The 70,254-nt window shown below is 54.7% G+C and overlaps 1 protein-coding gene across 3 annotated transcripts; it reads right to left on the bottom strand.

The window, feature by feature from the left end:
* Positions 1-24,193: 24,193 nt before the first annotated feature.
* EPHB3 (EPH receptor B3) lies at positions 24,194-51,590 on the bottom strand. Of its 3 annotated transcripts, none has more exons than XM_052000016.1 (16): positions 51,437-51,590; positions 38,829-38,893; positions 37,615-38,287; positions 34,650-34,805; positions 33,815-34,165; positions 32,932-33,056; positions 31,764-31,923; positions 31,080-31,188; positions 30,612-30,664; positions 29,311-29,472; positions 28,850-29,097; positions 27,549-27,764; positions 27,288-27,437; positions 26,498-26,691; positions 26,134-26,289; positions 24,194-25,076 (listed from the first exon to the last, which is right to left on the bottom strand). In XM_052000016.1, the coding sequence occupies exons 1-16, from the start codon at positions 51,588-51,590 to the stop codon at positions 24,968-24,970; spliced, it is 3,081 nt and encodes a 1,026-aa protein (XP_051855976.1). In that variant the 3' UTR covers positions 24,194-24,967. The 3 variants fall into 3 exon arrangements, with proteins under 3 accessions (XP_051855976.1, XP_051855978.1, XP_051855979.1); XM_052000018.1 differs by having other exon boundaries at positions 29,311-29,433; positions 51,437-51,497; XM_052000019.1 differs by lacking the exon at positions 51,437-51,590 and having other exon boundaries at positions 29,311-29,433; positions 38,829-38,933.
* Positions 51,591-70,254: the final 18,664 nt, after the last annotated feature.

Raw genomic sequence — 70,254 nt, 5'->3', positions numbered from 1 at the left:
GGCCCAGCCCCCCGGGGCCGCCTCGGCTGGTCCCTAAGTGCCCGGATCTGAGCCTGGCCTGCCCCGTGGCCTCCCGCGGGACCCGCAGGGGAGCAGCCCCCTCTGCCACCAGCTTCCTGGCCAGAAGGACCCGAACCTTCAGGGATGTCCCGGCTCCGGAGTCGTAGGGCGGGCAAACAAGTGGCCCTAGTTCTGTCACTGCTCTCCTCAGTCCTAAGAAATGGAGGCTACACGCAGGAGGCGGACGGGGCTGGAGCAGATGGGGCTTCCGGCGGGAATTGTGGGTCGTCCCATTTTAAGACTCAAACAGGCCAGGTAGAACAGTCCCCCATTTTACAGATGAGGAAACTGAGGCTCAGAGGTGGATTAAGTGACTCAGAAATGTAGGATCATAATTTTTTTCAGGAAGGGACCTTAGAGGTCCAACCTGCCCCACCCTGTGGTGATGAGGAAGTTAGGTGACTTATCCAAGGTCTCAAAGGTAATAAATGTCGAGGACAGGATCTGAATCCAAGACCTGTGGCTCCAGGAGAGTTCCCACTAGCCCACACTGCTGGTTTCTTTACCAACGTGTTTTGACTTTCTCTTGAGAAAAGGAGACGAGAAATCAAATTTAAAAGAAACACGCATATATTAAGCACCTACTGTATCCAGCAATGTACAAAGCACTTTGCAAATCTTTGATTCTCACAACTTTCTGAGGTACGTGGGGTAGGCAAGGTAGGAAACTGAGGCCGGCAGGGGTTAAGTGACCCAGCTAATAAGTATCTGAGCCAGTATTCCTGACTCCAGGAGCAGAAGGGCGTGCAATTTAATGCCATGAAAGGGGAAGGGGTGATCAGAAGCCCTGAGCCCTGTGTCTGTTACTGGCTATTTGCATGATTCTGAGCAAAGCACAGCTGCCTGCTTCCTCCTGGACAACATCAAGAGACTGGACTAAATGGCCCTAAGGTTCCTCTCAGCTCTGGATCTAGAACACCTGCCCATTAATAGCTCTGTTTTACAACAGAAAGGGGAGAGGGCCAGCTGGGTGGTGTAGTGGAGAGAGCACCAGCCCTGAAGTCAGGAGGACTTGAGTTCAAATCTGGCCTCAGACACTTAACACTTCCTGGCTGGGTGACCCTGGGCAAGTCACTTAACCCCAATTGTCTCAGCAAAAAAAAAAAAAAAAAAAAGTGGGGGGGGGGAGAGATAAACTTATCCTGGGTTCTCGTACCTAGTTAGTAAATCTCAGAGGCAGAATTTGAACCCCGCTCTTTGTGAGCCCAAATGCAGGGTTCTAACCCCTGCTCCAGACAGGCTCTCCCCAGTCTAGGCTTACCCCTCCCAGCCGGAGGCATGTCCCCCTTCCTCAGTCTCCCCTCCCCGTGCCCGCTCTAGGGTCCCCATGAGCCTGACAACAAATGACTAATTCTTATTCCACCATGGTGGCCCTGTTGGCGCCGAGCCCAGAGGAGTTGGGGCATGGGAGGCCCTGGGCTGGGGAGGGGGCCCAGCCCACCCCGCTCTGGAACAGCTCCAGCCGGCTTAGGGAGGCAGCTTCGGGCTCCTGGGCCGAGGCCGTGGACATTCTGGGGACCATTTAGATGGGCCCTTCCATGCCGGGAAGGCCAAGAAAGCCACTGAGTCCTGGGCAAAAGGAGGGTTTCTGATGGAACGGAGGCCGGGCTGGGCTTCTTCCTTCCTCTTCTACCTTACTGAAGCCTAAGTATTTCATTTCCCTAGGCCTCTTTTTCCTGTAAATTGGGGGAGGGGCAGCGCCTAAGCTTGCTTCCAGTTCTAGATCTGTGACCCCCCAGCCCAAAAGGCCCAGAGCACTTTCCAGGAGCCCAGCTCCTTGCTCCTCTTCCCCGCCTCATTGGCTCCGAAATCACGCTCTGGGCGCATTTGCCCAGGAAGCCTCTGGAGCAGAGAGTTGTGGGCCGGCCCTTCCCGTGTCTGATCCCAGTGTACTCCAAGGCAAAGCAGGGCTCCAAGGGTTAAGTGGGAGGAGGTGAACTGGCCGGGTGCAGGGTCCAGCGGGCACATTCTGTCCGGTGTTCTACAGATGACATTGAGACCAGCTTGTCCCCGAGGTTGTTTTTGCCATCTCGTCTCTGGGAGGAAAGACTTGGTCCTACTTCTCCAGCTCCCTCAGCCCAGCCTGCCCGAGGGTCCCCTAGACCCGGTCGGAAGGAGGGACCCGCTGGCTCTGGAGACGCCCAGGATGCACCTGTGACAGAAAAGATGCTCTGCGGTTGGCTCTCCTGAAAAGAGAGGTCAAGGGCAGAGGGGTGACCCGGGAAAGCCTGCCCTGTGCTTCTTCTCCAAGCAGGCATCTAAAGCCTGACCGAGAATGGCCACGCTCCTGATCACCAGCCGTTTCCGGTGATTCATGGGAAAGGGGTTCAGGGCTTTCCTTGTTTTTCTATTTTCCTTCTCTCAATTATGAGAATTCAGAGACTCGTTCTCGTTTATTCAAGGGCCAACTCTCATCCGCGACCCCGAGAAGCTCAACTCGATTCTTTGTTCCTTCCCATCAACCATTGATTGAGAGACTGGGAGCACACAGTGCTAGGATTCATCTCCCTTGTATTGTCCCAGAGGGTCTGACCCAGAGGGAGACGCCATGACAAACACAAAAGGTCAGTTGAGGAAGAGATTCCAGACTCTGGAGGAAGAGAATCCCCCACAATTCAAGACGCTACAAAAGCAACTCATCTCCCAACGACAAAGAGTTCTTTCTCGACAAGAAACACTCTCCAGAGGATGTTAGACAGCCCAAGAGGAGTCTCGGACACTAACAGATACAACCCCTGCAGCAAGAAAGCAGCTCATGAGAACCAGGGTTCCGCCTGTTTTCTCCCTCCCTCTTGACCTCTCGCTGGGCTGGCTGGCTCCATTAACCATAATTTGTATGGGGCACGGCTTGAGCAGACAGAGTGTGAGTTTGTTTACTTCCTGCAGGGTGTCTGCCCTCTGGAGCACCAGAATGTCTCCCTGTTGTCAGGTGCAAAGAATTCCACCTGCTCGTGCTTATGGGAACAAGTTCTATCACCAGAAGAAACACGCAAAATATTTCTAGTGACTCTAGAGGTTGCTATGGCAGTCCCCCACCCCCCACCCCCACAATGGACTCCTTGAGAACAGCGATTGTTCCTTTTTTGGTCTTTGGATCCCCATCACCTAGCGTAGTACCTAGCACACAGCAGGGGCTTAATAAATGCTCGGGGATTTTTCAACTAAAGAGTGGGACTTTGGAAGAAAAGGGAGGATGTGGAAATTGAAGATAGGGCCGTATAGATGACATAATTGAGCTCTATTTGGTTTTCTTGGCTGTGACTTAAGCTACCAGAATAATGGGTTTCTGGCAAGATAAAATATGATTCTCCAAGGGATTGGGAAGGAAGTGTTTGGGAGGAAATACTGACCAAGAAGACTTTAGGACGAAATTTAAGAGGGCAGGAGAAATGCCCAGTTGTACCTGTAAAACCAGATCCGATGGAGAAGAGGGTATGACCTAGAAAGAAGCAGAGTAAAGGAGGTGCCCGGTAAGAAGGAAATGACCAGGAAGTGGGTTGGGAAGAGCACTTAGGTAGGGCCATACAACAATGCAAAGGTGGTAAACAAAGTGAACTTCAATTTATGGCTTCTGGAAGCAAATAAATTCTCTTAGTCATTACAGAGATGGCGGAATAGGACTCGCGGTTAGAGTGAGACAATTGAAAAGAACACATTCTATTATTGTTCTGTAAGAAATGATTAGCAGGAGGATTTCAGAAAGGCCTGGAGAGACTGACAGGAACTGATGCTGAGTGAAATGAGCAGGACCAGATCATTGTATACTTCAACAACAACACTATATGAGGATGTATTCCGATGGACGTGGCCCTCTTCCACAACGAGATGAACCAAATCAGTTCCAATAGAGCAGTAATGAACTGAACCAGCTACACCCAGCGAAAGAACTCTGGGAGATGACTACGAACCACTACATAGAATTCCCGATCCCTCTATTTGTGTCTGCCTACATTTTGGATTTCCTTCACAGGCTAACGGTACACTATTTCAAAGTCCAACTCTTTTTGTGCAGCAAAATAACTGTTAGGACATATATACATATATTGTATTTAACTTATACTTTAACATATTTAACATGTATCGGTCAACCTGCCATCTGGGGGAGGGGCTGAGGGGAAGGAGGGAAAAAAGTGGAAAAAAGGTTTGGCAATTGTCAATGCTGTGAAATTACCCATGCATATAACCTGTAAATAAAAAGCTATAATTAAAAAAAAAAAAAAAGAAAAGCACACATTCTTCAAAAGAAACTGTCTGTGTCTATATCTATGTCAATGTCTATGTCTGTCTGTGTCTATGTCTATGTCTATGTCAAAACATATGAAACGCTTGAATCCAAGTTTAGAAAAACACTTTGGAAGAGACAGAATTTGGATTAGAATTAGGAAAGAGCAAGAAACCGAGATTAACAAGAATGTAGTACAAACCACTTGGGCACGGGGAGGATACGGCTGACGTTTTGCCAGTACAGGTCAAAGCATGTCAGAATCCATTTCACTTGTCAATTTCTGAGAAAGATCGTAGCTAAGAGTGAAGGGATAGCCAAAGAATGAAGTCAAGAAGAGAGCTGTACCATAATAATAATATATTATTATATAATAGAAATGCTATAAATGATGTCGTCTTCAGATACTGAAAGAAGTCATAGATGTCGATGATGGATTGGCCTAGATCCATGTGGGAAAGTTGTTCTCTAAAAGTTGCCTTGGGAAATCAGGGGTTGCCCCTCCCTAACAGAGACCGAATTACTTTAGGGGGACGATGTCAAGGGGATCCTTATCCAGGCACTTGTTGCACTAGATGTCTCTGAGATTTTTTCCAACGCTGACCCTCAACTCTTCACGATTTGGTTGAATGCCCACTGAGCGCCAGGCCCTCCATCGGTACCGGGTCCAGAGACAAAAGCAAAAAACTCCTGCCCTCAACGAATTTCCATTCTATTGGAAGCAAACAATAAGTACACACAGGAGTAAATAACATACACATATGTGTATATATATAAGTAAATAACATACACATATGTATATATATATATACATATATAAACATATATGCATATATATATATATAATGCAAGATAATTTTGAGAGAAGGGAAACCCAACTGAAGGCTCAAGATCTCTTCTTGGAGATGACACCTTCGCTGTGCCTTGAAGAAGGACTTTACAAGGCTGAGGAGAGGGAGACCTGGGCCACAGCCTGAGCGAAAGCATGGAGGCGGAAGATGCTTCCTGCACGTTGACACGTTTTGCTCAATTCTATCAATCTGAGCCTCGGGGTCCCACGCCACGTGATCTAATGGAACCATAGAACAACATCGAGACGCGGGATATTTTCCCTTCTAGACCCAACTCTGAATTCCTGGCTGTAACAAGAGGAGCAAAGATGGCGCCCAGGGCTCGCTCTCCCGGAGGCGTGCGCGTGGGCCTGGGCCAGGACTGGCTTGGCAGGGAGGAGGAGGAGAGAGAAGGCATTCGAGGAGTCCCGGAGGGAGCCAGCGCCTGAGAGTCACAGGACTTTCAGGGGAAAAGGAAGGTGATTGTTGGGAGAGGGCAGATGAGCTGCCAGAGGCAGCCAGACTGTGTGGGTGTGTGCTTGCTGGCGGGACTCGGATGGGGAAGGTTGCAGTGGAATGGGAGGCGGAGGAGAGGGACAGGGTGCCTCTCTCCTTCCTGGAGAGCTGCACCCTGCTCACTAAGAACAACAATACCAGCTAGCGTTTATGCAGCTCCTACTAAGGGCCAAGAGCTTTACAGATATCTCATTTTATCCTCACAACAACCCAACAAGCACCTATGGGTGCTTTTTCCATTTTACTATTGAGGAAACTGAGATAAACAGATTAAGTGACTTGCCCACAATCACACAACTAATAAGTGTTTGAGACAGGATTCATTGCCTGACTCATTGCCTTTTAGTCTCCTTTACACAGGGGGAGTAAAATCCCCATTTCAGCTCCAGTAACTAGAAGTGTGGTCCAATGGGAAAGATCACTTGTTAGAAAGTCTATTAGACCTGCAGGTAAGAAGAAATGGGTTCAAATCCCAAATTAGATACTTCCTAGCCTTGTGACGCCTCCAGTCACCTTAAATTCTTTATTCCTCAGTTTTCTCATCTGTAAAATGGCTGGGGAGGGGGTAGTTTCAGTGATCTCAAAGGATGCTTCTATCAAGTCTCCTAGGTTCGGCTCCTCCTTCAGCTTTCTCTCCCTGTTCTGGGTATCTCCCCCCCCCCCCCCCCTCTCTTTTTCTCTGTCTTTGTTCGTCTTTCTGTCTCTGCCTGTCTTTGTCTGTCTGTCTCTTTGTCTCTGTCTCTGTCTCTTTGTTTCTGCCCATCTTTGTCTCTGTCTCTGGCTGTCTCTGGCTGTCTCTGGCTGTCTTTGTCTCGCTGTCTCTGCCTGTCTCTGTCTGTCTCTTTGTCTCTGTCTCTCCTAAATTTGTCTCTGTCTCTGCCCGTCTTTGTCTCTGTCTCTGCCTCTGCCCATCTTTGTCTCTCTGTCTCGGCCTCTCATCTCCTCTCTCCTCTTCTCCCAAACAAAACCAGGTCCGAGGAGGGTGACCCAGTTGTGGAGGAAGCCGGTGGCCGCCACCTACGCTCCCTCCAAAGCCCTCCCGCAGGAGTCCGTCCCCTCTTGCCCGGATAAAGCAGACTCTTGGGCCATCCTGCCATAGTGGAATTCTCATAAAAGTACCTGACACATCTCTCGGTTTGCGGAGTTCTTTCCAGACATTATCTCACTGACTCCCAACAGCCCTTTGGGGGCAGGCGCTAGAAAGATTATTAACCCCACGTTACGAGGAAAAAATTGACATCGAGAGAAGTCATGTCCCTGAGGTCACCCAGCTAATGGGTCCAATCTAGGATTTGAACCCAGACCTTGTCCACTCTGCCATTAAGCTGTGAGGGTTCCCCCCCCCATAGACACAAGATAACCCCCCCAAAAAAAATCCATTATTTCTCTAAACCCATAAGGAATAGATTAATAACGATGACCCCTGACCTCCTGGCCAACCTTCATGAATTCTGTCCATACATTTCCAAAACAAAAGTCTCGTGGGCCTTAACTAGTCTGAGAAATGCCAACCTGGGGCTTTTGCACAGTGGGAGTCAATAGTCAAGATGCCAAAGGTCCAGGGGCCATCTTACGGTGCCCCGTGTGCAGCCCTGGGGAGATTCCTGGCCGGGCCAGAGCAGCTGTGGATTCTGGGAGCCAGGATTTGGGAAGATTTCCAAGCTAGTCTGCATTAGGAGGAAGCGGATCGGGACAGAGGGGAGGAGGGAGGAGATTAAAAACTAAATCCTACGGAGGCTTCTAAAGGACCTGGGGATATTTACACTGGGGGAGGGAACACTTAGATAGTGAGTCTCCAAGTGTCTGAAGGAGTCTCCGGGTGTCTGAAGGAAGGACTGTCACCTCGGAGAAGGATTAAGCTTGTTTACCTTGACTTTAAAGAGTAATGGGTGAAAGTTGCAAGTAGTGAGATTTAGATTCAAACTATAGAAAAGGATCCTCATAATGAGCTCACTGAAAAAGGCTCCCTGGCTAAGTAGTGAGTTCCCCATGACTGTAGGTATGGAAGCAGAGACTATGAGATGGCTGGGTTGAGAGCTGAGGTATGAGTTGTGATAGATATAAGCTGGCAGGGACCAGAGGCTATCCAGTCCGACCCTTCGTCGTACAGATGAGGAAACAGAGGCACGCAGATATGAAGTACCTCACCCAGCATCGCACAATGTGCAGAGGAGCCCTGATTTAGGCCCTGGACTCAGACCTCTGACTCCCAGAGCAGTGCTCAGAAGGGTGGGCGGCTCCAGAAGGAGGGGAGAAGCTCAGAAAGCTTCCCAGAAGTCTCCAGACCAAGGGTCACCGGTCATGCTCACGCCAGGAAAGGCGGGCAGATGTCAGAGGCGATCTCCTGGCACAGGCAGCCAGCTGTAGGGGCTGGGAAGGAGCCAGTCATCTCCCCAGATGCTGAAAACTCGGAGCATCATCAACGTCTCAAAGATGGCCCAGGCAGGTGCAGCCCCCTCCCAGCATCCCTTGTTCTGAATCTGCAGCCACGCTCTTTCCCAGGCTCTTATGGACTTGGGCAGCCATGAGCCCCAGGGCCCTCTCTTCTCTCCTAGCTCCCAGAGGCCACCCACCCAGAGGCCACAGCGCTTAGATTCCAGAAAACCCTCCCACTGGATTCCAGAGGCCACACCCCTGAGGTGAAAGCGAGCTGGGCCAGGTAGCAGGAGCCAAGAATGAAAGGAGGGCTTCCGGCTCCTTCTGGGAGGAAAACTTGTCTCAGGGAGAAAGGGGGAAAGCCAGAGAGAAGGGAGAGGAAAGAAGGACAGAGACACGGGATCAAGAGACAGAGACAGAAACACAGAGAGATGGGAGAGGGAGACACAGAGACAGAGAGAGACATAGCACAGAGGCAGAGACAGAGAGAGGAAACACACAGAAATATAAAAACAGAGACACAGAGATAAAAAGAGAAAGAAACAGAGAGGAAACATACAGAGAGAGACAGAGAAATATAAAAACAGAGAGACACAGAGATAAAAAGAGAAAGAAACAGAGAGGAAACATACAGAGAGAGACAGAGAAATATAAAAACAGAGACACAGAGATAAAAAGAGAAAGAAACAGAGGAAACAGAGAGAGACAGAGAAATATAAAAACAGAGAGACACACAGAGTAAAAAAGAGAAAGAAACAGAGAGAGGAAAGATACAGAGACAGAGAAATATAAAAATAGAGACACAGAGTAAAAAAAGAGAAAGAAACAGAGAGGAAACATACAGAGAGAGACAGAGAAATATAAAAACAGAGAGACACCGAGATAAAAAGAGAAAGGAAACATACAGAGACACACACAGAGAAATATAAAAACAGAGAGATACAGATATAAAGAAAAAAAGAAACAGAGAGAGAGAAAGAAACAGAGACAAAGACAGAGATCGGAGACGCTGGAGAACCTACAAGCATACATTAATTGCCTAGGAATGCCAGGCCCAGTGCTAAAGGCTGGGAATATAAATTCAAAGAAAGGCAAAGAAAGGGCTCTAATCCAGGAGTGAGGGATCACGGGTGGAGGCCGGAAGGAATCTCCCGGCGGGCTAATGCAACGCCCACTGTTATCAATGTCCCGAGGCCCAAGGAAATTGAATGACCCAAGATAATCAACTTTACTCGGAGGTAGAATTTGAATAGGATTCTTTGACTCCTGAAGTCCTGAAACATTCCGGCCCGGGGAAGGGAACTGCCTTGAGGGCAGGGGCTTCTCGTTTGGGCCGTGTGGGTTCTGCATTTAGTTCAGGGCTGGGCAGGTGACTGCTGGAAGGGAAAGAAAGGGCTGAGATCCAGGATATTGACGTGTGTGGGGCAGCCTCGGGGCGAGGGAGGATGACGCGACAGGAAAGCATGGGGGGGGGGGGGGGAGAGGGGGAGAGGGCCGGGGTCCTGGGTTTCTCAGTCTAACGGGTTTAGCTCACTGGCTCAGGAGGAAGGTCTAGGGGAGGGACGGGGAGGGAGGAGGCTGCGCCAGAGGCTGGGGAACAGCCCAGAGCACAGGCTCACTGAAGAGCAAGGGGGCCAACTCTGCCTCCCCCCTGGAAGCGGCATCCTAGAAGGGGGAGAAGAGCAGACTGGTGGGGGATGGTCAGTGAAAGTCATAGTAGCCGAGTCAACAAGCGATCATTAGGCGCTCACCGAGTGCCGGGACTGAGAGTGCAAGTGGCCCCTGCCCTCGGGGAGCTTACATTCAAATGAAAGATGCGCGCACCAAAGGAAGCCCGAGCAGAGAAAGAGAGGGGCGGCTGGGCCATGTTCTGAAAGGAAATTCTAGGTGGAACTGAGCGATCAGAGGAAGCTCGGAGCCTGAGGATATTTATTGAGTAGTGAAGGGTTATTATAGAGGAATCGTGTTTGTGTTCCAGAGCCACAACTCACTGTAGAGGGAAGAGGGAGACCTTGTGAATTTCAGCCTGCCAGATGGATGGCGATAACTCAGAGACCTGCTTATTGTTCTCTGGCACAGCACAGACTTAATGCTAGGTGGAATTTCTCTCTCTCTCTCTCTCTCTCTCTCTCTCTCTCTCTCTGCCTCTCTCTCTCTCTCTCTCTCTCTCTCTCTCTCTCTCTCTCTCTCTCTTTGCCTCTCTCTCTCTCTCTCTCTCTCTCTCTCTCTCTCTCTCTCTCTGTTCGTTCTCTCTCTCTCTCTCTCTCTCTCTCAGAATTCTGCCCCCATGTTTCTGGTTCCTGGATTGTGTCCATATGCTCTCAGGGCCCAGTCAGGAGACGGAAAATCTTCCACTCCTCCGACTCTCTCACAACTGTGGAATCTGTTCTCACTCCATTATATTTGTTTGAGGACAAAGAGACAACTCAGCACCGATATCCAAGTGGGCTCCCAGCAGAAAGATGGAGAACTATATCTATCTATCCTTCCTGTCCATCTGTCTGTCTATTTATCCTTTCTATCTATCTGTCTTTCTATCTATCCTTCCTGTCCACCTGTCAATCTGTCTATCCTTTCTGTCCATCTGTCTGCCTATTTATCCTTTCTGTCTATCTGTCCATCTGTCTTTCTATCTATCCTTCCTATCCACCTGTCTGTCTGTCTATCCTTTCCGCCCATCTATCTATCTGGCTGGCTATCCATCTGTCCATCTGTCTATCTATCTATCTATCTATCTATCTATCTATCTATCTATCTATCCTTTCTGCCCATCTGTCTGTCTATCTGTCTATCCATCTGTCTATCTATCTATCCATCTGTCAGTCTGTCCATCTGTCTATCTATCTATCCTTTCTATCCATCTATCTGTCTGTCTGCTGTCTATCTATCTGACTGACTGGCTGTTTATTTATCTTTTCTTTCTATCTGTCCATCTGTCTTTCTTTCTATCCTCTGTTCACCTGTCTGTCTTTATATCCATCTATCTATCTTTTCTGTCCATCTGACTATCTGTCCTTTCTATCCATCTGTCCATCAGTCTGTCTGGCCATCCATCCATCCATCCATCCATCCATCCATTTACCTACCTACCTATCTATATCTATCTATCTATGTAGCTGGTCATGGAACACAGAGTATTGATTTGTTTGACTTGACTGCTCTTAGGAGTGTTCGGGGGAAGGCACAGGAAGGAGTAAGGATGGGGGGGGGGGCTGGAGGAGGCACAGAGATGAGACAAGCCCCCCAATAAGGCACCGCAACCACTTTTCATCCTTTCCAAACCCTCGCAGGCCAGCGTTGGCGGGTTTTCCCTTTCTTCTCCGCAGTGAATTGGGGTCTTTGAAGAAGAACACGGCTCCCGGGTCATAATCCCCTGGATAAACAGCTGCCCCGGACGCAGAGAAAAGCCACAAAGAGCGCCTGCTGTCCGCCACCCAGTTACGCCGGCCTTTCCAAACAAACTGGGACCCAACCTCCCCAGCCTGGCATGCATTAAGAGAGGCTACGAATGTTTGTGTAGGCCTGGGGGATGATCCCGGGGTCCTAGAATACTCTCGGCATAAAGAGGAGCGGAGAAGGCTGGCTAGCACGGTGCGGGGCACACAGTAGGCCCTTTATAATGAGGCCCTGCCGAATGAATGGAAGGAGGCAGCCCGTCCGGTTGCCACATGTAAATAAGCGAGTCTGAGCCTGGAGATTCCAGATTTACCATTTCAGAGGGGAACTCTCCGCCGCCCTGACATTCCCCTCACCCAAACTCGGAATCCCAGAACCCGGAGCCCGACCTCGTAAACCCAGCCCCCCGAAAACTGAATGAAGAGCCTTGTGAGACACCAAGGACGGGGATGTTTTTGCAAAACTGGGCAGGGATGGCTTAGAGAAAGTAATGTACACAAGGTCAGGAGCACGGGGAAAGCAGAGGGAGCCGAACAAAGAGGGCTCACACATGGTTGCCAGCAGAAGCGGGAGGGCCGCGGGGTGGGGAGGCCTCTGGAAGAGGGATCCGAGCCGCCTGAGCCTTGGGCGTCTGCTCCCCGCTCGGCCTGGGCCGGAGCTCCTCAGGACAAGGCCGTGCTCATAGAGGGGCCTGCTCGGCACTGAGAGGGAGGCTGCGGCTGCTGTCCCCCCCACCCTCCCATTCCAGGGCATTTCTTCGGTCCTGCATTCAACTGGCCCCCATCCCCCTGAATCGCAAATCACGGACTCGTAGCGTCCAAAGGGACCCCCAAGGCCGGCTTAGAATCTGCCCCCAAAGCTCTGCGGCTCCTGAGCCAGCCGGGCCCCCAGGGATAACTCCATGGGGCTGTTCGGGGCCACCCTTTAGACGAGAAGAGACTCGGGAGATCTCAGGCCCAAAACTCCGCTCCTGGTTGGTGCCAGGTCCCCTTCACCAGCAGCTGCTGAAGTCCAGGCCCCTTTACTCACCATCCTATTGTTAAATGTATAAAAGAGGATGTAGAGGGTGAAAAAACCAAAAAGACTGTTGAAATTTAGTTTTCAAAAGACATATTTACACAGGCTTCAGAACTCTTGGGGTGATGTCCAATCTCATTTGGAAAAAGCCGGGGCTCCCAGACGGGGGAACCGTGTAGATGAACCCCAGAAGGGACCTGAGGGGCATCTGACCCAACCCCCTTTTATAGAGGAGAAAAGTCACCCGTGTGCCAAGGGGCAGAGAAGAGATCTGAACCCGGGCCCTTGGACGTGAGACGGGGCTGGCGATTCCTGCGCTACCACGGGGCCTTGCATCAGACCAGACAGCTCTTGGTCACTCTCCCCCATTGCACTGATTCCGCCCTCTGAGACCCAGCGGAAGCAGGCTGGTCTCTCCTTATGGGCGAGCTCCACAAATACCTCAAGGCCACCTTTCATTCACTCACTCACTCCTTCACTCCTATAAATCCTCCCGAGCTTCTCTTCTCACTCAGTTGATGCATCAGTAATTCCCATCGCTTTAACATGCATTGGAGAAGGCAGAGCTAGAACCCGGGTTCTCTAGGGTGGCCCACGACTTTCTATTGGCAGAAGGCCTTTGTATCCCTCCATGACACTGAGCAAGACCCAAGCTCTGGACTTGGAGGGATCTCAGAAGTCAGCCAGTCAGAGCCCTCCGTTAGAGTCGGGGAGCTGAGATCCAGAGGGCTGGATTATTCCCAGGGAATATTAATGGAGCGGGACCCTCTGACCCCCAGCCAGAACTATATCACGCTGCTTTAATTTATTCCCCAGGATCCTCTCTCAGAGGAGATGGCTTTGGACGTTCAAGTGAGAACTTCCCAGAGAGCAATGTCCCGGGTGGAAGAGGGCAGAGATTCATGTGTCCAGAAGGAGACGGGGTCTCCTGGAGTCAGGAAGAACTGACTGAGTCCTGTCTGACTCTGGACAAGCCTTCTGGGACTCATTTTCCTCCTCTGTTGGGCTCACGGCCTCCAAAGTTCCTTTGAGCTGCAAATCTATAACCCTAAGATTCCCGATCATAGAGTGAACTCGGGGCCCCCCAGCCAGGAACACCCCGATCCCCTGCTCCTCTAGCCCAACAGGCTGTGGCCGGAGCTGGTGGGCTCCCGGCTGATGAAGGGACTCGACTCCTAATGGTAGAGAGTTCCAGGTACGAGCTGTGGTCTCGTCCCCAGTCTCGTGGAGCCGAAAGTCTTCTGACGGGAGACTGGGGGAGTCTAGGATCCGGGCTTTTGGCTAGCTCTTCATGCTGTGGAGGTCACCAAGGCCCATGGTAGGGAATGGGGGGAAGGAAAGGCTTCCCGGCCAGGTGCTGAGGTCATGGAGGAAGGTGGAAGAGAGCGAGGGGTCTGTAAATGATGGTGATGAGATTGGGGAGGAGACACCATGAGCAGATGGGCCTCGGGAGAAGAAGGCTTGTTGAGTGATGGTGGTCCAACAAATGTCTAAAAACAGCAAAGGAGCTGGCCAATCCCTCCCCCTCGGGCTCTTCTGGCCAAAAGGGGTGGGGGAGGGAACTGTGGGAGTGGGAGAAGGAGCAGCTGGCTGGAGAGGGAGCAGTCGGGGTCCAGGCCCTTGGATTCCAGAAGCCCCACCCTTCATCCCATTAGAACCTCTCACCTGCTTTCAAAGGGCTAAGAAGCCAAGCTCCCCTTCCTTCTTGTGAGAAATGGGGGGGCCTCCCAAGAAAGCGTCTCTCAGAATCCCTACTCCCATGGTTCTCCCCTTGCAGGTTCCCCTCGCTCCCGGCCCATGCTCAAGGGGGGAGCCCCTCCATCCATCCACCCACCCACCCACCCACTCTTTTCCCCAGCCCCCAGCAGTCAGGGTCAGGGCAGGAACCTCTGGGCTGATGTCAGCAGCAGGCCTCTCGCCAGCTCCTGAGTCTGTTTTCATTCCTGTTCCATGAGACGGGAATAATTAATGAGAAACAGAGAGGGGGCAGGGGGAGGGAGAGTTCTGCTCGCCTCTCACGCCCCCCCCCCCCAACCCTCTCTGGGGCTAGGCTAAGCCTCCTGACTGGGCACCGGCTGGGTTCACGTTCCTCTTCCCCAATTCCTGCTCTGCTGAAATGACAGCGCCCTCCCTCCCTGGGACAGCCATAGCCCCCCGAGGTCCCGGCCGGCTCAAGGGGCCCCTTTCCTCCCTCCCGACTCTGCTCCCCACTACAAACAATCCCCACAGAACGAGAGATGTGAGCTCAGATGGCCCAAGTGTTTTGTCAGTGACCACAAGAGACACGTATCCACTTGCAGGCTTGGAATATCCAGGGATGGAACATGACCACACTCCCCAGGATGCTGGTGACTACTCATTATCCCTGTCCCAGAGCACTCTGGGTCTGGTCTGAGAGGTTGCAGGTCAGAGAGGGAACGCTCTCTTCTCCAAACCAGGGAGCCTCGTTCTCGGACCGATCCATTGGCCGCAGGAGAGCCGGTCCTAGGGAAGTGAGTATCTGGGGGAGGGGGCACTTGCTCCCTCAGTTGGGCATCGGCTGCAGAAGAAAGGGAGGGCCCCTTGTGGCTTGGGAAGGGGAGTTCAAGTTCAGCTGCCCAGACAGAATCCCAAAGGGAAGAAGCCTCAGAGGCTTAGGCTGCACTTGACCAACCCACAGCTTCCTCAGCCAGCACCTTTCCCTGAAGGCTCCAGGGCCACTCCCTCCCAAGCCGGCCCCTGCCCTTTAGTTTTCCATCACGTTGCCCGTTGGGATTGACCTCCCGGTACTAACTATCCTCCGGTGCCAAGCAGAAAAGTCTAAGCCTTCAGTGACAAGTCCTCAGAATTCGAAGATTGCACCCAATGTTTTCTACAAGCTAGAGATCCTGGGTTGCAAGTCATAGAGTCAGAGCTGGAGGCAGCCTCAGAGGCCTTCTGATCTAACCCTTTCATTTCTGCAGATGGGGAGCAGTTCCCAGAAAGACCCGTTGATCTGCCCAGTGTCACAAGGGTCCTAAATGGAAGAGGTGGGATTTGAACCCAGACCTTCTGGTTCTAAATCTAGCTCTCTTACGGCAATCTCGCCCTCTCAGATGTGATCCGTGCTCAGTCCTCATGCGGCCTGATGGTCAGCCCTTCACCATCCGGTCGCCCTCTCCAGGGTGGTCACTAGCTGAGTTTCAGCCCCAGCCCTTGCTAGATGCTTTTCCATCTTTTTGTTCAATGAGGTGCCACAACACTCCAGGGGCAGTACATCCAACCAGGGCAAAAGGCACTGGGCTCTCACTTCCCTCCTCCGGGACACCGGACCAGAGAGCCGGGACGACCTTTGCCAAAATGCTGCCTCCGGCGCGATTCTCTCTGCTTTCAGACCTTTCTGAGCGCCAGAGCCCCTCTTGTGACCCCATTCCAATAGCGGGACCCCACATCTGATCTCCCACCTCCCCGCCAAGCCAGAGAGGGAGAAGCATTTGTTCCTCCCCCACATATTGCCCTCGGGCTTTCCCTCCCAAACAGAGCAGTTTGTTGGGCCCAGGGCCCCCCCACCCCGCATCCCAGGAGGCCCCTTCCTCCCCCGGTTCAGGGCATTCAACCCAATGTCAGGAAGACATCGGGCAGCACCGAGTGAGCGGGTGATCCCTTGGGATCGAGCCGGCTGGGAGCTGGTGAGGGCACCAAAGCTCTGCCCGCAGGAAGGTTACATTCTGACCAAGGAGGAAACCTAGAATTCTAAGTAAACATTAAAGCCGATACAAAGTAACCTTGAAGGGGAAGGTGGAGCCCTGAGGTTTGGAGGATGGGAGGGGAGGCTGAGGCCTCCTGCAGAGCCCAAGGAGACAAGGGACAAACTAACGGGTCCGAAGGCCCCGCGCCAAGCTGGGTCCGAGCCCACCTCCTCTGACCTGTGAACTCCAACGATCTCAGGGTCAGAAAAGGAGGAGGAGGGAGAAAAAGAAGAGGGGGAGGCGGAGAAATGGTCACGAGGGGCAAAGCCTGCCCCTCCCCCCACCTGCTCTCCCATTCTCCAGATGGATAGAGGCTGGATCCAGGCCAGGAAAGGCCTCCCTGTCTCGGCTCCCCCTCCCACCTTTGCGTATCCAGATTGACTAGACCCGGGCAGAAGGGGGGAGGGGGTCTAAGCTACACTCTGTAAGGGGTCTGGGTAGAGCTGCCATCCCTTAGGGGGCCGAGGAGGGAGGATGTGGTATCACGGGGAGTCAAAGGAAGGGGGAGGCCACTCTGCTGTTCCTCGGTTCATTCAGGGGCCCAGGAGCGAGAGCCTCCCACCCAGGTCAGAGCCTGTGACCAGGACAGGGTCTCTCTGAACCATTTCCTCTTCCTGCTCCACCCCCTCCCCGTCTCAGACTAGTCTTGGGGGAGGGAAGGAGGGTTCCTGGACTTTATTTCCCCTTCGTGCTTGGAGCTGGGTGAGCTCCCCAGGGGCTCTGGGAATTGGGGGTGGAGTGGGTGAGCCCTGAGGAAAAGGGCCCATCCTGGGGACTCCGGGGATGGCTTTGCAGGGCACCCACAGCTCTGGCTCCTGTCCCTCTGCCCCCCTGATCTCTCACTGGTGATTGGGCCCTGCAGGGCTGGAGGCTGGGGGAGGGGATTAGGAGGCGCTCTCCCCGGGCCCTCACTCTGGGCTTGGAGGCTGGAGGTCGAAGACCAGAGAGGGGGGCCTTTAGTGCACAAGTGTACACACACTCACACACACTCTCTCTCACACTCACACACACTCTCTCTCACACTCACACACAACTTTCACACACACTCACTCTCTCACACACTCACACACACACTCACACACACACTCTCACACTCACACACAACTTTCTCTCACACACACACTCTCTCTCTCACACTCACACACACACTCACACACACACTGTCTCACACACTCTCTCACACTCACACACAACTTTCTCTCACACACACACACTCACACACACACTGTCTCACACACACACACTCTCTCACACTCACACACAACGTTCTCTCTCACACACACACACACTCACTCTTTCTCTCACACTCTCACACACACATTCACACACACACACCCCTAGGGCCTCCGGAGGGGACAGGAACCAGGAGGAAGAGAGAGCGGAGAAGAGGCTCCAGACCCCCCACCATCAACCTTCCCAGACAGACCGCTCCCAGAGTGTGGACGGGTGGGGCATGGATCAGGGATAGGAGCTGGGGAGGGGGAGAAGGGACCAGGAGGCTCTTCATTGTCTCCTACCCCATTCCTCCTTCATCCTCCTTCCTTCCTTCCTCCCCCTCCTCTTCTTCATCTCCCCCCTCCTCCTCCTCCTCTTCCTTCTTTTCCTTCCTTCTTCCTCCTCCTCCTCCTCTTCCTCCTTTTCCTTTCTTCCTTCTCTCCTCCTCCTCCTCCTTCTCCTCCTCCTCCTCCTCCTCCTCCTTCTCCTCCTCCTCCTCCTCCTCCTCCTCTTTTTCCTTCTCCTCCTTGTCCTCCTCCTTCTCAGCTGCTGGGCTGGGGCACTGCGGCAGCCTCACTCCGTGGGGGGAATATTAAGGAGCCTGGCTCGCCAGCACCAGGAGTGAGTGAGTGAGAGTGTGTGTGAGTGTGTGTGTGTGTGTGTATGTGTGTGTACAGGCATGTTGAATGTGCACACGTGCATAATGGATCCGGGGCAGGAGCAGCAGACCCTTATCCTCACCACCCCCCCAGCCCCACTGGCCCACTAGGACCTTGGGCCCTACCTATGCCCATCAGCTGTGGAGATGATAAGGAGGGAGGGTCTCCAGGGAAGCTGGCTGGGAGAGAGGAGGGGCCTTCTGGGCCTCTGCCCGCCTGCCTCCCACCCGCCCCTTCACTTGGCTGGCGAGAAGGGATTCAGGCTTCTACCTGCCCTGCTGGCTCGGGCCCCTGCCTGACCCCCAGGTGACCCTCCCCCCGGGCTGTCTCTGCTTCTCCGCCTTTGCTACCCCCACCCCAAAACCAGGAGGGTGGAAGGAGCCCTCGGGGGTCTCTGGGGAAGCCACAGAAAGCCTGCTTGTTCCTCCCCTCTTGGGTTGGGCCCAGCCCGGAAGGGAAGTGGGGTGGGGGTGGGAGCGGGGCTCCGAGAGGGGTTGGGGGAGGAGGCCGCGAGGGGCTCCGGCTCGGGCCTGAGAGAGGAAATTCTGGCGGTGGTGACATGGGCCCCGAGGCAGGTGGGAAGCGGCCACCCACAGCCCGTTAATGCGTCCTCACCCCGTCTATCTGCGATTCCCCTAGAGAGCTCCTCCGGCGGCTCCCGGCAGCTCCTGATCCCTTCCACGGGGGAGAAGAGTCCGGGCTCCTTCCCCCGCTTTCCGGGCTCTGCCTGCTCCCCCACCCCCACCCCGGGGGTTGGGAAAGGGGAGACCTGGATCTGACCATGACCTTAGACAAGTCATCGTGGGCCTCAGTTACCTCAGCTGGAAAATGAGGCATGTGGCTGTTCTCTGAGCCCCTTCCAAACCTAGGCCTAGGATCCATGACTTGAAGTCACATGCTCCTGGTCCAGTCACCGCCCTCCCTCCATCTCCATGTACACAGTTACTTCATCTTTTGTGCCTGACAGTCTCTCAGACCAAGCTCCCCCTTCCCTTCAGAGGTTGTACTCCAAACCTGCTCCCTACAACACACACACACACACACACACACACACACACACACACACACTCTCACTCACTCACACACAGCACACACACTCACACTCACTCTCATACACTCACACACACACTCATACTCACACACACAATACACACATTCACACTCACACACACACTCTCACACACACAACATACACTCACTCTCACACACACACACACTCTCACACACTCACACTCATACTCACACACACAACACACACTCTCACTCACACACAACACACACACTCACAATCACTCTCATACACTCACACACACACTCACACTCACACACACACTCACACACACACAACATACACTCACTCTCACACACAACACACACTCATACTCACACACAACACACACACTCACACTCACTCTCATACACTCACATACACACACTCATACTCACACACAATACACACATTCACACTCACTCTCACACACACACACTCACACTCACTCTCATACACTCACACACACACTCATACTCACAATACACACATTCACACTCACTCACACACACACACTCACACTCACTCACACACACAACACACACTCTCACTCACACACAACACACACACTCACACACACTCACACACTCACACTCACACACACACTCACACTCACACACACAACATACACTCACTCTCACACACTCACACTCACTCACACACACAACACACACTCTCACTCACACACAACACACACACTCACAATCACTCTCATACACTCACACACACACACTCACACTCACACACACACTCTCACACACTCACACACACAACATACACTCACTCTCACACACTCACACTCACTCACACACACAACACACACTCTCACTCACACACAACACACACACTCACAATCACTCTCACACACTCACACACACAACATACACTCACTCTCACACACACACACTCTCACACACTCACTCACACACACAACCTACACTCACACACACTCCAAGAAGCCTTCTCAGATTAGCTTCGGGAGGAGGCAGCCACTCCAGCCTCCCTCTCCTGCTTCATTCACATCCCAAGCTCCTAAGGGAGCCCAGACTATTTCCCAGGGAACCCCAGGGGCTCTCAGCTCCTTCCCACCCGCCAGTAACTGGGCTGTTACTAAAAGAGAGACCTGAGCCCGAGCTATTTTGGGATCTCCAGGGAGGGAGTGCACAAGCCCAGAAACCCATCCCAGCATGCTCCTAGCCCGGCTCCTGGCCTCCCTCAAACTCTGTTGCTGCAAATTGAGTCTTCCCTGTCACGTTCTAGAGGGAGAGAGAGAACAGCTTCATCCAAATTAATCAGATGTCACTCCGGAAGGGACCTCAGAGGCACTCTCCTTCTCAGAGGCACTCTCCTTCATTTTACAGAAAAGGAAACTGAGGCTCAAGGAGGTAAAGGTGGCTTGTCTAAGATGACAAGAAAAGTGTCCCAGATACCATTTGAATCCAAAGAATTCATCAATCTGTAGTACAAACACACACACACACACACACACACACCCTGGGTTGTCAAGGTCTTGCTATTTCAGGCAAAATACAGGCACCAATTAAAGTGCTAAGCAATGGGGATTCAAAGACAGAAATACCCCCGAATAATCCCTCAAAGGCTATTATAGCTCCAGAACCCAAAACTAAGACAGGGCAACTGGAGCTCTGTTCTGGGGCACTGAATTTTAAGGGTGCCAAATTGCTTTTTCATGTTTTAAGTCCTTCACCCACATAGTACTTAGTTCACAATAGCAAAAAGTTGCCCCAGAACCCTGCTCATTAGCAACTTTGTTACCAATGTCCCCAGTCTGTTTCTTCCCATTGGCTAGTGTCTTGCCTAGAAAGCCTCAGTTAAGGGAATCTTTGCCCTGAGTATAAGCAAATTCCTGGTTCCTACTCTGCCCAGAGTTGAGCTAAGCTCGGGACCTCCCCGGCAGTGACCTTGAGGTTCTGGGTGGGTAGATTGGTGGGTGTCAGAGGCTCTTCAACTTCGTGGTACCTCCCTCCCGACTTCCGGGGGAAATCACTCACGGGATCATGAAGCCAAAGGATGGCCAGAGGAGCTTAGAGATCATGGTTCATTTACAGGTGTGAGAAAAGTTCTAGGGAAAGACTTTCCCAGACTCCCAGGCAGTGGAAGAGCTGAGTCTAGAACCCAGACCTGCTGGGATTGCCAGGCCCAGGTACTTCCCTCTCACATGACATCAAGGGACAGGGACACACTCTTTAACGCCTTTGCAGGGGTGTCTGACTCCCCAAACCCTGAGAGTAGAGGAACTAGAGCTGGAAGGAACCTGGCTCCCACCTCATTTTACAGATGAGCAAACCTAGGTCCAGAAAGAGACAAACTAAGTTGCCAAATTGCCAAGATCACACAGGTGGCAAGTAACAGATTCAAATTCATATCTTGAGATGTGAAGTATCCATGAAACCCTGTAGTTACTCTATCTCTGGCTGTGTCTGTGTGTCTCTGTCTTAGTCTGTCTCATTCCCTCCTCCCCTTGTTCTCCCTCTCCTTTCTCTTCCCCATCTTCCCCTCTTTCTCTTTTCTTCCCCCTTTTCCTCGTCCTTTATCTTTTCCTTTTCTCCCTTTCCCCCCTCTTTCTCTTCCTCATTCTATTTTCCACTCTTTCTTTCTCCCTTCTTCCCTCCTCTTTCTTTCTCTCTTTTCCTTTCTCCTGTTTCTTTTTTTATCTCCCCTTTCTCTCTCCCTTTCTTTTCCTCTTCCCCTTTCTCACTCTCCCTTTTTCTTCCTTTCTCCTCCCTCCTTTTCTCCTGTTTTTTTTCTTTCCTCCCTTTCTCCTCTCTCCTTGTTTCTTCTCCCCCTTTTCTTTCTTTTTCTTCCTCTTCCCCCTTCCCCCTCTATTTCTGTTTCTCCCTTCCTCTCCCTCTCTTTCTCTTTCCTTTTCATCCTTTTTTCCATTCTCCTTGTTTCTTTCTCTCCCCTCTTTCCCTCAGATTCTTTCTCTATCTTTCCCTCCTTTCTGTAATCTTTTTGCTAATATTTTATTTAAGATTTTTGCATCAATGTTCTTTAGGGAGATTGGACTATAATTTTCTTTCTCTGTTTTCTTCCTACCTGGTTTAGGTATCAGTACCATGTCTGTGTCATAAAAGGAATTTGGTAGGACTCGTTCAATCCCTACTTTTTCAAATTGTTTATAGAGCATTGGAGTTAGTTGTTCTTTAAATGTTTGGTAGAATTCACATGTAAATCCATCTGATCCTGGGGATTTTTCCTCAGGGAGTTGATTAATAGCTTGTTCTATTTCTTTTTCTAAGATGGGACTATTTAATCAATTTACTTCCTCATCTGTTAATCTGGAAAGCCTATTTTTTTTAGGTATTCCTCCATTTCACTTCGGTTATCAAATTTATTGGCATAAAGTCGGGCAAAGTAACTCCCAATTATTGCTCTAATTTCCTCTTCATTAGTTATCTTTCCCTCCTTTCTTCTTTCTCTCCCCACCCCCACCTCCCCACAAAGTCTCTGATCCTGTTAATTCCTGCTCCAACTCCAGAGCCTGGGATGACACAGACAGGGAGATCCAAGAGTCCTGTGGTGGGGGTGCAGAAACAGCCAAGGTGGATAATATGAGGTCGAGGACTAATGACCCAGAAGGAGGCTGGGTGAGCCATGGAAGATGCACGCCCCACCCCCCCATCCACAAGCTCCCCTGACTTCGGGGGTGGGGACAGCAGGGACATGCCCAAGCCCGCTGCACTGTAGCCCTGGTAGCTATGCCCTAGTGCACCCCTTCACATGAATCCAGCTCCAGGACCCCTGAAACCCCATAACCCACTACGATCTGTGGGGGCTGCTGCCCCAGCAGAGGGCAATCCAGTTTGGCTTTGGGTTGGATTAAATGTCTCATTAAACATAGGGCTGGGAGTCTAATTCCATTTATAGACAGGGACACTACGGCCTAAAAAGGGTAATGGCTCACGCAGGAAGCGGCAGGCAGATGGACCGATTTAAAGGAGGAGGGGACGTTGGAGGTCAGCTAGTCCAACCCCTTTATTTTATATTTGGGAAAACCATGGCCCAGAGAGCTGGGACGATGGATGAGCAAGAGTATCCTGCCCCCGATATGCAGATTTGAACTTCTGTCCTGGCCCCACACGTCTCCCCTCCCCCATCCCCACAAAAGGGCTTTGAAGACCCTCAAGTGCTACTTTTCATTATTATTGACCAGACCTGGGATCCTTTGGTGCAGGGAAATCCCAGTGAGGGAAATACCTCCACTCTGCCCTCAGGCTGCAGACCCAGAGAAAAGCCAGAGGACTTATAAGGTCGTGAAAGTACTGGGGTCAGAAGCAGGACTTGAGCTCTGCTTGCCTCAGTTTCCCCATCTGGAAATGACTTGGAGAAGGAAATAACAGCCCCCTGCTGTCTCTTTGCCGAGAAAACTCCAGATGAAGTCGTGGGCAGCCAAACATGAGTGAAACATGACTGAACTCCTGATTCGAGGCCAGAGTTTAACTCCCACACCTATGGATCCTCAGCGCCCAGTGTGGCGGCCGGGGCGGGAAGTGTCCCCGCTCCCTAGGCCTTGGACTGGCCGGAACCTGGGCTTGAGGATGCTCTCACTGCTCCTTCCAGAACCAGCTCCAGAGCCCGGCTAACCGAGCTGTCGCCCTCCTGAAATCGTTTTGCATCTCCCCAGTTATCTGGCTACGTGCTCTACTCCGCGCCCACTCCCAGGCCCAGATCAGCCCTCCGAGGACAGGGACGCTTTTCCTGACTCCGGGCACAGAGTCAGGCCCTTGCCTGTTCACTGACCGTCAGGATCCCCGATTAGAATGTAAGCGCCCTGAGAGCAGCACATCCCCGCGGTCAGCCCAGCACCCAACTCCCAGAAGGCCCCTAACCCTGGGGACCTCAGCCCCTGGGGGTGGGGGGGGTGGTTAGCTGTATCTGGAAGAGTGTAAGCACCCTGAGGGCAGAGACGGTTTCATTTACCGCCCTCCCCCATCCTTGTATCCCAAATATCAAGCATCCCGAGACCCAAATAACCGTTTCCTGAGCGGAGCTGACGTCGTTCCTGGGCTGCAGACGGGAGGAGGGATCTCCGGGGGGACAGAGGTCAGGAGACTGGGGAGAGCAGTGTGGGATCCCTCCCGGGGGGAGGGGGGCGGAGCTGAGAATGAGCGGGAGGCGCCACAGCAATGACAATGCCTTTATTCTGCTGACACCCCAGAGGGCCCCCAGCCGGGCCCAGCTCTCCCACGCTCCGAAGCGCACCGGGCAGGCGGGCTAGCACGCACAGCAGACATCCAGACATCCATTCTCTGGCTCTGTGAGTCTCTAAGGGGCAGGGGGGCTGCTCCTTGGCTGGCCCCCTACCCATCTTGGAAGCCAGCCTCTGCACCAACCAGGCTGAAGGGGGGCTGGGAGGTATCAGGAAGGAGCCAGGTCCTCCCTCTCCCCGGAGTCCCTGTGCAAACTCGAAGTGATGGCGGCTGGCTCTGGAGCAGGGGCGGGCTGTCCCGCACATCCCCTCACTCCCTGAAGTTTTCCTCCCTCCGGTTCCTGAGGGAAGAGCTGCTTTTTGTCCACCCGGGGGGCCCCGATTCAGGCGGGGGCGCCCCCAGGCTCAGCACTGCAGTCACTACAGCATGGAGAACGCCCGAGTCTGAGGCTACGGGGCCTCCCCCCTGCGCGAGAGCAGGGGGGCTCGGGCCCCACGGGGACGGGCGATGCTTTCATCCCCATCCCCTAATCTATCTTCAATGTGAAGAGGCGGCATCCGTCCGAAGCGTCCCGGCCCTGCTGTTGCCCACGGAGGGAACGCGGGCCGCCCGAGGGGGCTCCGCTGGGCCCCCGACACATTGTGAACTCTGGGGCCGCGGCCCTTGACTAAGCATCCAAACGTCCGAATGTCCGGCCACTCAGAGTCCCTGTGGCACCCTGGGCTCCTCCAGGGCCGCTCGAGGGGGTCAGACCTGCACCGGCAGCGTTTGGTTCATCTGCAACCGCATGTCCTGGATGCTGCTCAGGATCTTCTTCTGGTGTCCCGCCAAAGTCACTCCAATCCGGAGCAGGTCCCTGGAGGGGGCGGGGAAAGGACGTCGCTCAGCTTCCCCAGAGCATCTGCAAGGACCCCCCTTTTCTACCTCTGCCTTTGCGCCCCCCTCTGCCAGGGGCCGAGAACCCGCCCGGCTGGAACACCCTTCCCCCGCCTTCTCTGAGCGTTGTAGGAATTCTCCCAGAATCCCTCGGCTCCGGCGGCCAATGCGTCGCCCCGGCTGCTTGTCCCCCCACCCCCTCCACGATCCAAATGGCTTTGTCTCTTTGCACACATTTTGCATCGACTTCCCCAGAGCCATGTTCTCTGCCTCTCAGCAGGAGGCAAATTTGAGGGCCGGGACTATTTCTAGTTGGTCTTTTAATCCCTGACATGAGCGGGCCCGTGAATTATTCCTGATGGACCGGTGCGCTTTACACATACACACGCAACGCATGTGCACACACACGTATGTACAAGCACACACGGACCCTCAGCACCCCCCCCGGCACACACTGCTTCGGTCTGGGCTTCCATAACCAGCGTCTCCTACACAGCAGGAGCTGAGGAGATGCTTGTGGGGCTGAATCCCAGAGCCAGAGGATCATAGGTTTCAAATCAGAAGGAACCTTAGAGACCAAGAAGCTCAACGCCTCGTTTTACACATGGGGAAACTGAGGTCCGGAGCAAGGAGGTGATTTACCTAAGGAGCCATAAATAGTAAGGGACAGAGACAAAGTCTCCTAAAACGGGGCTTTCCCCTAGATCATGGCATCATAGAGACCAAGAAACCCAAAGCCTCATTTTACACATGGGGAAACTGAGGTCCAGAGCAAGGAGATGATTTGTCTAAGGAGCCATAAATAGTAAAGGACAGAGACAAAATCTAAAAATGGCATTTTCCCCACGTATCCCCTTGTATCACGGTGTCTTTGGAGCGAACTGAAAAGCTGGAGGGGTCTGATGTTCCAAAAGAGGAAACATTTTTAGAGACATAAAGGGTCTGGACCTGCCCGGTGATGGGCCGAGGGCCCCTCCAGCCAGTGGCAGAGCCCCCCAGCCCGGGCCCGGCCCACCTCCCGCGGGGCGGACACTCACTCTGCCGTCATCTGGGCCACGAGGTCGAAGGAGGCGAAGCCCGCGCTGATGAAGCTCTCCTTGTACCTCCCCATCTTGATGGCGTCCAGCCAGTCCCCCACCGTGGTGAAGGTGGTGTAGTCGGGAACAGTGCGGTCTAACAGGGGCTGGGACACCCTGTGGGCAGAGAGGAGGGGGCCGTGAACCCCTGGGGAAGGAGCTGGGGGGAGGGGGACGGCCTGGATGGGAGAGGGGGGCCTGGATGGGGGAGGGCAAGGGCTGGACGGAGTGGGGGGGAGGGGAAGGGCTGGATGGGGGAGGGGGGCCTGGATGGGGGAGGGCAAGGGCTGGATGGAATGGGGCGGGGGGAAGGGCTGCCACCTACCCAGACTGCACGCTGGCGATGACCTTCAGGCTGGCGGCGTTGCGGATGAGCTTGTCCAAGGTGTTGACGATCTGGGCAAACTTGGGTCTCAGGTTGCGGTCCCGCACCCAGCAGTCCAGCATGAGCTGGTGCAGGGCGGTGGGGCAGTCCATGGGGGGCGGCAGGCGGTAGTCCTGCTCCACGGCATTGATTACCTGGAGCCAGGGCAGAGGGAGAGATGCCTCGGCGGCTCGAGCCTCACTGGCTCCCACTGACGTCCGTCCCGGGCCCCCTCTCCCAGGAGCCCCCAAAGTCCCAGAGCCGAGCGTCGTCCTCCTGCCCACCGCCCCATTCGGGAGCGTCCCCTCCCACCAAGCTTAGCTCTCCCTGAGTACTGGTGCGGCCCCTCCCTCCCCCCACCCCCAGAGCCCCGGCAAGCCGGGCACACAGCAACGCCTTCGGAGCTTAGGCTTTGGGGCTGGGTCAGAGCTCAGAGGCCATTTCATCCAACCCCTCGTTATACAGTTGGGGAAACTGAGGCACGGGTGGGGAGAGTGATTTGCCCAAAGCTATCAATTCAGAGCTGGAAAGGCTCTCGGGGGAAGCCCACCCAGAGCCAGCCAGGAAATTGGACTTTAGGTCCTGAGACTCCGAATTCTGTCTGCTTTTCACTCTACTCTTTGGTGTGGAATTAGTGAGATGCTGGCCTAAGTGCCACGGGCCACTTCCCATCCTGGGCCCCCCCACGTCCCCTGGGCCCCCCACCTCCCCCGGACCGCCCCTCCTCCCCCGGGCCCCGAGCTGCACTCACATCTTGATTGCTCATGTCCCAGTAGGGCCGTTCTCCATAACTCATCACCTCCCACATGACGATCCCATAACTCCAGACGTCGCTGGCCGACGTGAACTTGCGGTAAGCGATGGCTTCCGGGGCCGTCCACCGGATGGGGATCTTCCCGCCCTGGGGGGGCACGTTACCCTGTGATTTGGGGCTGGCTCCCACCCACGAGGGCCCCTCCCAGTTGGCCCCTTCGCCCCCGGCCCACGATTCCACAGCCCTTGGGGCCCGTACCAATGAGCTGGTGTAGGTGGGGTCAGCGGGGTCGTCCTCGAGAAAGCGCGAGAGGCCGAAGTCGGACACTTTGCAGACCAGGTTGCTGTTCACCAGGATGTTGCGGGCGGCCAGGTCCCGGTGCACGTAGTTCATCTCCGACAGGTACTTCATGCCCGCCGCGATGCCCCGTAACATGCCCACCAGCTGGATCACGGTGAACTGCCCGTCGTTCAGCTGCGGAGGCGGACCCACGCACTTAGACTCCGGCCCTCCTGCCGAAGCTCCCCCCCCCAGAAGTTCTGTGACCCAGACCTCCCCCCCACCCCGTCAGGGGTCACGTGTGTGCACAAGCACATGTGTGTGTGTATGTGTGAGAGGGGGGAGCAGGGGGCTCCTCCCCTTTAAAAAAATTACAATAAAAAGGAATCGACATCCATTGCTTTAACATGGCCCGTACTCCCCAAGGTGCCCAACCCTTCCTTTTCCCAGAGCGCCATCCCTTATAACAAAGAAAAAAGAGGAGGGGGAGGAGAATAGGACGATTCGGCAGAACCAAGTAGCACTGTATGCAGCGTTCCTCACCCACAGCCCCCCACCTTTGCCAAGAAGGGGGAGAGGGAGCACCCTGACCTTTGGGGATTGGAGGATGATGGTCTGTGCAGAGGGAGGGGTCGGGGAACGGTTCTTTAAAATGTATAACCTATCCTCACAAGGCCCGAGAGAGGGGACGCCACTGTCCTGTGGGCAGGACCAGTGAGGGGCACTGTCCCAATCTGAGACGTGGGGTCTTTAACGACAAGCAGGGACCCCAGAGAGAGACAGCATCTGGCTTTTCCACTCTCTCTCCCCTCTGCCAGTGCAGGCTGGCACCTGCTCTGCAACGTAGTGTCAGAGAGCCCGGGGCGCTGAGGGCTGCCGCACTATTATTATCCCCATTTTATGGAGGAAGAAACTGAGGCATGCTCTCTGCCTCCCTGCCCCCGCCCTCTCTGGCCATCTTCCAACCAGGCTCCTGGGCTCAGGGATTTCTTTTAGCCGGGGCCCCGCCCCTGGAGCAACTCTGATTGGCTGATTCTAGGCAAGAAGAGGAAGACTGGGATGGACCAAGGAACGTTGGACCGGGCACCCAAAGACCCAGAATCAACCTCTAATCACTCTGTGGGCTTGGAGAGGTCACGGAGCTTCTCTGAAACTCAGTTTGCTCATCTGTGAAATAGGCCGAGAGCCCCCGCCCCGTCTGCCCTCCCGAGACCGGGGGTCCAATGAGAGGGGACGCTGGAGAGCGGCCGGTGTCGGCAGCGGTCTCGGGGGGGACTCACCCGGAGGAAGGAGTCGAGGGCGCAGTTCTCCATGAACTCCGTGAGGATCATGACGGGCCGGCTCTTGGTGACCACGCCTTCCAGGCGGATGATGTTGGGATGGTCAAACTGGCCCATGATGGACGCCTCGCTCAGGAAGTCCCGCCGCTGCCTTTCCGTGTAGCCGGCCTTCAGAGTCTTTATGGCCACGAAGAGCTCCCGGCGGCCCGGCTGCTTCAGCCGGCCCCTGCACACCTCGCCAAACTCCCCTGCGGGTCACGGGTCACGGGTCACTCGCGGTCCCTCCCGGACACACTCCCAGCAGCCCCCGCCGGCACTTCCGAACCAGCCCCAGGCACGATGCTTGGCTCGCGGCCGCAGACACGGAGCCAAAGGGATGCGCGAAGCACAAATCCCGAGAGCCCTCGCCCAGCGGGACTGCACGGCCACCCGCTCTCCCCTCCCCCTCCCCAGCGACTCACCGGCTCCGATCACCTCCTCAATCTTGACGCAAGAGACGTCAATCTCTTTGGCAAACTCCCTCACGGCCTCGTTGGGGTCTTCGTAAGTGAAGGGGTCGATGTAAACCTTCATGCCGGGAGCAACTGGGGGCAGAAGAGAGGGATCAGGGAGGGGCAGGGCTCCTGGAGGGGGAGGGAAAAGGTGCGACTCAGCCCGGTCACCCTCGAGGGCCCGGCTCGGCAGAGAACGAGCGACAGTCGGCAGCCTCCCCTCCCACCTATTTGGGGGGGACTGTACCCCCAATCCGGCCCTGTGGCGCAGGATCTGGCAGGCAGCTCCCTGAGACTCTCCCTCAAACCCCACTTCCGGCAAGTCACCCCACTGTCTACCAGCTGCTCCCTGGCACCCTGGGCAGCTAGCCGGGTTCTGCCTAAATTCTGCTGCCTGGTTTGCACGTCCTTGCCCATGGACCTCCCCGCTTTCTGCCACCTGGGTCAGTCTCCTCATCCTCCTCCAAACTCCTACTTGAGCGGTCTCCACTTGCTCTCTTCTTCTTGATTTTCAGCTTCTTGATTTTCTCCCCTCCCCACCCCAGCCTCAGTTTGCCCATCTATAAAATGAGCCCATCAAGCCGTCCCCTGGCTGATTCCAAGTGGCACATGATCCCAGGGCCATCCTGGCTCTAACCTGCAGGCCTCCGACCCCGGAGCTATCCTGCCACTATTTCTTTATGTGTCCTGGGATCTCCCGCTAGAATCTGGCTCCGTGAATGTGATCATCGGTTTCATGAACAATCCTCCCTTCCTGGCGTTTACTGTGTGTCAGAATGTTCATGTTCCTTGAGGATTTTCTAGTTCCCAATTTTTATTTCATTTATTTTTTATTTTAAAATTTTTTTTAGTTCTCCATTTTTAACAAAGACCGCAAGCTGCTTGAGGGCGGGCAAGCTTTGTGCCTCCGGCAGCCAGTATTGAGCCAGGCCCAGGGTGGGCGTCTAATCATTGCTCGCTAAGCCAGAGATGATCCCACACCAGAGTGCTCCCTGTCCGCGCATCTGGTCTCCCCGGCTAGACTAGACCCTCCTGAAGGTCACGGATCGTATCTCGGGCCTCTGAGAGGCTCAGCACAGTGCTAGGCACCAGGGGGAGAACAGAATGAGCCTCTTGAAGGCCTTCAGCTGCAGCCCCACAGGGCTCGGATCCTCCAGACCCAGGGCGGGTTTGAGGAAAGCAAAGGCGGGACAGGAAACTGGGGTGGGGGAGAAGCCTGAGGGTCCACCGGGACTCCCGGGGGGCGGGGAGCGGCCCCTCCCGTCACTTACTGTACTGCTGCAGCTTCTCCGTGTACTCCGAGTCAGAGCCGTGGCGCTGCTTCCTGGAGGAGGGGGAGAAAACCCTGCGTCGGACGACGGTGCCGAGACCCCACCCCACACAAACCCACGGCCGCCCTGCCCCAAGGGGGACGTGAGCAAACCCCAGCCCCCGAGAGCCGCAGAACCAAGACAGAGGGATCAGTGCTCCCGCTGACTCTCAGCCCCTCGTGCTCCTGGTGCAGTCGCTCCCCACCCCGGGCCCCAGGAAAGTGAGGGGACTGGACAAGACAGTCCCCTCTGTCAGCCTCGGTCTCCTTGGCTGTAAAGTGAGGCAGTGGGGGCCAGCAGAAGGTCGAGGCTAGAGGCCCAGGGCCCAGTGGGAGGCACGGGCACTGTGGGAGCTCTTGGAAGCAGAGGGAGGTCTCGGGGGCTGGGGAGGGGACGCCCGCTATGCTGTCGGAGGGAGGGGGAGCGGACCTGAGGCAGACGAAAGCGATGACCACGACCACCACGAGGAAAACCAGCCCGGCCGTAGCCGAGCCCACGATGAGGGGCAGCTGCTCTTGGAGCTGTTGGGGTCCTGAACCTAGAGACAGGAGAAGGCGTGTGAGGAGGAGCCGGGCAGTGTCGGGAGGGGCCGAGCGGGTGTCGGGAGGGACCATGTGGGTGTTGGGAGGGACCATGTGGATGTCGGGAGGGACCATGTGGGTGTTGGGAGGGACCATGTGGGTATCAGGAGGGGTCCCTCCGCTGGCCACGCCATCCCCCAGGCAGGAGGGAAAGCATTCGGGGGGGAGAAGGGAGAAGGTGAGGGAGACTCGTATGAACCGATGCAGAGCGAAGTGAGCAGCTCCCTGTAGCAGTGAGGACCGAGGTCTAACACAAAAGGTCACTCTAAGGAAGCCAAATGCTTCCAGTCGTGGCCCCCGGGGCAGAGCAGCCCGGCCTCCTGTGGGCAGAGCGGGACAAGGGGGGCTACTGGGCCAGCAGGGGCAACGCCATCGGGCACAACCACGGGGTGGGGGCTTCATAGGGAGGCTCCCGCTTGGAGGCTGAAGGGAGGAGAAGGGGCGGTTTCCCGAACAACCGGACAAATAGCGATTTAAGAACAAGGCGAGCAGAAGGAGCCGGGAGCGAGGGGAGGCTCTCGGGGCAGCTCACCTCTCTCCCCCGTGGTCTCGAACTCGGCCGGGTGGCTGTACTGCCCGTAGCCGGCCACCGTCCGCGCCCGGACCTGGACCACGTAGCAGGCGTCTGGCCGCAGGCCGTCCAGCTGCACCGAGTTCCTCTGGCTGGTCACCGTGGAGGCGATGCCCTCGCTCTGCAGGGGTCGGAGAGGGCCATGGGGTTCCGAGAGCCCCCTCCCCACAGGCCCTGCCCCCCCCCCCAACGGTCTCATTCTCCTTGAAGGGGGAATCCTCCGCCATTTGGGGAAGGAGATGCAGCTCTGCCAGAGGTCCCCCCGCCCTGCCCTAAGAGCACCAGGGAAGGCTCCTGAGCCCTTCCCTCGCTCATTCTTTACTTGCCCCTTCCCACAAACAGATCCACTCCCCCCGCCCGGGCCCCTCCCACATCATCGCTCATTTGTTGCTCAGTGATTTTCGGTCCTGTCTGACTCTATGATCCTATTTGGGATTTCCTTGGCAGAGATCTGCCATTTCCTCCTCCAGCTCATTTTACAGATGAGGAAACTGAGGCAGACAGTGAAGTGACTTGCCCAGGCTCCCACAGAGTAGAACTCAGGAGATGTGTCCCTTGCACTCCGGGCCCACTGCTCTCTCATTTAGACCGGTGCAAAGCCTCCCAATTGCGGTCCTTCCCCAAGCATCTGCCCGCTCCAATCCATCCTCCTCCCAGCTCCAAAGTCATCTCCCTCAAGTGCAGTCTGACCAGGACACGCCCTGCCCAAAAGCCTTTAGAGGCTAGCTCCCTCTTGCCTGTTTGGCATTGAAAACTCTCCCTAATCTGTGCAAAAACTGTTACATGCATGCACAAAGTGTGCAAACACACCTGCACACTCGTGTGCAAATAGGCACAAACACACGTGCAGGACAAACCCAGCTGAGCACAGCCGCATACATACAATGTGCGAACATATGTACATGTACCTGCACACGAATGTGCAAAACTCCCACGTGCGTGCACAAAGCAGAAATACGCAGTGCACATATCTGCAGACACACTCGTGTCCAAAAGCTCGCATGCATGTGCATGGTATAGACACGTGTCATGTCTGCACACGCCCAAATACACGCACGCACTCATTGCAAACACGCTCGCACACAGGACACACGCCCTGGGACATGTCTGCACACACGCGGGCACTAACCTTTTCAAAATACTTCATCTCGTAGTCTAGGATGATGCCGTTGGGCCGCTCCGGGGGGGCCCAGGACAGGGTCAAGCTGCTGCCGGAGCTGCTGTGCAGACGCATGGTGGGAACCTCCGAGGGAGCTGGGGGCAGAGGGGAGAAGTCACGCTCCGGCCCCCCAGCCCTCCCCTCCCCAGCCCCTCCTGGAGACGGCCATCTCTCTCTAGATCGAGGACTTGGCAGACTTGGGGGTCAGAGGAGGCAGGTTCAAATCCTGCCTCTGCCACTGCCTGGGTGACTCACGACTCCCCCCTTCCCCAGGCCTCAGTTTCCACTTCTGCAAAGCAGGGCCTTAGACAGGCTGCTCCCCGAGGTTCCTCCCAGGCCTGAATTTACGATCTCAGCCCCCGACCCTGAGGCTCGGGCCCGCTCAGGAAGTGGGAGCATTCACCCGCTAGCAGGACTCCCCCCAAGGACAGTTCGACCGGCCCCGGGTCCCTCTGGGGCGTCCCTACGGCCCGATTCAGCCCTTTGAGGGCCGAGGGAGGCCTCAGTGCCTAAATTAGGAGCAGATTTTCTCACCTTAGCCCCCAAATCCCAGTAGAACGTAGACTTCCCGAGGAGGGGAATTGCCTTTTATTCCCTGACACACAGAGCTGCTGCTTATAGGCTTGGGTACGATTAGAAAAAGCGGCTCTCGAACCCAGGCCCCAGTGGAGACCAGCCGTGGCGCCCCGTGTCCCACCCACCCCGAAGAGGCCGCTTTTCTCTCCCGACTGTTCTTGCGCTGAGGCTGCTGGGTATTCTCCCTTCCCTGCTATTTCCTTTTTCCGGCTAGCGCGAAGCGCTCTAACCAGGGTGGCCGGGCAGGGCTGCGCCCGGGCCCCGCGTCCTTCCTTACCGGCCTGGTTGGTGGTGATGTTCACGGCGGCGTAGCGCGGGGGCAGGGGGCTCTTGCCGGAGACCCCATTAACTGCCTGCACCTCGAAGCTGTAGCGCGTGTGGGCCAGCAGCCGGCTCACGTGCACCCGCCGCTCCGTCAGCCCCAGCTGCCGGGGCACAAACTCCACGTTGTCGTCGCAGCGGGAGCAGGCGGCCGGGCCCGACGCCCCGGGGCCCCCCTGGCACTTCTTGCAGATGACGTTGTAGAGGAGGTCGTCTCGGCCCCCCAGGTCCCGCGGCTCGCTCCACTCCAGCACCAGCGAGGTCTCGTTCACGTTGGAAATCACGCTGTGGGGGGGCGACGGCACAGCTGGGGGAGAGTGGAGAAGGGGGTGTCAGGGGAGAGCGATGAAGTGGGGGAGGGCGAGGGCGTGGACTGCCGGGGGGAGGACCCCGGGCGCCCCCCCTTCTACCAAGGAAAGTCCAGCCAGCAAACATGTAACAACCCCACCCCCTCCGGGGGGAGAAGGGGCAGCTTCCCCTCTCCCCAGAACCCCCCGCTTCTACCAAGGAAAGTCCAGCCAGTAAACATGTAACCACCTCACCCCCCCAAGGGGAGAAAGGACAGCTTCACCTCTCCCCAGAACCCCCCGCTTCTACCAAGGAAAGTCCAGCCTGCAAACAGGTGACAGCCCCAGGACAACTGGGCCTTCTCTCAATTTGCCCGGTGGCCAAACCCTAGCCCTCGGTAACACTCTTTGGACCAGCTACTTCGAAAGAATAAAGGGGAGAGGAAATACCCAAAAACCCCCCTCAAAGTTGGGGCCAGAGGTTAGAGTTCAAGGGTCACTCACTAGTGCAGGCGCTGTCGGGAGGGTCCGAGTCAGCTCGATAAAAGTTGTTATGGCAGATGCAGATGGTGGCAGCGGCGGACGTGGTCCGGCTGTTGGGGGGGCAGGGCAGGCAGGGCCCCTCTCCCTGTTTCGCCTTGAAACTCCCGGGGGGGCAGGCTGTCACGGAACAGAAGGGCCGGTCAGTGCTCTCTCGGGCCCAAGGAGAGCGGAGCCCTCGGGCCCGCCCCGGCAAAGTCTCTGAGCCCTCCCCAGCGTGCGCCTCGGTTCCCCTCCCCTCCCGGGCTAATGCCAAGATTGCCTAATCCCAGCCCCGGTAACAAAGGGCCCTTCTGGCCCCATGGAAACCCCGTGTCAGCGGATTCCCCCCCATTCCCCCAGCCCGGGGGCCTCAGGGACTACGTCAGCCTTGCCACCTGGCCGGCTCAGGCTTGTTGGGCTTGGAACGGATCTGAGGAGGAAGAGACCACCGGGGGGAGCGGGGGGAGAGCCCTGTTGCACTCAATCGGCTCGGACCCCTCGGGGGGCCCAGACCCTTCCAGGCCCCGGAGGAGCCAGCTCCCCTGAACACTCGGAAACACCCAGGGCCTCGGACCCTCACGGCCTCCCCCCACCAACTCTTTCCCCGAGAACAGGGGCCCTATTATTCCCGAGGGCCCGGGGGCGGCACGGTGAGGAGCGGAGGTCTCCGGGCCCGGCCCGGTTGTAGTGGGTGGGTGGGTGGGCGGAAGAGACAGGCTCCAGCCAAGCCCCTCGAGCATCTCCCTGTCAGTTTCTGGAGCAGTCCCGAGGAGGGGACCATTCCCAGAGAGAGCCCGCCGAGCACTGGAGGGCTGAGAGGGGCAGGGAGGCCAGAGAGAAGCTGCCCGGCTCGGCCCGGGATACGCCCAGAAGGACAGCTCGGGCGCCGGCGCATCCCCGCATCCGGCACCCACCACGTCCTCTGACGAACACTGACTGAGTTTGAATTTGAGCTGAAGCTGATGAGATTCACAAATAAAGTGACTTATCTAAAGTCACACAATTTGTGTCAGCTGGGACTCGAATCCGAGACCCTCCTGCCTCAAAAATAGCCCCGGGATTTTATTAGGGCGCTTTCTTGTCCCCCCGACACCCGCCTCAACTCGGCCAAAAAGCAACAATAATCCTTAAAAAACCAGCAACCAGATCTATGATTTCATCTGCGGAGGGAGTTCCCGGTGAGGATTTAGTACCTGGTTCTGCAACTTTTGGTGTTGCGGTGTTGCCCGGGGAACCGAGAGGTTAAGGAACTGGGCCAGGATCGCCCAGCCGGGAGGTGACAGAGGGGGCAGGGCCCAGCCATTTGTCAGGGCCACAAAATATAAACCGGTGAGAATCCCGGGGAGCTCCCGCTGCCCTTCCCATGATGCTTTAAGAGTTCAAAGGACCTGGCACATATCTCGTTCGGTCATCTCCCTAGTGCTGGGAGGAGCCAGTGGAGGGAGCTATTATTATCCCCATTTTGCAGATTAAGAAAAAATGGAGGTTGCCAGGTTAAGGCACGCAGCTGGGAAGTGAACCCGCCTCAGTTTCCTCCTTCATACAAGGAGGAGACTCTGTACAGTGTCCTTCCCTCTGCTGTCCCACGGGGCCGACTCATTCCCTGCAGCAGGACTGACCGGTGCCGGGGTCGGGAAGCAGGTTCTGTGCCCCCCCCGGACTCAACCACTCTCTGGTACCTCCACAAGCTCCACCCCAGAGCGGGAGGGGGCCCTCCGCCCACAGGGGCTCCTTCCTCTGGGTCTCCCCCTCTCCTCGTCTTCCCCTCCCCTGTCTCAGAGCAGCAGGGCCAGTTGCTAAGGGAACCCGAGAGCATTTCCTTCCTGGCACCTGCAGAGCGCCTGTGCCCGCCCTCTCGCCTCCGAGAGGCTCCGACGGCAGCCGGGCCGGCCGAATTACCAGGGAGCCGGGCTGCCGGGCTTCCAGCTTCTCCGGCCCGGCCCCCATTGAGGGGCCAGGGCGGCAGTCTGGAGGAAATGCCGAGATTCCTCCGCAGGAGCGCCTTCTTTGGGGCGACTAGGGATCATGGGAAGAACGCTGCCTGGGAGTGCTCGCTGCTGTGTAGCTTAAGGCGAGTCACAACCTTCTCATCTGGAAAATGGGGATAATAATAACTGGCCCACTGATCTGACAGGCTCATTATCAGGATCAAAAGAAATAATGGAAGTCAAAGTGTCTTAGAAAGAGCACGTTACACAATCCCGAGCGAGTTCTGAAGCGTCCGATCCGCCTCCCTGACCGGCCCCCAAGCTGCCACCAGAACAGTCGGTGACCAAACGAGCGCGGTCTTGGAGAGCGGATTAAGAAACACGAGGCCCTCGCCACAGCAAAAAGGCGGGGGGCTACCGGGGCGGACCGCCGTAGGCATTGTCAGACAGCATCTCTGCAGCAAGTGGCTTTGGCAGGAGGGAGGGTCAGTTTGGGGAAGGGGGGCTGGGTAGCTCCAGAAATGACTGTGATGTAAGAAAAGGAATCAAAACTTACTCTTGGGGCAGCTGGTGGTGCAGTGGGTAGAGCCCCAGCCCTGAAGTCAGGAGGACCTGAGTTTAAATCTGTCCTCAGACACTTAACACTTCCTGGCTGTGTGACCTTGGGTGAGTCACTTACCCCCAACTGCCTCAGCAAAAACCAACCAACCAACTAAACAAACAACAACAACAAAAAAAACCCAACTAATAAAAATTAATTTTTCAAAAGCTGTTGGGTGAGTGATGGGATAGCTCAGTGGTCTGTGGTCTTAGGCTGAGCAGCCTCAGGGAGCCTCTGTCTGACAGGGCTCCTTCTCGGTCCCCTCTGAAGCTCAGCCTCCACTCTGAGTGGGCACCGGGTACCGAGCAGGATTGGGGAGACCGGGCGCGTGGCCGTGAATCTGGGCGACTCGGCGGCCCTTCCCTCCGCCCTCCCCCCGGTCCCTTACGCGCCAAGGCCAGGGCCCGCGGTCACTCACCTTGGCACTGGGTCTCCTTGGCAGCGGGTTCGTAGCCGGCGGCACAGGTGCAGGCCCCCACGGGCACCATCCACTCGCCGTCCCCGTTGCAGTAGAGTTTGAGGGGCACCGAGGCCTCCACGGCATTGGGGATGCAGGTGCCGGGAGCGATGACCAGGGAGGTGGGCTCGGCGCCCGTCAGGGTCTCCGGGAAGAGGGCGAAGCTGGCGATGGTTCGGGCGCACTTCTTGTAGAAGACGCGCACGGAGATGAGCGACATGCAGGCCCCCTGGTCCTGGAAGGCCAGGTAGAAGCCGGCCTTGGAGAGGGGCCCGAAGCTGCGCACCTTGGTGTTGACGCGGCCCGCGTCCAGGCGGGAGAAGCTCTCGTCGGGAGCGATGGTGTCCACCTTGACGTAGGGGTTCTCCATCCAGAAGGGGCTGGAGGCGGAGGCCACGTCGCCGTCCGCCTCGTAGTAGAACAGGTTGAACGTCTCTTTGCAGGAGCCGGGGATGTTGGGGATGCTGTTGCAGTCCCGAACGGTGAACTTGATCTCCACGTACACCCGCTGGACCTCGCGCCGGCGGACGAAGCCCGTCCGCAGCCAGTTGTTCTGGCTGCTCTCCCGCACGTTGCACACCTGGTACGTCCGGATGGGGTTCATGGCCGCGTCGTACCCGCTGACCTCTTCCCACTGCGGAGCAGACGGGGGCGCTCAGAGCGGCCGGGGGCCGACGCCGGGGGTCCCGGAGCCGGATTCGGCCGCGGCAGTCCCCCGCTCGGCCCCCCCGCCTCGGGCGGATGAGGAGATGTAGGTCAGAGGGCAAAGGTCCCTTCCCGGCTCGCCCAGTGCCGCCCCTCGAGGCAGGGCTGATGGAGAGACGCTGGGACGGAGGAGGGGCCGGGCGGGTGGGAACAGACCGGGCAAAGGGGATGAGACAGTTGGCAGCCATATAGATGGTGAGAGAGGGAAAGTGATATCCCAGGAAGGGGGGGAGCAGAGACAGCCGGGGAGCCGGGCCCACGGGTAAAGGTGACCCGCCCCTGCCAGGGCTTTGCCCTGGGGATCAAAGACCGAAAACGGGCAGACGAGGGGAGCGGCGGGGACGCGAATGGGGCGGCCTGGCCCGGGCACCGGAGAAATTCTGCCCCCTGGGACCCTGCCGCCCCTGGGGTGGCAGAGATGGGGGGAGGGGTTCACTCAGCAGAGGGCGGGCGGGAGAACGCAGCCTTACCCCAGTTTCTGGATGGGACGTCCACGCCAGCTCAGACGTCACCCACTTTGTATCCATGAGGGTCTCTGAAAGGTGAGGAAGAGGAAGGTGAGACCCTCGGCTGGGCCAGGAGGCAGAGAAGATAAGGAGAGGCTGTGGCCCGAGGCAGAGGGCCCCAGCCCCGGCCGGGCCACAGTACAGGTAACACGCCTCCGGGGGCCCGCCCCATCCCCACACGAGCGCTTAGCCCGGCCCCTGCATTTTGCAGGAAACTGAGGACTCAGAGTCGCAATTCTGGGTGCGAGGACCCAAGAGCTCTCGCTCCCAGTTCATAAGCCGGGGCTCCTTGGTGGGAGAAGGCCGAGCAGAAGTGGCCTGGAAGGACCCTCCCTTCTCCTCACTCCCCCGGCCTCCAGGGACCCAGGCCCCAGAGGCCCTGACCCGGCAGGGGGCCTGAAGGTCAGAGTTGGGGGGGGGGGGAGGCTGGGTATCTGTGGCTGACCCCGAGGCCCGGGTTAATGAGGCCGGGAGCTGCAGGCCGGTTCACACACCTCCCGGCCTTCCTAATCCCCACACAAAGCTCCCCCTGCTCCTTTATCCCCGAACAAAAGGCTGTGTGTGCCCAGACCCCTGCTGGCCCACTTACTCCCCTGACTCCAAGCCCCACACAAAGGGCCAACCACACACACAGCCCCAAAGAGCAGAGGCTGCGGGGGGAGGGCCCTGAGCCCAGGGACCCCCCACCCTTCCTGGCCCTGCCCGCCTTTAATGGCCCCAGGCAAGGTGGCAAGCCTCTGGGTGCCGGGCCACATCTTGCCCCATTGAGGAGAGAGGGGGAACGACATGGAGGGAAGGACAGACCGGGGGACCTGGGGTAGCCAGGGGTCAGGCCAGCCTGGAGGGCGAGCAGGTCCCAAAGCGCAGGGCTGGGGCTCCGGGAGAGAGCGAGGGACGAGGGGAGAGAGCAAAGGATGAGGGGAGAGAGCAAAGGATGAGGGGAGAGAGCGAAGGATGGGGGAGAGAGCGAGGGATGGGGGGAGAGCGAGGGATGGGGGAGAGAGCGAGGGATGGGGGGAGAGCGAGGGATAAGGGGGAGGCACCAAGGTTTCTGCCTCAGGAAACCAAGATGCTCCCTGGTCTTTCCTAGCTTTGGCTGAAAAAAGCTGAAGCACCAAAAAGCTGAAGCGGGGAGGACTCGGGCCGGCTCCACCCCTCAGCGGCCCAGCTAGGAACCGCCAGAGCAGCAGCCTCGCTGGTGGGCAGCCAGCCACCCAGGCTTGAATCTCCCCCCGCAGCGGGGAGCTCACTAGCTTACAAGGAAGCCCATCACTCAGTTCTAATTATCCCCAGACCAGGACAGGGACACTTCTCCAGACCCTGCCCCCTGCTTTGAAGAGAGCTGGGCTAGCTCCGGAGAATCCAGGGCCTGGTGTAAAACTTTAACAGGTCAAAGTTGTGTGACCCTGGGCAAGTCACTTAACTTCCCTCATATAGTCTGGGGTGGGGAAACTTTAACGGGTCAGAGTGCAGGGGGAGGGAAACAGAGGGCAGTGTGCCCCAAGAGACATGGGAATAGAAGCCATTTCCAGGGAGGGCGCACCTGACCCTGGGGGTTTCCTGACAAGGCTAAAGGACAACCTCTCAGGAGCCCCAGGCAGCCCCACCGAGAGGCTCCCGGTCCAGCTCAAGCTCTGAGCAGGAGACAGAGGCAGGGCTGAAGCAGCAGAGGGCAAAGGTGGCCGGAGAGCACCAGGCCACAGGGCACCGCCGGGGGGGACCTTGGGAGACGGTAGCCCCGGCTCAAACCAGCTTCCCCTGGGACTCGCCTCCAAGTGGTGGGGGGGGGGGTGAGGGGGAGAAGGGAGGGGGTCGGGCACTGGACTCAGGAGCACAAAGGTCTGGGTTCAAATGTGCTACCTGAGACCCTTACTGACAGCACGGGGCTGGTGGGAACCTTCGAGTGCTTTCCACGTGCCAGATGCTGGGCTGAATATTTGGCAAATATCTCATCTGATCCTCACAACGACCCTGGAGGTTAGCTGCTGTTACAAGTGCCATTTTACAGATGAGGAAACTGAGGCAACAACCTGCAAGTTAGTTGCTGTTACAAGTGCCATTTTACAGATGAGGAAACTGAGGCAACAACCTACAAGTTAGCTGCTGTTACAACTGTCACTTTTAAAGATGAGGAAACTGAGGCGGCAACCTTGGAGGTTAGCTGTTATTACAACTGTCACTTTACGGCTGAGGGAACTGAGGCAAACGGAAGTTACGTTTCTCTCCCAAAGTCACTGTTAGTGTCTGAGGCTGGATTTGAGTTCAGGTCTTCCTGCCGGCAGACCCGGTGTTCGGGCGCTGTAATGCTCCCCAGCGGCCTCTAGCTCGGATCGTGGGCAAGTCACTCGTTTTCCAGAGAGAAATGTTAGCCATGGCCTCTGAGGTTCCTCCCAGCTCTTGAACCACAGGGTCCAATCACCTCTACAGAGGAACCCGAGGGCAGGGCAGAGAAGGGGGTTCACAGAACTCGAACCCAGGCCCTTCTTCCCTCCCAGAAAGCACCGGGCGCGTGCTGCCCAGCAACGGGGGTCAGGCCCAAAGACCCGGATAGAGCAGCAGGGGAGGGGTTGGGAGAGACTGGTGTCGAGGAGGTTTTGCCTCCAGGCACTAACCGCCTGTCCCGAAGGCCTCCTGGACCAGCAGCCCCGCAGGGACACAGGCCCGCCAGGGGAGCAGAGGCTGGGAAGCCCGAGCTGGGCACAGGCGCCCAAGCGGCCCCCCCTCCCGGGACCCAGCGTGGCCAAGCCCCGGGACCCAGCACGGCCTAGCGGCTCCCCACCCCGCCGCGGCTCTCCCTCCCTGCCGCTCTCCCGGGCGAGCTCCCACCCCGGCTGGCTCCGGCTCCTTCCCCGACTGCGTCCCTCAGCTCCCCCCTCCCGCCCGCGCGCTCACTTCCTCCTGCGCTGCCCGTGCCAGACCCATCTGGAACTGTTTAAACCCAAATATTCAGCCCCCTCCCCCTTCCAGCCAGATTCCTCCACAGTTTCAAACAAGCCCAGGGAGGGGAGGAGGGAGGGGAGGGAGGGGAGGTTGGGGAGGGGGAGAAGAGGGAAGGGAGGGGGAGGAGAGGGAGGAGAGGGAGAGAAGAGAGAGGGGAGGGGGAGAAGAGAGAGGGGAGGGGGAGAAGGGAGGAAGGAGAGGAGGAGAAAGGGAGGAGGGGAGAAGAAGGGAAGAGCAGAGGGAGGGGGGAGAGCGGTGGCCACTGGGAGGGGGAGCCGGGGATGGAGCCTTTGCTGCCCTTCATCCTGGTATCATTTCTCGAGAGCTCGGAGGGGAAGCTCTTGGCCACTGCTCAATCGCGGCACATTTTTCTCATTAATAGAGAGGACTTGGATTTTTTGTCATGTGTGCAGGAGGAAGGGCCCCGGTCACCCTGAGGGGCGGGCCTGGCTCTCCTACCCCTGCCCCCCTTCCTCCTGGAGGGAGGGAGGCAGGGAGAAGGGGCCTCCTCATCCCTACCACAGGGATGACTGGGTGGGACTCGGCCCCTTCAGCGGAGCCAGCGGAGCCCCAGCCTCCCACCTCCTCCCTGGGGCCCGGGGAGGGTACGTGTACCTCTCTATCTGGGAGCCCGGCGGGGCAACCGACCAAGAAAACCCCCCAGCACCAAGGTCCCCAAGACGGGGGGGGGAGCCCATTTTGTAGCTCTGTGCAGTGGAGTACGGGGCAGGGCCGGGAGCCGGGGCAGAGGCCCTAAGCATCGCTAGCCCTGAGATGCCATCCCATCCCAGTGCCCGCTTCCAGAAGGGCGCCCCGGCCCAGCTCGGGGCTGCGGGGACGGCCGGCGGCCCACGCACACGGCAGGGCCGGGGCGGCCGAGGGCAGAGTGCCCGGCCCAGAGGGCAGAGCGCACAGCCCAGTCCGGAGGCCACGGCCGGCCCTGCCGGGGAGCCACACCGGGCTCGGGAGCCCACTTGCTCGGAGGAGAGCGAGCGCCCAAGTTCAGGTTTCCACAGAGACACAGAGCCGCCACGTGGCAGCAGATGTGCGGCTCCCTGGTGTGTTCCAAGAACACAGATGCACTCGGGGTTTGCCCCCTGGCTCAGCTGTCGGGCTCCTCGGGGCTGGAGCAGAGAGGGAGAGAAGCAACACTCATACACACACTCACACACACACACTCACATCTCATGATCACACCCATCCCCATGTTTACACACACATATACACACATATACCACCCCACACATAACACACCAAATGAGCATACACAGAGACCCACACCCACCCACACAGACACAGACACCTCCACACACACACACACACACACATCTCATGCTCACACACACCCATCCCCATGTTTACACACACATATACACACATATCCCACCCCACACATAACACACCAAATGAGCATACACAGAGACCCACACCCACCCACACAGACACAGACACCTACACACACACACACACACACACATCCCATGCTCACACACACCCATCCCCATGTTTACACACACATATCCCACCCCACACATAATACACCAAGTGAGTATACACAGAGACCCACACCCACACCACACACAGACAGATACCCCCCCAACTCCATTACTGTTTTTGTTACCGTGTTTTTGAGCAGTTACAACCTCCCTGTTACAGTTTCACCTTTAGATACAGTCACAATCTTGTTTCCATTCCTGCTACGCCGACCCCCCCCCCATTCATTACATTGTTTTTCATGACTTGTAAGCTCACTCTTGCTCAGTCCCAGCCTCGATACAGAGTAGCAGCCTGGCGAGCCCCACACTCACGGCTCCTTAGCACACACAGAGTCCGCGTTAAGAACCACACACTATGATTAGAGACAAATAGTTACAGACTTTGAGACAAAAGCAGTTACAGTTTTGGTTACAAAGGCACACGCATGCACACGGACTCTCTGGGTCTCTCTCTGTGTGTCTCTGTCTCTTACACACACACACACACTCACACACTCACACACACTCACACACACACACACTCACACACTCACACACACACACACACACACACTGTTCGAAGGTTCACAGCCGGTCGGTGTCAGGTACTTGGTCACACACACACACACACACACACACACACACACACACACACACAGCTGAAGACACCTAGTCCAAGTTGCATAAAGACACAGTTGTGTGCACTCCCAGATGCCTCCGGCTGGGCCTTCACACTTTTATAAACACACGCTCCACTCTACCAAACAGGCTCCAGAGCGCACAGGTCCTGCTACACACAGTCTGCTCAGACAGTCCCTCGGAGTCCTCACTCCCCGAGTCTCCCAAGAACTCACACAGACACACACCGGTGCCCAAACTCCTTGAGAAAGCGGATGCACGGCACGGCACAAGCACGTGACTCCACCCCCCCCCCCAACTTCCCTCCGACATTACTAGAAATAATCCCCCTCCTTCCACTAGCTCCACTGGCCCAGTGAGCTCCGGGCCAAGTCCATGGCTGTGGGGGGAGGGGCGGAGAACTCGAAGAAGTCAGCCTGGTCTGGAAAGGAGATGCAGCTCTTTGGTGTCCCTCCCCCCGCCCTGCCCGCCAACCTGCCCGCCTGCCAGCCTGCCCGCCAGTCTCGGGTCCCCCAGGTGTGGCACCTCCTCTAGATAAGAGAAAACAGAAGCACAGACAACATGGAGCCACGAGGTGGGAAAGCTGCCGGCGGCCCTGGATTGGCGGGAGGGAGGGCAGGCCGGGCAGGAGGGCCTGGAAAGAAAGGGGTGGCAGGGAGTGGAGCCGCGACCGACCGACCGGTCCTGCCTCCCTGTCGGTCCTGCCTCCCTGTCGCCGAAGCACCGGCAAGGTTGAGGACTCGGGTCATGGGGCTGGTGCAGGAGGAGCCGCCTGGGACAGGGCTGAGTCTGGGCTGGGGGCAGAACCTCCCCGGCTGAGGGAGAGCGGGCGCTACCGCCACTGAGCCCCGTCTAACCGGCACCAGGAGCGGTGCCCTTGGGCCCAGCACCTGCCTCTGGGGAAGGACCCCCACGAGGAGCAAGCCGTCTCCTTCTCTGCCTCCCCTTCTCCCCACGGAGGGGCCGGGTCTCTGACCCCAGCGGCCACCAGATCCCGGCCTGGTCCCCGGGCCCCGCCGTGCCCTAGCCAAGCCCAGAATGCTAGAATCCAGCCCTCCTCCCAGTCAGCCCCGGGCCCTGCTCCCAGCCCGAGTGGCAGGTCGGCCTGGTGAGCCTCGCCCTGAGAAAAGGCGTCTCCCAAATCCACAGAGCCTGAAAAACGAGGGAAAGAAGCTGAAAGGCTAAACCTTGAACCTCAACCCAAAGCCAGGGAAAGCTCCTGGGGAGCCTGCTCAGCCCGAGAGAGACCAACACACAGGGCGGGAAGAACACAGCCTTTGAGGGGGAGGAGGGGGTGTCCCCATGGACCTCCCCACCTTGTCAGAAGCCCAGATTGCCAGGAAGCAAACCACTGGGGCCTACTCCCTTCTCTCTGGGTCGGCGGCCCCTTCCCCACCTGGCTATTCAGCTACCCATTGCCTCCCTGCAGGCAGACCTGGCTCAGCAGCTTTTCCCAAAAGCCCTGCCTCTACCTACACACACACTCACACACATACACACACAACACTCATACACTCACACACAACACTCACACATACACACACACACATACATACACTCATACTTTCTCACACACACAACATTCACATACACACACACACAAAACAACTCACACATACACACACACATATACACATACGCTCATACTCTTTCACACACACAACATACAACACACACATATGCTCACACACAACACTCACACATACACATACACATACACACACACTCACATACACACATTCGGGATCTTCTCTCTTATAGGATGTGAGGAAAGGGCAGTGTGTCCTCTGCAGATCTGGGCCCCTCTTCCCTTTTCCATAGCTATAAACGCTCAGGCTGGGGTGGTGGGAGCTCCCCTAAGAGTCCTGGGGAGACGGGCCGATGGGGACTCAGGTTTCAGCAGGGATCGGCCGCCCCCTCCCCATTATATGGTTGTGCCTCACGGCGGCCCACTCCCCAGCCTCCCGGGTCGGCCCCTTAGCCCTGGGTCCACAAAGGCAGGAAAAAGAAGGGAGAGAGCATCCATCCCAGACCAGAGAACACATTATGTTTTTCATTCTTCCCCCTCAGATCTCTGGGATGTATAATTAAATAAACATGAGAGGGAGAAGAAACAAGGAAGAAGCAAAGCAGGGGGCCAGGAGCCTGAAACAGCAGGTCTCTAACCCCAGAGCAGCCCCTCGGAGGGTGGGGAGCCTCAGATGGAGAGGCCCTCTCCTCACCAGGGAACGGGGCTTCCAAGGCGTGCTCAGGCCGTCCCTCTGAGCCGAGCCCCTAGTTCTCCTCACTGGTTTGGGGGTTGGGGGGGGGAGAGGGCACAAAAAAAGGGAGAAGGAAAAGCCTGCGAGGGCCCCAGCCCACCACACAGTCACCCACCAGTTCAGGTGCCCAGCTGTGCCCAAGGCTGCCCCTCCCCCGGCCTCAGCGGCTCGATCCTGACAAACCAGTTTGACTCAGCCCAGCAGGCCCAGGTACAATTTTCAAACTATTCAGGGCCGGTGATTCAGCCTCTTCAGGCTGTTTAATTAGCACACCGCCGGGGTGGTAGAGGCCTTTCCCAGGACAGTCGAGTGGCCGCCGTGGCGGTGGTGGCGGTGATGGTGGTGGCGGCCGGTGGCGGCAACAGCTAATGGGAAGAAAATGCAGCAGCAAACTGGTTCCCCCAAATACCTGCTGCCATCAATCATCAGCCCCACAGAAACGCCAGCTCATGACAAAACCGGAGCAGGGGGGGGGGGCGCACCAGCTCCCCAAACAGGTGAATAAGTCACAGAAACCACCAGAGCCCATTGTCTCTTGGGTAGCAGCAGCGGCAAAGGCGGCAGTTGGCTACACACACACACACACACACACACACACACACAAAATCCCGATACCAGCCCTTTCCTCAGTCTCTGGGGCAACCCACCTCCCCTGACTGGGTCTTGGAGTCCTGGGAGTGTGTGATCTACTAAGACCCAATCCCATCCCTCCCTCAACATCTGCCAAGCCCTGAAAAAAATATGGGGAGACACCTTGGAGTTGAGTCTTCTTTCCAAGTGGTCCCCTAGTGACTCCCGAGACGGTCGAGGAATTCTCCACCATATTTCAAACACATCCAACAATGGGGCCCGTCATCCACCCCTAAACCCTTCACTCTCCTGATTTCCATCCCCTAATCTGGCCTACCCCACTCACCCAGGACTCTGATTCCTTCCCACGCACCTCTGTTCTAAAAGGAATGGGGAAAAAAGTGACCAGGATAAATCCAATGGGAACTTTTCTAGCCCCTGTGATCCCGGATATCTGAAGGTACTTAAAAGTCAGCGATTAGGGAGCGCGCATTCGTGTGCCCGACACTGTGTCCGGGAAGACATGTTCCTTCAATTGGTGAGGGGTGCTCAGGACTATAACTCCAGAGAGGCTCAAAGGAGGGACACTCTCGGGACCCAAGTAGATGCACGGCACTTAGCATGTAGTAATCGATCAATAAGTGCTTTTCATTCATTCATTCTGTATTAGGGAACCTAAGTTACGGCAAGTCAGAGTAAAAAGAGTTAAGTCCCAAATCTTAGGCCGAGATCCCAATGCTGACCACGGGCATGTCACCTGACTCTGGGCCTCAGTTTCCTCATCGGTAAAATATGAAGACTGGATTCTAAAATCCCTTCTAGCTATGATCCTTCAGCTGGCAGGAACGGGGAATTGAAGAATAACCCAGATTTATAAGCACATTAAAGATTGCAAAGTCCCCAGCCCATTATCTCATATGAGCCCCGTAATAAGCCTGGGAGGTAAGCCGTGCAACTGTTATTATCTCTATTTAACAGGTGCAGAAACTGAGGCAAGGTGCATTTGAGTGAGCTAGCACAGGCGGACGGCTCGTGTCGGAATCTGGATTCCCACCGCCTCTCGTTGAGACGCGGGCCGGGGGAGGGTCGGGTCTGGCACCGGAGGATCCGCCAGCTGCAATATTCAAAGTTCTCCCGATGCTCATGTCCTCAGAAGGCACTGGCTGCCATTGTAAACCAATCTGACCCTGGCAGAAGTCTGGGGAATGACAGGAATCCTGAGGAATCTCTCCCCTTCTTAGCAAGGCACAGATGGGGGACAGATCCTTGTTTTCCTGCTCACAGAACATCACCCTCTGCAGCCTGGAATGATTCAGACAGATCCCCCAAGGATGCCTCCCGAGCCCTGGCAATACCATCTGAGCGCCCGGGCATCCCGGCTCCCCTGAAGGTTCTTTGTCTCAACAAGGTGGCCAACCTGCGCTAGAGCAGGGCTCCGGAAGGGGCGAGGGCTGCTTCTCGTAAGACATCTCCTCGCTCCCTCCCTGGAGCTGCAGGAGAGGAGAGCGGGGCCACTTACTTAAATATGTCCGAGGGCTGATCGCTGGGACGAAGTAGGGCTCCCGCCTTCCCCGGTTCTACTCTAGGGGAGCAAAGGCCCAAGTGTCTGCCAAGGGGGCAGGAGACAGCAGGACATAGTTTGGCCCACAGTTGTTCGGATTTATGGGGTGGGCAACCCTTGCCCCGCCCCCTCCCTCCCACTACCCACATCCCCTCAAAGGGACATGGAGCCTGGGCTACAGGTGAGGGGGTCTGGAGTAAGGAAACCCCCAGGCTAAAAATCGGGGAGGAAGTTTGGGACCAGTGCAGACACTCATCACAAAGCATACGGATCCATAGCGGGGCAGGACGGGTAGAGTCCAAAGCCGGCTGCAAGTCGGTTACTAACCGTGTGATCCAGGCAAATCACCTTCTCGGACATTAGTTTCTTCCTTAGGAAAATGGGGATAATGGAAGCAAGCATCTGACTAATGAGATAAGGCATGGCAAGAGCTTGGTAAACTCTCTGTGAACAGCCCCTGTTATTATCTTCAGCATGTGCGCTCAGGTTTTGGAAGGCCAGAAATCAGAGGCCAGGGTGGGGATGGGAGTGGAGGGTGCTGGTCTAACCCAGAGAGGCCAGAAGGCCCAAGAGCCCCCCGCTGCCAGGGAGTACCCAGCACAGGCTTCCTGCTCTCTCTTCCCTCTCCTCACTCAGTCACGAGAGCGCCTGCCCCAGACTTGTTTTCCAGGGTTCAGAACCACCCACCTGCCTCCCTTATTCAGTTCCTAGGAATCTAGAGTTGGACGAGACCTTAGCGGTATATAGGGGAGTAAACTGAGGCCCGATAGATGGAGAATGACTTGCCCAAGATCACTCAAGTAGAAACGGGCTTCTAGGAATCTTGGTTCTTTGACTCCTCTCTGTTGAGCAAACTTATCTGACATGAGTTTTCCGACCGCTCCCCTTCCCCACCAGCTCTCCTGACACAAGCTGGGCACATGCAGCAGAGCCGGCCAAAAAAAGGAGGCTCCGGCTGAAGCGAACAGAGAGAGGAGCCCTGCTCAAAAACTAGGAAGGGCACTTACCTGCACCATACTCCCCTAATCGGAACCGATTCCCCCCCCCCCCTTTTACACACACACACACACACACACACACACACACACACACACAGGCAAGTAGAAACAGGAGGAAGGGAGAGAAAGAGAGAGGGAGGGAGCAAAAAAAAGAGAGAGAAAGGCAGGGAGAGACAGAGAAAAAGACAGAGCAGGGAGAGAGAGGGAGAAAGAGGGAGGGAGAGAGAGAGAGAGAGAGAGAGAGAGAGAGAGAGAGAGAGAGAGAGAGAGAAACCTGGGAACTACTCACATTCACACCCTGAAGGCACCCAACAACAAAGACAGCTTCACTGGTTTCTCCAGCCTGTGATCCTATCATAGACCCACATCTTAGTGAGTGTTCGAATGTGGGCCCTGCCCCTGTGTACATCTCTCTGTGTGTCTGTGTCTGGCTCTGCTGGCTCCCTTTTCCTTGTGAGAGAGGGCAGTGAGCTTTGTGTGGAGGGATGGAAAAAAAAATGAGGGGAGGAAGAAAAGAGAAAATAATTTCCCAACACCCCCCCCCCATATTGCGAAGAAACAGGGAGAAAAGTCTTTAACTATATCACACACTCGCACACCCCTGCCCTCCCCCACCAAGTCTCTAGGTTTGTCTCTAAATATCCCTCTCCAAATGTGATATTTTTATGGGCAAACCAAGTTAAGCAGGATCATTTGGAGCTCCCAAACTTTAGGGGGAAGTGTATGAATGTGCAGGGGGAGAGCACTTGTTTCTAGTTTTTTTTTTGGTTTTTTTTTTTAATATCCTCCTTGAAAAGTAACGTCCCCTCCATATTTCCCGATTTCTGGACGTGTGTGTGTGTGTGTGTGTGTGTGTGTGTGTGTGCTCCTACTTGCTGATGGGTCTGTTGTAAGTCTCTATTGTTTGTGTGTGGGTCCCACTGTGTCCCTCCCAGCAGGCATGTGTCACGGGGCATGTACATAAGCAGCTCTCCGTGCAGAGGGGACAAGAACACTTGTGCCCCAGCTCCCCGGGGATTTGGGAGTGGGAGCCCCCCATCCCCCACGACTGCAAGAGGAGGAGGAGGAGGAGGTGTGAGCACAAGCCATTGTGTTGCTGGCCGGTTTTCCACACTTGGCACTGTCGGGAGGACCAGGATCAAACCAGAAACTTCGGGGGCCCGGTTAGGGGCGCTTTGGCCTCCAGCAGACCCCGCCTGCCCGCAGGCCTGCCTGGATTTCCTAGTGCAACCCACACGGGGGTGAACCCCCCGGGCTGGGTGGGGCGGCCCCCCTCGTGCGTTGTTGGCACTTGCTAATAGATAAACAATAACAGTGCCCCAGCCCCTGCCACCCCCGCAAGCCAGCAGCAGCCCTCGCAGCGGATGCCAGGCTCAACCCCTCCACCCCACAAAGCGGGCTGGCTGGGGCCCGGTTCACACAGGCTCCGGGAGCCCTCGGGTACCCCCACACAAGCACACACGCACTCACGTAGGCAAGGCACACACACACACACACAGTCGCCCCCACTCGCACTCACATTCGACCCCCAAGTCGTTGGCTCCAGCTGCTCACAAGGGAAGCCCAGCGGGATTCTTGGCTGCCCCCCATCACGCACCCCTGGGGGATCCCTAAGAACAGATGGCAGCTAGCAGCTTTCTCCCTGCGGAACCTGTCCCCGCGTGGGTGCTGTGTACTCCTGGGTCCCCCTTATCCCGGCGGAGCCCATGGCCTTCTGAGAGATGCTAAGAAAGATGCCGTCCTAGCCTCCCCAGTTTACCTCTGATGGAACCCCTCCCCCTCCCCCCTCTCCCGCGTAGCGGATCCCTCCTCTCTCCCCTCTGAGGTTGACAGTGGCAGGGCCCCCGCGCTACCCGAGGGATCCCTCCTGCGTTCCTCGAGCGCGGCCGATCGATTCCCCCCCCCCTTCCCAGTCTCCCCATCCTCCCGGCTGGCGGCTCTCGGAGGCCCAGGGCCCTCCTCGGGGAGCGGGCCCCGGTCTGCGGGATCGCTCCGGGCTCCGGGCAGCCCGAGCAGCGGCCCTTTCGGAAGAGTCCGGGCCGGACATGGGGGGCGCGCCCCGGGGCCGATGCCCGCCTGCCTCCCTCCTGCCTGGCACCCCCTTCCCCTTCCCCCCGGGCTCGCTCACCTTCCAGCGCCCGGCTGCCGGCGGGCAGAAGCAGGAGTGGCAGCAGCAGCAGCAGCAGCGGCGGCGGCGGCGGCGGGAGCCGGAGGAGCGGCCCCCGCAGCCCCGGGAACCCCGGCGCCGCCGGCGGCCGGCAGCCCGGGAGGGCTCGGGCCATGGCCAGGCGGGCAGGGGTCCGGGCCGGGGCCGCCCTCGGGGCGCTCCGCGCGGGGAGGCTCGGGGGCCGGCCCGAGCCCAGGCTGGAGGCGGTGCGGGCGGGACGCGGCCGGCGGGCTGCCAGGCAGGAGGGCAGGCAGGTCCTCGGGGGACAGGGGCCCGGGCCCGCGCGATCCGGCCGGACCCTTCGCGGACGCTCCGGGAGGCGGTGGGGCTCCGAGGCGCACAGTAATCCAGGGGCCGCAGGCCCGCTCGGGGGGCAGCAGGAGTCTGGATCTGAGAGCCGCGCGCTGGGCTCCGGGCTCGGGACTCGGGGCTCCGGGTTCTGGGGTGCCTCCCGCACGCCCGCACGCCCTCCTTCACTTCTGCTCGAGCCTGCACTGCCGCGGCCGCTCAGGGAGAGAGGGGCCGGGTCGGCCTTCTGCCCATCACCCTCCTCGCCACGCCCCGAGATTTCCTATGGCCAATGGACCGGGGCCAGACTCGGGGGGCACGCCCCTCCACGGAACGCCCCTTGCGTCCCCAGTTGGCAGTGGCCCCCCTCAGCCCCACCCCCAGAGCCTAGTGACCGGGCGGTGGGAGGAGCTCAAGAAAAGATGAATTAGATTGGGCGGGGCGACGCCGTCCGTCAGGGAAGGAAGCCACGCCCCCTAGTCCCCAATGGCATTGGGAACTGAAACCGGGCGGAGGAGGTGCCTGCGGGTGGGCTAGAGCGGGCGTGCAGCGCCTCCCAGCGTCCACGGCGTCCGCCCCGCGCGCGGCTCCCGGCTGTCTTTCTTTCGCTCCTGGATGTCTCGTGCCGCCCTGAAAGGCTGTGGTCGTCTGGGAAAGTGTATACAGCTGGAAGGTCATCGGGCACAGCTCTCTCATTTTGCAGATGGGGAAACTGAGGCCCAGGGACGCTGCCTAAAGGTAACACAGGTAAAGAGCCGGGAATAAGCTCGGGTCCCACAACCCCACATTCAGCGCCATGTTCGCTACGGATGAGGAAACTGAGGCAGGGGCCCGTCCCGAAGGCAGTAAGGGGCGGGTGGGGACCCGCGTGATCGTGGGCGGACCCCGAGGCAACCCTCTGAGTGGCAACGAGATCAAACGCGAGTCAGGTGCCCGCTGTGCCCGGGGAGAGGGAGAGCTCGCTCTGGCAAATGAAATCACGGACCCCACTCCCATCCTCGTGGCGGCAAACAAAGACAAAGCACACTTAGCTTTTAGGAGTGGAGACCGAACAATCCAGGGGCCCAGAGAGACCCCTTAGGAGGTGAGCCTCGAAGGGAGTCCCAGGATCCTCCAAGAGACAGAGGTGGGGAGGGAAGCACTCTGGGCACGGCTCTTGGGGGCAAAAGATGCAGAGAAAGGCCGGCTGACTGAGAGATAGGGTAGAGGGTTGGAACTGGGATCAGGAAGGTGAGTTCGAGTTCTGCCTCTGACACTGGCTGACTGACAGTAGGCAGGTCACTTGCCCTCTCTCGGTCTCAGTATCTTCTTCTGTAAAATGGGGTTAATAATAACCTCACTTTGTTTTGGTGATTAAATAAGATCCAAAGTGCTTTGCAAACATTAGCCTCCTATGTAAATGTTACCTCCTGTTATTATGATTATTAAAAATGGGGAGTCCAGCTGGAAAGGTAGCTTGTGAAGGGGAGCTGCAGTTGGTATTATAGCCCCAAGAAAGCCAGGGAAGCTTCTCTCAGTCAAGTGGGCCTTTTCCTGGAGAAAAACCAGCCGCATGAGGAGGGAGAGCTGGCACCCACAGACGGAAGGCTCTCTCCGGAACAAGACTTCAGACTTGTTCAGCTTGACCTTGAAAGAACTGGGGGCAAGAGGTGAAAGCTGGAGTTTGTGGATGTAGAATCCATCTCAGGAGGACCTTCCCTCTGATAAGGGCTCTGCCATTCTGAGGAGCCAAGTTTCCCCTCGTTGGACCACATGGGCTCCTTCTAGTTCTAGATCTCCCTCAGCCTCAGTTTCCTTCTCTGAAAAAAAAAAAAAAAGGCTTCCATGGCCCCTGAGATCTCTTCCTAGAGCTAGGATCCAAAGACATTTGCAGCAACTCAGCCGCTTAGAAAGCACCCAATTAAGCAGCTATGTTTCTCTTCCCCCAGGAAGTGGCAGGAGCCCGCCATCCCACTCCCAGCCCCAACCCCAGAGGGCACATTGTACACCATTTGCCTCAGTTGTTCTTCATGCTCCTTCCCCTAAGTACATGAGTCAGCTGGGTGTACCTTGTACCTAGCACCACTAAATGCTGAGAACACAGAGGGAAAGCCAGCAGTCACCTGGGGGGAACTTCTAAAGGGGGATACATGAAGAGCTGGAAGGAGCTGGGGGAGGACAGGCTGCAAGATTTGGGAAGGGCTGGCAAGGGGGCTAGCGAGAGGAGCCTCAGAATTGTGTCAGTCCCTGCCCAGGTTCTGGGGGCTCCATCTCCCAGAGAGTCAGAGTTGCTACAAGAAGATGCTGATTACACACCGGCTGGGTGACCTCAGGGGATCCCCAGGGCCTTGTGAGAACAGCCATGTAAAAAAAAATTTATGATCGAGGTAGACCAGCAGGCCCATGAGGTCCTTGCAGGCTTTTCTGGGACCCTGAGTTAATAATGCCATCCTGGCCCGAGGGCTGGCTAAGGGGGCCAGGGAGAGACCCCAGAGGGGAGAAGCTCACCTACACTTAGCATCAGTCCCTGAAGTTCATTTCCCCCAAATCCCCAGGTTGAAGGAACGAGTCACTGGTGGCGGTCGGGTTTATAGGCTCCAGAGCTACAGCTGGAAGGACCTCAGAAGCTACAACTCATTTTATAGAGGACGACACAGAGACAGGCCCAGAGAAGGCAAATGACCTGCCTGAAGTCACACAGCTAGCTAGAAAGTTTCAAAGCTAGGTCCTCAGACCTGCCGTCTTCCTCCCAAACTTTTTCCTTCACTGGTCTGTTCTCACCCCTGGAGGGCCCCTCACAAGGGGTCCAGCTGGCCTTTTCCCTCCCCAGCCTCGTGCTGGTTCAGCTCTTTTCAGTCTCTGAGGCTCTGGTCTTCGGGGAACCTAAAGGGTTCTGGGGGGCCGACTGGGGCCCAGTGAAGAGCAGGTGCAATTTCCCGGAAGGGCCACCCCTACCCTATTCTTTCCCTAGGCGGCTCTCTAGGGCCCCTGTTTACTCAGCAGCTCTGCCAGGATGACCCACCTTGGGCAAACAGAGCCAGCCGGGTGGCGGGCACAGGATCCTTTGTTCTAGGGTTTGATAGGAGCGACAGGAGCAGGCAGGTAGCAGGGAGACCCCAGAGAGTTCCAGATATTGGCACCTAGGTTCCCACGGGAACCAGACCTGGTCAAGAGGGACAAGAAGGGGCCGGTGCTGGCAGGAGGCTGGTCACCCACCGTACACTGAGAGGAGGGCTTCAGGGACTGACCTCAGGCTGGCCACACCATCTTTGATTTAAACTCTGAACACCCAATACCCAAGTGAGGAGGGGCAGCTCTGCCTAATGGGTGGGGGGCAGACGGGGACTCACACACACTTGGTCCCCGATCCTATACAATTATAAACTTCGTGACCCTGAGCAAGTCATGTGATCACAGATCCAGAGATGTAATGACCTTAGAGCTCAACTACCCCAACCCATCTATTTCATAAGAAAGGAACATAAAGCTCACTCAGAGACAGGAAATTACCTAGTCAGAGTCACACAGGTAACGACAGAGTTCAACTCCTCATTTTACAGATGTGGAGGCCCAGAGAGATAAAGTGACTAGTACGAGTATTTGTGGATTGCCCACGGTAACACAGAAACTCAGGATCAGTGTGAGGATCCAAATCCAACTCCTTTTACTCAAAAATTCCATATTCTTCCCACCCCCACCTCTCCAGCCTCTCGGACACCACTCCCCCTACTCCATTACCAGACTCTAGTACTACCAGGCCTGTGAACTGGGAGGGGAAAAAAGACATCTCTGTTTTCATTAACGCCTAACTGGCACTTAACGTGTCCGTCAAATATTAGAAAACAAGATTTGAGCAGGGGCGCCGGCTCCAGCCCGCTGCCCCAGGCGCTCTGTGACTACAGGAATCTCTGACCTCATTCACCCTGCTCTTATACAGCGGAGGCAGCGAGGGGCATCTGGATTCTAACTCGGGTCTTTTTCTCATCTGCAAAATAGGGGTGATAATAACCCTTCCCTTACAGGGTTATTGAGAGGATGCAGTGAGATAATGTCTATTACTAATTTTGTAAACCTTAAAGCTCCATTTAAATGTCAGTTATTATCCTTTTTATTACTAGGCTCCGGCTTAGGGGTGGAGAGGGGCGTCATTCCTCCCTACCCCCTGCTTCCCGTCCAAAGCCATGCCCCTGACTCCTTCCACTGACTCTGTTTTCTCTCCTCCCGTCCGTGTTGGAGGGCCTCTCTCGCTCCCTCCTCCCCTTTCTTATGCCCAGGGTTGCCCACGGGCCCTACCACTGGGAGCCCACAAAATAATTACAGACAACTTTTTACATGCTTTATTATTTCCAAGGCACATTGGATAATGATTCTCTCATTAAGCTTTCACAAGTCACCCGTGGCAGGCTGGGTAGGCGGCATTATGATCTTGATTTTATGAGGAAACAGAGACTAAGAGGTTAGGTAGCTCTCGAAGGTCATTCAGCCAGAAAAATACAATAGAGAAAAAAAAAAAACCCAATAACTTCAGAGGCTGAGGATCTGGAGCAAATCCTATGTCCAAAACTTCCTTCCTTCGTGATCTTCGGCAAGTCCCTTCACCACCCCTTGCCTCAGTTTCCCTTTCTGTAAAATGAAGCTAGAGGGTCTCTCAGGTTTATTCCTGTGATCTGTGGTAGTCTTAGAGTCTCTTCATCATCATCCCAGCCATTCCAGAGAGATTCCCTGAATCTATAAATAGAATACAAGACCCGGACTCAAAAAGGCATGAGTTCAAATCCCAGCCCTCCCGCTTACTAGCTATTTGACTCTAGGCAAGTCATTAATTGTCTCTAAACCTGTGTCCTCATCTGTTCATCGGAGATAATAATAACATATGGCTGTTACTGAAGCTCAAATGAGATGTCTGTCAAGTCCTCTGCAAACCCAAAAGCAGCGTATAAATGGAAGCTAGTTATTATTACAGCAGTTTCCCTCTACCCCACTTCAGCCTGGAAAGGCTTGAGACAGGAACTCAGCCTCCATTAAATGACTCTGGTTTAGTGGGGGCAGGATTAGGGAGGCAGGGAGGGGGAACGAAGTTGGCCCGGCCTCCGAATTCAGCTCATTTTCCATTTGCTCTTCTCTCTTGGCTCACCAGAGACCAACACTGGCAGACCAGAGCTCTGCCTAGCCAGGTACACTCGGCGGCCACGGCCCCTTGTCCCCTACCCCCAACAGCATTCAAAAGGGCCAGTGAACGGAGTCATTCCTGGACCGAGCTGGAATCTGACTCCTTCTCCTATTAACCAAACACAGAATCTCTTATTTAAAAAAGAAAACAGAAGCCCTGGTTTCTGAGTTGCCCGAGTGTTTGTGCGTGTGTCTAGACGGAGTCTGAACACCTGTCCAGTTTCCCCAGCAGGGGCCGGGAAGGAGGCAGTAATAGAAGGCTGTCATTTTGAGCCAGAGAGATTTGGGGAGGGCGAGGAGTTCTGCTGTTTAAGGGTCAGGGGTTCACTAAGTGAATGAATGATTGAAAAAGCATTTATTATCCTCTTACTGTGTGTCAAACACTGTGCTAAGTGCTAGTGATGCAAACGGGGAAAAAAGACACCAAGGACAACCTGCTCTCCAAGAGATCACACTCTAATGGGGGCATTTACGCAAGAGTTTGGCCACAGGATAGGAAGATTACACCGATGGATTAATCGCCAAAGCCCAGGGACTGGAGGCCATGACAGTGGATAGATGGGAAGGTCCGGGGTCTTCAGGATGCGCTGGCAGAGGGTAAGGTCTGGCTATCCTCCATCTCACTGGCCAGCTTCTAGTTGGTGACTCCCCATTTCATCCAAGTGGTATGACCAATCATGTCATTCTGCACCAGGTGGTATCTGGGAAACCTTGGGATCGTCAGGGGAGAGGCAAAGAGAAAGGAAGGGGGATGGGTACCCCCAATGTGAGATGGACATCGGCTCCCTTTCTAAAGCCCCAGTGGGGGCTCCAGTTCTGGTCCTAAGGAGAGCCGGACTCCCACTGGAGGTCGCCTGACTCCAAAGAGAAGGGATCTGGTTATTTCTTGAACTCTGTCCTTGCCCCTATGCTGGAGCCCTGCAGGAAATCACAAAAATGGAACTTGGGGAGGGCTCATGTTTAGAGCCTCCCCACAAAGAACTAAAAGGTCTCCTTCTAGAAGAGGCTTTCCGTGTACAGGCGTCCCTTCCACATCATGACATTCCCCATCAGTTATGATAAATTACAGATTAACATTAAAAATTAAATGGGGAATTTTGCAGAAGTCATAGACAACCCAGAAAATGTTTAGAAACTGCCAATGCATAAAATTTATGTATAGTATTGTATAAATCCAATATATTTTATCTTTTAATCCCATAATAATTCCGATCTCTTCTCTGGTACAAAGGCGGGGGAGAGAAACCCATTTTCCGGATCTGGGGGGGCAAAGTCCCTACCCCCATGATGTGGAAGAGATAATTGTATAAAATAGACAGCAGGTATCTCCCCACTGTGGGAGGCAGTATGACTTAGTGGCCGGGTCTCTGGGCTGAGAGGTGGGAGAACCAAAGTCAAGTCTTACTTCAGACCCATTGTAAACATAGGACCCTAGCCAAGTCAACTAACCCTTCCTTGTGGGTTTCACTTTTCTCATTTTCAAAATGGAGGCGTGATAAGGGAGAAAGGATGGATGGAGCCCTTCAAGGTCTAAATCGGAGAAATCCTACTTCCTTTAGCACCAGAGAAATGCTTGAACAAATATCTACAACTCGAAACAATAGCACATCGCCCGTTGTACTCTCCCGGGAGGCAAAGGCAACTTTATAAGAATGCTGAATAGATGTTTCACATTCATCTCGGATCCGGACTGTCTGAGAGTCCTGATCTTCTGGCCGGCCAGACCCGGCACCTGGCTTCTCTCTGGTCCGTTTCTCACCAGAATTGGGATTAAGGATGAAAACGATGAGCGGAAAAGGGAACCCCAAATATGTAAGGAAGATGACCGAACATTCCCCCTGTCCTCCATGATTCAAGTCACCAGACCCAGGAAAACTGCATCCCATGCTGAAATCACTAAAATGCCATCCATTTCTGGAAAAATCAGGTTGAAGAGGAGAGATCCTGATTTTGGAAGGAAAAAGAAAATGGAGGTGGAGAGGGGAGGATTTATACAATAGACCATTGAGCTTGACTCCAATGAGAGGAAGGAAATATTTAACAAGGAAGACTTTGGGAGTCCCAGCAGAGTGATTCCTGGAAATAGGGACAACAGTGTAGACAGAAGCCTTCCCAGAAAGGAGGGAAACTACGATATAGTGTAGAGCCACCATAAGAAGAAATTCAGAATCAAAGTGGAATGAAGAAAATGGCTACTTCCAAGAACATTGACTTGGATACCGGAAGGTCAGTAGCAAGGAGAGAAAAGGAGTCACTGCAAACCTCAGGACACATCCAGTTTCTTGGATTGGTGCTCTGCTTCTGTTGGCGGCTCCTTCTCATCTTGGGGTCTTGGGAACATCCGTCTACCTCAGATGTTCGGCCACTTCAGACCCTATTTGATTTTCAAGGTCAGGTAGATCATCCACAGATTCAAGAAACCAGGGAATGGATACCCATCTTTAAGATCAATCTGCATTAACATAGCCCTGATTTGTGGTGACTGAGGTAGAAGTGCCCAACTGACAACTTAACACAGGTTTCTTTAAGCAGATTAGAGCTGGTTCCAGCACAACCCTCAACTTTTCTGGCAAAATTCAAATACATTATTTTTTTAAAATAACTTTTATTGGTACGTGTTTATTTTTAAATCACCTATATATCTCCCCGTGTCTCATCCCTGCCTTCCTCGCAGAGTTACCCCTTATAACAGAATTTTTCAGAAGAAAAAATGAACAAATTTCATTAACACCCTCCAAAATCTGAAAAAATATGCAATGTCCACATCGAGGAGCCTCTCACATCTACAGAGGAGTTGGTGGGGAGTGCTAAAGCATTAATTAAATTAATTATTTAAAATTAATTATATAATTATATAAAATAAATTAATTTAGAATTAAAGGAATGGGGAAGGGGAAACTGATTTCTAAAGGCCAGCCAGCATGGCTTCACCAAGAAATAGCCAAGCCAAATTAACTTCATGACCTTTGCTTTATAGATCTAGAAGCAATGCCACGGATTCATAGCTTTTTTTGGCATTACGGCTCCTTGGGGCAGCACCTTGGTAAAGCCTATGGATATCTCCTCAGAATAATGGTTTTAAATGCATAAAATAATGAGAGAGATCACTTATATCGAAATTCAATGATCAAAGTCCATGAATTCCAGGTTAAGGACCCTCGCCGGAGACATCGTCTATCTGGTTTTTAGAAAAGTATCTCGGATGATATTCCTATGGATCCGGGTGACAGATTTAAGTGAGTCTATTGGGTAGAATCAATCCTCTAGTGACTGGATCCTCAAGGCAGTGGTTGATAAGTTAATGTCAGCTTAGAGACAAAGCTACACTGACGCATCCCAGGATATGGATCCATGCTCTTTACCATTTTCATCCATGACCTGAATGAGAGTAAGCTCACCAAATTTATAGATGGCATCAAACTTGGAGGGATGACTTAGCTTGATGGACCCCAAAAGATCTAGACAAGATAGAATGATGGGCTGGATTTATTAAGAGAAAATAGATCTATTCATGACTGTATTTCAATATTTAGTGTCACCATGATCTCGGTGTGGTGGGGACACCCTCCAGGAATACAGGGAACAATACATCCATACTCTCTTTTCCTGTGAGCTTCCTGCTTCTAAATCCTCCATGGGTGAATGTGGAGGAGGGCATCTCTCTAGCCTACCTAAGGCCTTCCTCCAAGCCTTTTAGCAATCTGTGGTTACCAGGGCAGTGCTTAGCTCTCCATCTGTTACCTCTCACTCTTTTTTTTTTAACTCAAACATACATGATGGATTTTATTTCACTAGATAGAAAATACAAAGCCCAAAGGTCTCCTGCCCAGCTCTATAAATAGTTAAAACTCCTCTCCTGCCCTTTCTTTTTTCCTCTTCCCATTCTAGTCACCCCAGTCTCCCTCACATATTCAGTCCTACAGATCTGGAGGGCTTCCTTGTAGTTGAGAATCCCCTTAAAAGGGAAAGGGTTGCTAGAGAATCAACCACCTTCCTCTTGGCCTACACAGTTGACGTTACAGTAGAAATGGAGGACAGGGTCCGGGGTTGTTCTCCACATTGTTTATCCCCCACTCCTGCTGTATGACCAGGCCATCTACTTTTGTGATTGCAAATTTCCTGAGATCCACTTATTTACATATGTGGACACGGGTCACATGCTAAAGTCCCGTGAGAGTCGTTGAGAGATATTACCATGAGGATATCTTTGGGCAAAAATCATCTGTTGGTGAAGATCAAGCAGGGCACAATATAGGGAGATGTGCTTGACGAAGGCGCTCCCTGCTGCAAAGTAATAGTCAAAGGTGGCAAGATACATATATATGTGACTAATGTTACAGAATTATCTATGCATATGTATCGAAAAATAAAAAAAACTTTAATTAAAAAAAGAATTAAGAATTATAGACAATAAAATGTGAAATCGAAAAAAGAAAAGAAAAGAAAAATGAGGGGCCTGAGTTAGGGGATTTTTGAGCTTCCCTCCAGTCCTACATTCCATCTACTGCATGTATAATGCACAATTTATTCACTTGAACCCAGGACGGTGCCTGTAGCAATTCTACATCCAGAATAGAGAGAGCAGGGCCCCAGTGGGGGAATATCCCTGCATGAGGGCAAACCTCAAAGGAATCCCAGCCCGTCGGATCAGGACAGGACCTCCAGGCCACAGCTGCCCACGCATCTCTTCAGCAGCATCCTTAACAAGGGGTCATCTTGCTTTTGTCTGAAGACTTCCAGGGAGGGGACCCCGAGGAAACCCAGTCCACCTGGGGACAGCTCTCCTTGTCTCCTGCCATTGAGCCAGAACCTTGGCACTGAATTGTTTGAGTGGATTTGTTAAATTGGAAATTGTACTAAATGTTCGTTCCGATGGTTTCTTCTCTTTCATCAAATTAGCTATGAAATTAAAAATGGGTTTTTTTTTTTAAAGAAAAAAAAGGTTCTCCTGCTCTTCTATTCCACCACATCCCAGCCCCATACTTCCCATGTCCCGGGGAAAAAAAAGCGGGAGAGGGCATTTGGGAATTGGGGGAAATGAGCAACGTTGAAACAGGTGGCCCAGCAGGTGCCTACTTTCCCAGCTGTGTTTATTCCATTTTGATATTGGACCAATAAAATTAAACTGGTGCATCTGAGCCTGTAACTTTATTGTGAATAATTGCCCAATATTTTCTGGACAAATCTTTCCTGTTGGAGCTTTGATAAGCATCAGGTTGGGCTGATCATAAAGTGGGATCGTTTGCAAAGTCCTTTATGGACATTACCGCCCAATGGCCCTGAGCGTAGATGCTGGAGAACTCCCCTTTCCAGAGGAGGAAGCTGAATCTTAGAGCAAGGTCATACTGCTCCTAAGTGTCCGGGTGGGATCGGAAGCTGGGTCTTCCCCACTCTAAGCCCAGCCCTGGATGCTCCGTGCCATCCACTCCACCTTGGGCAGAAAAACGCTTAAGGGGCTTGAAAACATCATGTCTCAGGATGGGTATATACGTATATATACGTATATATGGTGTGTCTGCTGACATCCATCAGATCCTTTGTGTAATACAATCATGGAGGTAACTTTGTCAGTACTCCCTGATTCTCAGCATCCAGTAGTGTGAGTGTGTATGTCTGTGTGTGTAAGAGAGTAATAGAGGAGAGACACAGACAGACAGAGACAGACACAGAGAAAGGAGGGAGAGAGAGAGACAAAAAAAAGATAAACAGAGAGAGGGGAAAGAGGGGGGAGAAAGAGAGAGAGAAGAAGAAGAAGAGAGGGAGGGAGAGAGAGAAGGAGAGAAAGAAAGAGGGGGGAGAGAGAAAGACAGGGAGAGGATTTGCCAAAATCCCCTCAGTGTTAGCTAAATCCCAGGCCTGCCCCAGTGGGCAGCCCTTTATCCAGAGGCTCCCAAGCCTCTGTGATGGCTCTCTCCATCACAAAATCCTTGGAACTTTGCCTTCCAGCTTTCCCAACATCCGGGGCTTTTCTAGTGAGTCCCGTCTTCTCGTTATGTGGACAGAGTATTTAAGCTTCGGATTCAGTACTCAACCTCCCAGTGAATAGTCTAGATCCAGTTCTTTAAGCATTGATGGATTTGATCTTCTTCTGCCCAAGGGACTCTCTGAATTCTGCAGCATCACCATCTGAAAGCGCTGATTGCCCGTGGGGACGCAGCGCTCGGCTTTCCCACAGTCCTGCAGCGCTCCTAGAAAAAACAGACGTAGCTTGGACCCTGCAGACCTGTCTGCTTTTTAGTCTGTGGTCTAGATTGTCCAGAGCTTTCCTTCCAAGGAGCAGGAGTCTCTTAACTTCATGGTCACAGTCCCCGTCTGCAGTGATCTTTGAACCCAAGAATATAAAATCGGACACATCTTCCATTTCTTCTCCTGTTTGCCAGGAAGTGACGGGACCACTTGGGCAGTCAGGATACGCCATGGGGCACAAAACGCTGGGTCTGGAGTCAGGAAGACTCATCTTCATGAGTTCAAATCCAGCTTCAGACACCCTTACTGGCTGTGTGACAAGTTTGCCTCAGTTTCCTCATCTGTAAAATGAGCTGGAAAAGGAAAGGGCAAACTACTCCAGTATCTTTGCCAAAGATGGAGTCAGAGAGTCGCACACAACCCCAGGATTTGGATTCCAAAGCCAGTGTTCCTTATATCAGCCAGCCTCCAATGTGGGCTTGTGGCTGAGTTGTCCCCAGAGTCAGGACTCCCGGGGAACTGGTCTCTGCTCCCCCTGTTGCCTGGTTTGGGACCCCAGGATCTCCTCTGGTATTCTCCCTCCCATCGTGCTGGGTACAATAGCCACAGAAGAGTGGTCAGGAAGCCCGCTGCTGCCTTCTGCTCTATCCGGAGAAACCTGTGGGCTGCTGGGAATGCAGAGGGGAGCCTTGGAGCTGCTCCCAGGGGCCACTGTCTAATGCAGGAGGAAAAACCGGGCAAAGCATCCCCAGCCAACAAGGTGGAGGCAGAGCATCACAGAGGGAAGGTGGAAGGCTTCCTGCAGAAGGTGGGATTTCCAAGGCTATACATTTTTACAGATGGAGAAACTGAGGCTCAGAAAGGTCATGTGACTTCCAAATGCCACACAGAATCAGATTTGAACCTGGGTCCTCTGACTCCAGACCTTTTACTCTACTAAAGATACAAGGAAGGATAATGTCTTGGGGAGGGCGCCTGAGACCCTGGCTCTGTGCTTTTGAACACCCCATCTCCCCTCTGGGGGCTCAGCTTATTCATCCACAAAAATGAGGAAACTGGTCCCATGAGCTGGGATGGCCCCTCCAGCTTTATCTCTGTGATAGGCAGGAGCACTTCGGTTTGGGTTTGGGGCCAATCATTTATTAAGCTCCTACTGTGTGTCAGGTACTATACTAAGTGCCGGAAATAGAAAGAAAGGAAAAAGTCAGCCCTACCCCAGCTAACTGCCCAGGGCTCTGCACAGGCAAGCTACCGACGAGGAAGAAACAATCCATGGCGGGAGGGCGCTGGGATTTAGAGCAATCGGGTTAGGGCTAATTTACAAAATGAGGAAGCCAGACCAGGTGCCCTTCTCCATCCCTTACAGGCCTAATCTGATCCTGTCGTCATGGACAAGTCACTTCTCCTTGTCTGAGCCTCAGTTTCCTAATCTGTAAAACGGGCCCTTTCCAGATGGAGGATCAGAGTCTGATCTTCTGAGCTTTCACCCTGAAGCTCTGACCCAGTGCCCACATCGGAGGCCCTTCAGCCCCCACCTACCTCAGTTTCCCCTTGCCATCCTCTATTTGAGCTAGTCTGCAGCTGAGAGGAAAGACAAACCCCTAGAAAGCTACAGCCATGCTTCTGCCCAGATAACCCTACAGCACTACCCAATGAGGCAGAGGGAAATAACGGAGCTCTAGGGCGATGGAACCAATGTGAACCCGTGTCCATCATCTTGGGCTGCTGTTCCGACCCCTCTGGATCCGGCGAACCAGCCACGAGCACCTGACCCCAAAATGGGCCCCGGTGCTCACAGAATGGAGCTGGCGTTCTCCTTATTCACGCGGCACCCTGTCCCTGAGCTGCCCTGGGGAGAGAAGAGGGCGCTGCTGGGATTTCTCAAACCGGAGCCAGTCCCCGAGAAGCCGAGCTTTGGGATTAGAAGGCGACAGGACATTCGGAGCCTCGAGTCCGAGCCAGCCAGACCCATGCAACAGGCAGGGAACAAACACACATGTGGGGGCAGCTAACGGTGCAGTGGGTAGAGCCTCAGCCCTGAAGTCAGGAGGATCTGAGTTCAAATCTGCCCTCAGACACTTGACACTTCCTGGCTGTGAGACCCTGGGCTAGTCACTTAACCCCAACTGCCTCAGCAAAAATAAAAAGGGCTCTGATCCTCGATCTGGAAGGGATTCATTTTACAGATTAGGAAACTGAGGCTCAGACAAGGAGAAGTGACTTGTCCATGACGCCAGGATCAGATTTAGGCCTGTAAGGGATGGAGAAGGGCACCTGGTCTGGCTTCCTCCTTTTGTAAATTAGCCCTTATGGGATTGCTCTAAATCCCAGCGCCCTCCCGCCATGGATTGCTTCTTCCTCATCGGTAGCTTGCCTGTGCAGAGCCCTGGGCAATTAGCTGGGGTAGGGCTGACTTTTTCCTTTCTTTGTATTTCTGGCACTTAGTATAGTACCTGACACACAGTAGGCTGACAGCCCAAGGTGCGCGTCCCGTCCCTGCCTTCCCACCAGCATCAGCGCCCTCACTCACCGGCCCACCCCATCTCCTGCTCCTGAGCCTCCAGGGCCCTGTGGCCTCTCCCTTGGGGGAGAACCCACAGCCAGGTCTGGCCGGAGCCGAGGCACTCGCCCAAGAGCCGCGGATCAGCCCTTTGCCAGGGCTGCAGCTGCCGCCATTCCCCTCCCCCACAGTAAATAGACCCCCCATCCTCTCAAGCAGTATCTTCTCCTCCTCTTCCTTCCCGTAGTGTCCCCCAAAATTCTCCTTTCTTCTCTTACTAGATTTAGAAACAGGGGACTCTGGGTAAATCCCGACTGAACAGAGCTCTCAGCAGCTCACGCCTGGGAAACCTAAGTAAGGGAGCGGGAGATGATTAGCCTGAAAAGGCCAGACTGGGGGAAGAGGGGGGGGCTTAAAGGCTGTTCTGTTCCAAGAGATCCTGCAGCCCCCCGAGCTCAGAAGCAGAAGAAAAGTGGGAGCTGCTGTGAGCAAACGCCTTGTGCCGGGAGCTGCCCACAGGCGCAGAGGCCCATGGGAAGCCGGGAGGCCGGGAGGCCTCTGGGCAGAGGCTGGGTGTTGTGGAAGCCTCTGGCTCTGACACAGCCCCACGGGTCCCTCTGTCCTCCGAGCTCCCAAGAGGGACGAGGCGGCCCAGGGGAGTCAGAGGCCGCCGGCTCTCATCCTCCCTCCATCACCTGCCTCCCTTCCCTCTTCCACAAGCCGAGGGGCCCGGCCGGCTGGCTCACGTCCCCGAGCTTACAAAACCAGTCTGGGAAGCCTGTGGTTTTTCCTGAATGGGATGCAATGTGAAGGGTGACCCCCAAGACCTTGCTAATCTAATCATGTTGGCTTCCTCGGGGCCTCCCCTTCTGGGAACGGATCCAAGGAGCCTTGGGATCAAGGCTTTCACCTTCTCTCTAAACCTTGCCGCCCGGGGCCCAAGCCCGGATCCTCAGCTTTCCGCTCTTGGGTCCTTCAGGGCAGGGATCCATTTTCTTTTGCCCATATAAGAATACGAAACAAATCAAGCCACAAGCATTTATTAAGCCCCAACTGTTGCCAGGGACTCTGCTAGATCCCAGGAAGACGAAGACGAGGATAATCTACCTTCAAAGAGCTTATCTTGTATCAGGGGAAAGATGGACACACATAAAAATACACAAAGTAAAAACGTGAAGGCCCTTCTACGACAGCTCCCGGCCCTTCTGGGGCATCTTGTCCAGCCTAAACGGCTTAAGCTGCTTCCAATGATTCTCAAGGGGTAGGAGCACAAGGTGGCCTCCTTGACTCTCCCTGACCCTCCTGCAGACTGTCCCCAGCTCACCGATGGTCCTCCCTACAAAATACTGAAGACATGACCTGCCCAGGCCCTGCCTCTCTTAACACGCCCGAGATCTGCTCGGCTACCTACACTGTCCACACATAGTGGTCCACTGAAACCTCCAGATCTTTTTCAGAATGCTGTCTCGCCATATTTCTTACCTCATAGAATTAAACACCTAATTTTTTTGGGGGGGTGGGGGAGCACGACCCAAGTGAAGACACTCAGCTAAAGATTTGCCTCCTTCAAGGAAACAAAACAATTAATGGGACCCAGGCTCACCGTCACCAAGTCAACTGCTTTTTTTGCCTTTGATGTTCTTCCTTTGTAGGTTTGGGGCTTTGGGGCACCCTTTGATGTGTGAGTTCTCCTTTGGAGGCAGGAGTAGAATCTGTCACAAGTGGCCCATTGTTCTGCATTGATTGATAGGCTGGCAGGTGTGTGTGAGTGAGCGGGTGGGGGCTCTCCATATTTCTACTTATTGGAGTCCCTTATTTTAGAAGGAGGAGGGAGAAAACCTGAAACAATCAGAAGTGTTTCTTCCTTGAGACGGGGACCTGCCTCTTCCTGCCCTCGGAGACTACAAGCTCAGTGGGGGGACAATCTCCTGGTTTGCCAAATTCATCACAACATGGTCTTGTTTCCAGAGAAATGGAAAAGGGAAATGTACCAGCTAGATCCTTCCTAGAAATTCCCAAATAGAGGCTGGACAAGCATCTGATGGGAAAGGCTTGAGCGCTGTCTTGTCGGTGAAAGAATGAAGATAACTGTACCTCTTAAAGGAGCTATTCATCTCAAACTAGAACAGAGTTGTAACCAGGGTATGGCTATGGGGCTTTGTCCAAGGGTTGTGAAATTTACAGGGCACTGACAGAGTTTATGCTTTTTCAATAGCACAGAAAAAAAAATCTGAGATCATTCTCTAGATTATTTGTCACTAGACCTATGAGATGTGAGGAACCTCCCTGTCATCAGGCTTAATACTTAATACAATAAGTGTTAAACTTCTAATATGTGCCAGTAATATGTGCATAAATGATACAAAGAAAGGCAAAAGACAGTCCCTGGTCTCAAGTAGCATATATTCTTTTTTATTATTAATTGAAGCTTTTTATTTTCAAAATATAGGCATGAGCAATTTTTCAACGTTGACCCTTGCAAAAACTTGTGTTCTAAAATTTCCTCCCCCCTTCTCCAGCCCCTCCCCAATATATATTAAACACATGCAATTCTTCTATACATATTTCCACAATTATCGAAACAGGATATATTCTAACAGTGGAGACAACATGCAAACAAATGTGTACATATAGGAATATATATCCACATATTATATTATTATTATTAACATACATATTAATTTATGAAAAAACTAATAGAGATATTGTATTATTTTTAATATACATATTAATGTATAAAATAGAAAACAATTAATAGAGATATTGTATTGTTACTATTAATATAAATATTAATGTATAAAATAGAAAACAACTAATAGAAATATTATAATATTATTATACATATTAATGTATAAAATAGAAAACAATGAATAGAGCTATTGTATTATTATTAATATACACATTAATATATAAAATGGAAAACAATTAGTAGAGAGAAGACATTAAAAGAGACATTAGGAAAGACTTCCTATGGAAAATGGACATTTACTTGGGACTTGAAGGAAGCCAGAACAGTCAGGAGGCCATTTCGGATCCTCTGGCTACAGTCATTTCTTTCTGTCTCCCCCCAACCCCTCCCCAGAAGCAGAGAAAATGCCCAGAGATGAGAGATGGAGCGCCTCATTCCGGGGACAGCGAGGGGGTCTGAAGGATACATAAAGGTAGGGGGAGGGCAGGATTGGATCAGACTGAAGGTGGGCTGGGGTGGGTTAGGAAGGCCTACCATCCCTCTTCCATCACAGGTTGGCGGCTGTTCATAGAGATGCCGGTGTTTGAGAAGATTTCATCTGAAATAATTGGTTAAAGCAAAAGCTTCCATAGAGTGGGTAATTTTTCTCCCAATGCACGGCCTATGTCAGGAAAGCTCCTCTAACAGCCCCCTAACCTGGGTGGGTCACCCTCACCGTGTCCCAGGGGCAGCGCCTTTGTGTCTCCTGCCCCCGCCTAAATTTGTCTTTAAAGGGGATTTGTGGGTGATTTTTATGCAACCGATCCACGACTGTATTTTAGGAAACTTAACACAGAAAGGAAAAAACTGCTCCTGTTGCCTCTGATGTCATTCTAGAAAGGCCCCATCATGGCTTTCAGAAGCTCTCTCAGCAGAATCTCTCTGCTTTGATGCCTTTGAACCCTCCAGTCCATTCCCCAAGCCCAGATGTGACGGTCGTCAGTCGGGCCCAGCGGCCTTTAACCTGTGTGTGGTTAGAGCCAAGCAGAGCGGGCCGGAGACGGGGCAGTTGGGAATCAAACAGGAGTTTCATTTTTGAAGCGAAGGAACAGCTTGCAAGCTGGGAACATGTGCCCGTCCCGCCTCCGGTGTGTGTGCGGTGGAGGAGGGGTTCAGCGATCTCCACACTTGGACCTGTGGCTATACCCGGCGATCCGGAGCCCCGACAGTGAGGGGTAACCCGGGACTTGGTGACCGGATCAGGGCTACCGTCCGGTGCTTACGGTTCAGAGCCCAGCGAGCTGGTCAAAGCAATACTGTAACCATGTGATCTTGCCAGAGGGTGAGCTCCCCCAGAGGATGGGAGCAAAGGATTGTTGTTACGCTAAGCCCGGGGCACAGCTCTGGAAAACAGGGCGGCTCCTCAGACCTGGACATGGCCATCCTCTGCCATTGACCCTTGTGCTTGCCGAAGCTCCTTCCAGGCGCAGGTGACAGTCGCAGGCAAGACTCACAGCCTGTGTGACATGGCAGAGTGACCACAGCCCTGACCTTGGGGCAGGAGAGACCTGGACTGCAAATTCGGCCTCTGCTATTTCCTAGTGGTGTGACTCTAAGTGATTCACTTCCCTCTCTGAGCCTCCATTTTCTCAATAATAAAATAATAGTAATAATAATTATTATACATATATATGTATTATTATATAATAATAAATAAGGAGTAATAATTCCTAAGGTGACATTGGGAGCATCCAATGAAATTCAGCTCAGTTCAACTCCACAAATGATTAAGCAACTTTAATAGAATGCAGATGGTGCTTGTTCCTTGCATGTCTAACTGGTGATGAGCATAGGAGAGCTAACAAACTAGCCAAGAGACGACCAGTTCCTGCCCTCAAAGAGCTTCGAGTCACCGGGCTGTTCTCTGTTCCCAGAGCAGCCCCAAAGGCAGGGTCTCAGAGCAGCAGAGAAGGGAGGAGAATTGTTGTA

Source organism: Antechinus flavipes, chromosome 4 (assembly GCF_016432865.1).
Source record: "Antechinus flavipes isolate AdamAnt ecotype Samford, QLD, Australia chromosome 4, AdamAnt_v2, whole genome shotgun sequence".
NCBI lineage: Eukaryota > Metazoa > Chordata > Mammalia > Dasyuromorphia > Dasyuridae > Antechinus > Antechinus flavipes.
This window is presented reverse-complemented; position numbering and strand designations above follow the sequence as displayed.

Bases quoted from the DNA above. Each gene is read 5' to 3' on its own strand.
- EPHB3 (XM_052000016.1), bottom strand. From the start codon at position 51,590: ATGGCCCGAGCCCTCCCGGGCTGCCGGCCGCCGGCGGCGCCGGGGTTC. The intron at 38,288-38,828 runs GTAAGGCTGCGT...TCTGCTCCGCAG, and splicing joins CGTCCCATCCAGAAACTGGG to TGGGAAGAGGTCAGCGGGTA. The intron at 26,290-26,497 runs GTAGGTGGCAGC...CTCTGCCCACAG, and splicing joins ATCGCCAGCGTGCAGTCTGG to GGTGTCCCAGCCCCTGTTAG.